Below are 72,089 nucleotides of genomic sequence, written 5' to 3'. Positions count from 1 at the left end.
CCCTTCTAGAAGGCTTTTGCCTTGCCTTGCAAGCTATTCTCTTTTCCCTCCAATGTGTGCCGCACCCTCTATCCCTTTTTCTTGGTGGATTCTGATTTATTAGGCCTTATTCCTTGTGGATTTGGGTTATACAAATCCTTTTCTGAAATTAATTGGGCAAGACCTTTTCCTTAGTGGATTTAACTCCTTGTGCCGAACCCTAGGGCCTTAATTCTCCTAATGTGTTGATTTCTAACCCTAATCTGATTTACCCTAGGGTTTTGTTGAGCCTATATATACATATTTTCAGCACAAATTCGTCACCACCCTTCATTTCATTCAGAAATACCTTTGCCGCAACCCTAACCACCATTCTACATCACAAAACACCATCCTACATCAAGATACATCTTTGCCGCACCTTTTGGAGAAGAATGAGAGCCTTGTCGTGCATTCCATTGATGAAGGAGGGCCTTGTGCGCAAGCCATCTGCATCCTTGGGAGTTTTAAGAGTTCTTTCTTTCCTCGTTTCAATTTCGATGTTTATTTCAATTTGCTTTTCAATTGCTATGAACATGTGGAACTAAATTCTTATTAGTTAGTGGTGAATTCGAAGCCATGGACGTATGTTAATATGAATTGATTCTTTTCAGTTATTGTTTCGTAAAACATGAATGCGATTTACTTATCTATTTGATTGATAACTTATTCTTGTGTGTTGATTAGGGAGGCCTACTTAGTTTGCATGCTTGAATCTGATGCTAAATTATAAGGGACTTTCACCTAATCGTTAGGAACTTATAATTACAAGTAGTGGAGATTGTTAGTCACAATCGTGTTAAGTAGATTCTTGGCAAAAGTATCATGCAGTTCATAGTTATAATTGCCTTGTCAATGCTTATGATTTCCATGGAGTTTAATGATCTTTGAATGTATCTCTATCATGTTGTTCATATAGGGAACTTGAGAAGAATAATTTGGGTTGTCGCATGCATTCATCTAATTCAATGAATTTAGGGAAATCTGAGAGTTAATTTGTGCATTCACGATTAATTTGGGGCATTGTCGTTCATGGTTTAAAGAAACAATACTGGAAATCGATTTATGTTGCATATGTTCATGTGTGGAGAAGGATCCTCTAACTAGCTTTTCATCCTTGAATTCGTTTTAGATTACTTTGTTTTGCAATTTGTTTAGTTTTAATTCAATTTCGTCAAAAATCAAACCCCCTTTTCTACTTTGTATCTTTAGGTCAGAATCTGTCCTAATTAGGTTCTTTAGAGTGTTTTGAGTCAATATAGGTTAGAATTAGTCCATAAACATTGTTTGGGTCTTGGTTTAGTCTTATATTCGTCCAATTTCACCCCTAGAATCTGTTTTGAGTCTAATTGTTAGTATTGTGCTGTTTTGAGTCTTTTAAGTGTATTCTGAGTTAGTTAAGTTACAATCTATTTTCTTTTAATCTTTTGAGTCAAAGTAAGTTTTAATTTCATCCAAAGCACTTGTTAGGTCTAGAATTGAGTCAATTTCATTTAGTTTGGTAGATTTGAGTGTTTTAGGTCAGTTTAGAGTCTACAGAGTCTATTCTTGTGTTTTTAAGTCTAGTTTAGTGTTTTAGAGTTTAATTTGAGTAGATTAGCAGCCCTAGTTAATCCTCGGTTTAGAACGATCCCTACTTACATCTTTGCTACAATTATCATCAATAGGGTTTAATTTATGCGTCAAGTAATTTTCACATCACCTTCACATGTCCTAGCTGTTAGACAACTTTCACACACATGTTTTGCATCATTTCATCTTGCAAACACCAACTTTTGGCCACTTTACACCTTTTCACACATGCACCTACTGCTAGATGCTTTCACACACATGCACCTACTGCTAGATGCTTTCACACACATGCTATGCATCATTTCAGCTTGCAATTATGTTTGTAGTTGCTAGAAATGTGAATACAACTTGTAAAGCAATCCAACAAATGGCATATTTCACTTCTTTTCCTTTCAAATTGTTCCTTAAGTGTATGTATCTGCACACTTCCACACTTCAACTTCATTATTCAGATTTTTGCATATGTTGAAACCCTTTTTAAAACACCAAAAACGTCCATCCAACTTGCTCCATATGCATGCAATCCATTTCAGCCCAAAATTGCTCCAAAATGCACTTTCTTGCTAACTCTGTTATTAGGACCTACAAACACACGAAAATAGCTTAAAATACAAAATTGACTAAGAAATAACAACATAAATGCACAAGAACAAGCTAACTAAGTCGCATAAATATGCTCCTATCACTTAGCGTAGAGGTCCTGTCATGCCCCCAATGTAGAAGTTTGTACCAAGACGTTCGTTGGGAGCTAAGTTTGGTTTACCTTTGGAGAAGCTTGCTATTATCAAAAGCTATAAGTAGACTCTGCTACTGAAGTGGCGCCAAGGCCCACTCCTCATGCTGCTGAGATTGCTTCGTCTGCGGGAAATGAGGAGACTGCTTGTGTGGGCAGCTGTGAGAAATCCACTAAGCATGCTTATGGGAATGCTAGTGAGATTTGTGCGCTTTTGAGATCTATTTAAAGACATGAGTGCGTGTGCCAAGTTTATCGAGGGCGTTATAGGGTTGTTTACCCAAGTTCCTTTGCGAAGCATACGACTGAGTATAGGTAGACTACCCTACTTTCCATGATGCAGAAGATAACTATCCTGGTAGTCGAGTCTATGCTCCTTAACCAAAAAGATACCAAGGCTACTAAGGAGGTGGCAAGGGCTGTGGTAGCTAAAGCTTATTCTTCAGCCGAGAAGATCAAAAGGTTGGAATTTGAGCTTGTCGCTTTAAAGAGGTCTAATATCTCTGCCCCCACTTCTTTGTAGCTTGAGACCGCTCGCTAAGGGATCGTCAACTTGAAGACTAGGCTTGACGCGATCCAACTGAAGTATGAAAGTGCAGAGAATAAGATCGGATATCACATAACTCATATTCAAGATCTTAAGTGTGCGGTTTCTGAGCTTTGTTCCGCTACTTATGCAGAGGATAAAGAGTTGATTGCTGCTTATAACTAAGTGATCCACTTTAAGAAGGTCATTGATAGGCTTGAACCCTAAGTGTTGGAACTCCAAGGTGCATTGAGGATCAATGAAAGTTTGAAGAAAGAAGTGGATGAGCTGCAGCGCATCTGCGTTGGTTTGCTTGAGGAGATCGGGCAATTGAAAGGTGAGAAGGCTAGGCTTGAGGCTCCGCTTGTTTAGAGTCAGGCCGATTTCTACAAGTTAGGTTATGTAGGTCATCTCTTTGGTAGACTGTCTGACTTCGAGTTTGCTGGGAGAAACTTTGAAACCTTTTATATTTTTTCGGAAAACTTGTTTGCCTTTACTTTTGAGGCCTCCATTGGTGAAGTAGACATAGATGTTGGTGCCTAGGCTGGAGCAACCAGGGGTGAAGCGCTGGATGGTGCCGTTGTTGAGAATGTCGCGGCCGCTGAAAAATAGTCTTCAGGATTTTTCTTGTTTCCCTCGTTACTTTTTGCTTTGCTTGAACTCCTTCGGAATTTGCTAGTTGTTTATCAATTTTGCTAGAAAATTTAATAAACTTGATTTCTTCGCTTTTCTCCATCTTCGCTTCTTTCGTTCATGCCTTAACCTTTAGACTTTATAGACTAGTGGCAGACGTGCTACTTTTCTATAAGTAGACAGACATGTGTAGCCGAAGCAGTCGTAGGTGTTGGTGTGGAACTTTGCAAAGTAGTTAGCCATAGGGTCGGTAGCTGGACGCCTTACTTACAGAAGCAGACAAGTTCGCGTGACCATTAGGCTGTTAACCTTGGCTTTCTCCAATTTCGTAGGTTGTGTAGCAAATATCACAACATTTTAGGACTTGGCATAGGTCGTTCTGCGCTTGGCAAAAGTGAAGTTTATCGATTACGTAGCATGTCGGTAGTGAATAAAGCTTCGTATATGCATGCTAGCTTGTTTAACCTTTCACAAGGATGTGTGGTTGTATAAGTCTAGCATGGCTTTACTGCTCGAAGGGTAAGCTGTAGGCAGTCTTCTGAAAACAGTAGGCTACCTTAGTGCACTCGGTAGCAACTTTAGGTTTCCAGGGTAGCCGTCTATTGGATGTACTGCGTAATGTGCCTTCTCTATCTCTAGGGCCCGGTTCCCCATGGATTAGGACAAGAGACCCAAAATCCTTCAGTTAGCTAAGCCTTGAAAAAGACCATTGTGGCTACTTCTAGGAATCCTGGCGTATGCCATTGTGCATCTAATTATACTGGGGTAGCTCGGCTCAACCATGTATGGATATTCAGAGTGTAAAGTTTATCCTTCCGTCTTGGAAAGCTGACCCATATAGGTGTCGGGGAATTAGTTTACCCTCTTGTACTGGAGAGTAATTAGTTTACCCTCTTGCATTGGAGAGCATGGTTGGTCCCTCGGGGGGCGTAATTCCTACAATGAGTCCCTAAGAAGGGCACAGTCTTATTTTGAAGTGCATGAGTGATCAGTTGTTGTAAGCATGCAGCCGAGCCAAGTTGTAGATTACTTCTAAATTCCTCATTGAAAAATTAATAAAACGAATGAGAACTTAGATGTAAGGTAGGAACTGCATAACAACTGGATAGTCTTTGGCCTGTGAGGTGGTGCTCGTCGAGCTATTTGAGTCTTCGGGCTTTGATGTAGTAGGAGGTCACATATGGTACTTCCTCAGATTGTAGGCATTCCACTGCTTTTCGATCTTTTTGTCGTTTCATAGTGGCGAGGGTGTAATTACTCTTGTCGCCTACTCTACTGTTCTTGTACGAACCTTTCCAGATGGGATCCATCTTTTTGAAGCCTTTTCTATAGGCAGTGATGTCGGATCTTGGCCCTTTTGTTGTAGTTGGAGATGAGCTACTGCTGGTAGGCTACGATGCGGGTAATGGTCTGCTCGCGCTTCTCCTTTGCCAGATCTGAGCTTGTGGCCATCTCCTTACTGTTCTGCTCAATGCTTGGTAGTAGAGCGGTGATACTTGGCTTGACGACATTGGGATGAATGATTGCTTCTGAGCCAAATGCCAAAGAGAAAAGAGTCTCATCGGTTGCTCATCTTTTGGTGGTGCGATATGCCCATAGACATCTAAAGAGTTCATCTGACCATTTTCCTTTCTTACTGGTAAGGGATTTCTTGAGGCAGTCAAGGATCATCTTGTTGGATGTTTAGGCCCACCTATTGCCTTGAGGATATCTTGGCATGGACATGTACTGCTTGATGCTTTCTGAAGCATTTCACCAAATCTTTGCCCATAAATTATGGGCCGTTGTCGGTGACGATGGATTGAGGGATGCCAAATCAGCAAATGATGTTCTTCCATATGAAGTGTTTTATGTCCGTTTAAGTTATGGTCATCATAGGCTCTGCTTCTACCTATTTAGTGAAGTAGTCGGTTGCCACAATTATCATGCCTCTGCCCCCAGTAGTAGGCAGCATAGGTCCTACCAGGTTGATTACCCATTGCATGAACAGCCAAGGACTCGTCTACGTATAGCTCGCTGGCAGGCAGTGTTGGTACCGACTTGTAACGTTGGCAGCGATCATACTTTTGTACTAACTACTTAGCATCTTGGTGCATGGTAGAACAGTAGTAGCCTGCGTTAAGAGCCTTCTGTGCAATGATCGACATTTGGAGTGGTTTCCACAAATGCCTTCGTGGATTGAGCTTAGAACATTCAAGTCATCGGGAAATGCTAGGCAGCGTAGATGTGATCTGGTGTAGGATCTTCAAATGAGAATGTCGTTCCACATAGAATAGCGTACTACCTTTATTTGGAGCTTTCTAGACTCCAACCTTTCCGTGGGGAGTGTACCATTGACCAAGTAGTCTATAATAGAACTTTGCCAGTTGGGAGTTATACTAACCTGTGACACTTTGGCTGCCGACATTACTTCTATGGTTGGCTTGTCTAGATACTCCACAAGAATAGAGCGTTTGAGTTGGTGGTCGAGGGCAGAGTCTAAGTCCGCTAGCGCATTTGTGTTGGCGTTGTTTGCCTGTGGAACTTGAGTAAGAGTGTAAGTCTGAAATGCCTTAAGTTGCTTGTGTACCTTCTCTAGGTATTGTGTTATCCTTGGACGTTTTATCGTGCACTCCCCAGTAGTCTAGCTGGTGATTAGCTGGGAATCGGAATGAATTGTAAGCTTCTTCATCGCCAAGTCTTTTGCCATTCGGAGACCTGCTAGTAAGGCCTCATACTCTGCTTCGTTGTTGGATTCTTTGACGCCTAGAGTGATCGCCTGCTCGAGCATTGAGCCGTCTGGGGTGACAAGGACCACTCCTGCTCCCGAACCCTTGTGGTTGGATGCACCGTCGACATGCAAATGCCAGAAGTCTCCATCGGGTAGAGCATGCGCGGCTACCTTCGGGACGTCATTGGGCCGCTCTATTAAGTCGCCAAGGCTAGGTCTGAAGGCGCTGTAGGGAGTCATGGAGCCGTTGTTGGGTCGCCCTGTTGCTTCGTGAATGCATGGTAGGGAACCGTGGAGCTGGGGCCATGCTACACGCAGCAGGAGATGCTTAACTGCCGGTATTGGGCCACTCTAGAGTTGAACTATGGAGCAAGGTTCGGTTGGGGCCGTTTGACACGTAGCAGGAGGTGGTGTTCAATTGCTGGTACATGTTGCTCATATGTAGAATCTTTTAGGGCGACGAGGACATAACTTGTTTCCAAGTGTGTCATTTTAATGTTCGTCTACTCTTGGCGTGCCTTTGGGCCAAGTTGTTGCATTCGTTAGAAAATTTTGTATCCGCTAGTGTCTACGCCTTTATCGTTGCATGTTTGAATTGGGTGGAATAGTGCGTCATAAGAATGACTGCGTGCGTCTGAAGGTAAAACTTGAGCTTTCAAATTGTAGCAACTATCATCAAAGTTAGCTTTTGAATTTCTGGTAGCATCGAGGAAAGCTTTTGAACTGTGGAATACAAGTAGTCGGGCCCCCAACTCTTCTAGTATAATGGTAGAGCTTATTGCTGCTTCATATACCGTCAAACATGCGAATGAGTCATCCCCTGCTTTCAATTTGGATAGTAGGGAGGTGATGTCAGGTTCTTTTTCAAGTCTTTTGATCTTGATATGCGAGCCTTGTCCCAAAGTGCATGCTTGTATGTCAGAGCGAAAAAGTCTGCTAAAGTTAGATATTTTTTCATGATCAATTTTCCGAACAGCGGGTGGTCTGCTGGAAATCCTTTTTGGAAGGCTACTATGTCTGCTCAATCTCATCCGTGAATGGTGGCTAGCTTATGTTAGTCATGTCCCGTTGTAGTGCCTCGTCGCGTTTGGAAATCGAGCAATCGATGGGTCAAAAGTCTATTTACTTCTTCCTGAATTTGCCTTTGTTAGGGTAGCGGTGCTCTCGACTGCCCCCAGTTGTGACCTACTGGTCTAAGCTGCTCTTCCATGTATTCGGCTCGTCTATGTCGCGGCTGCGATGCATGTGGTAAGTTCCTAACAGACGAGCGAACTTCTTGTAGGCTGCCAATTGAACTTGAGCCAAATTGAGTGACTATTTTTCTCCGTCCGTCGTGCTACGTACTCCGATATGAGGTGGAGGATGCTCCTTGAGGGCTTAACCGCGAATAAATATTTTGCCTGGAAGGTTGCTCATGTTGACTATTGAAGTGTGACCTTAACTGTGAATGTATGCTCGTCTGTGGGCCTAGTCTAGAGTGCACCCTCTTCTGCAAGCTAAGACGGGAGTATATGCTATCTCGAAGGCTGAGGCGGGAGTGTACACTGTCAGAACGCTTGGTTCATGTCTGGCCAAGTGGCTGCTTGTTGGGACGCTGTTGGTGAGGTTCTTCGTCTGCCCTTATCCTACTTTGGGACTCCCTGTATGGGGCACATTGCATCTCGGTGCACTGCAAGAGCTGATTCACTAAGGTCATCTGTTGTGCAAGGGCGTTTGTCAACTTTATGACTTGTCGAGACAAGTGTTGTTCGCCATTCGGATTGGAAGAGCTTGGAAGAAATGTGTCTCCTTGAGCAGTGGAAAGGTGGTAAACTCCGAGTGCGAGATTTGAGTTGGGAAATGTCAAATTCGTAGAAAAATGTGGTGAAAATGCTCCTGGTTTGATCATCGATTCGGAAATCTGGAGCCAGGATGGCTGAACTAATCTTGGACCAATTTGGGCTGCTTGGAAGACCACGAAAGTAGACTGGGCCATGGAAGTAGGCTGCTCGGCGTGTGGCGTACGTAGGTGTGAGGCTTAGGCTCGGCTCGGTAACGCTCGCATTGGATTTGGGTGACATGGGCTGATTTGCCTTAGGCTTGGAGTGACACGGCTTGGGCCATGGGCTTTGAATGGCATGGCAAGCTTGGATGACACGACTTGGGCCGTGGTGGTGACACCATGGACCTCGCTGTAGGTGGCTACTGTGGTGGCCACCACGGTGATTGCCATGGTGGAGCCTCGTGGTGGCGGTGCCACTCCACTTATTATCACATTTAGCCTCGTGGATCGCCGTGGTTCCATTTCTTGAACATTGGAATTTTCGTTCGTTGAAGTTTCTAAATTTCTAGCCATTGTACTTTTCTTTTACGTTTTACTTAGATGCAAGAGTCTTCTACGAGTGTGAGACTCAACTCTCAATGAAAGCACCAATTTGTGGATGCAAATTTCTTCCTCCTTGATCTTGGACAAAATTGTACCTACAAAACAAATAACACTTTAGGTCACGGCCAAGAGTCTCACACGCCCACGATGAATTAGGAGGGGGCCTTGGCCAAAGAACCTCTGATGCCAAAGTTAGAATTTTGAGGGAAAAGTGTTTGGAGAATTTTTGAGAATTTAGCAAGAGAATTGGAAATGCGTTTTGGATAGAATGAGAGGCCTTTTATAGGGGTGTGGCCGGCCTTCTTGGGTGAGAAAGGATTGGCCACTTGGCTTTCTTTGTGGGCTAGTTTCTTGATTTATGTTTAATTGGGTATAATTGAATAATTAACTAATTAATTAGTCAACTAATAGAATAGTTGCCTAATTAATTAGCTAATTAATATAATAAAAAGGGAAAGATTTGGGAGTTACCTTGTCGAGAGGATTTGATGAGGATGGATGAAATAGGTTTTGAATTGTTACCTATTTTGGGCACTTTTGACTTAGTTGAAGGATGATTGCCCGCTGCTCGTGCGTAGAAATCCTGATCTGCCTCAAGGGTATTTTTGTCATTTTTTATCAAAAAATCCATTTATCGTCTTGTGATTATTTTTGGCTCCATAACATCGTGGCTGCTGATTGTAGGTGCTCGGATTGTAGAAGAAAAACGCGGGGTTGCAGCTAAGTCGTTGATTCCTAAGCTTCGGGGGGCTTCAGGAGGAGGAAGGGTGTCCGAGGAGGCGTGGACGGGGTTGTGGTTTTGGTTGTCAGGAAAGGAAAAGGGGGCGGATGGATGGGGAAGAAAGGATGGAGGGTTTGGTTGGGGTGGGCCCCACTCTACCTTATTTAATTTTTTAGCATAAATTTTTTTTAAAAAAAATTTAATTTATTTTAAAAAAAATTTAATTTATTTTATAATTATTATCTATGTGGTTTCCACGTCAGAAAATTATGAACCCTACATTTGTCTCGTCATCACTTAACAACCAATTTAACGGATTAAATAACGGAGGTTTAATATTGCAATGAATTCATAAACTAAGACATCATATTGTAATGTTTAAAATATGAAGTATGAAATTGTGTTGTGACTCATAATTAAGATAATTTTGTGTAATTTACCCAAATTAAAACTAGAGGTCCATGCAATGGAGAGGCATCACATATTTCTTTGTCAAAATTAATGTTTATTGGCATGAGAGAGAGAGAGAGAGAGAGAGAGAGAGGATAAGCAGGTAAAAAGGGCGCGAGAAATCCGTGTGATTGAGATTGTTGTCAAAAGGTTGGGTCAAGTGGTCAGGATATATAGTTGTGTAGACTTGATGCTCCAAACATCAAACAAGTTGTTGTATGCCAATTGAATGAATATAAAGGGAATATGAATATGATTGCTTAGCTATAGGGGTACTTTGGACCTTTGAATCTGCAGTAAAACCCTTCTAGATAGACTATGTTTGGATGAAGAAATTTAAAATTACTAAAGAATTTTAAAATGAAAGAAATTGAAATGACGGGATTTTGTTTTATAGAATTTGTGAATTTTCTTGTTTGTTTAACCTAAAAGAACAATGGAATGGAAAATGAAATTTGTTAAGTTTAAACTCTCAATCATAGAAATTAGGAAATGATATCTATTTACATGGAATTTAAACTTGGGAATTGGAGGCCCTAAATTCCAAGTTTTTTTTTTCACGTGGAAATTCTAAATTTCTATGTTTATAAATCCAAACAAAGGAATTTGTGTATGTCAATTTTTAATTTCTGGCTTTTTTTCAAATTTCAAGTTTATTTTCTTCATCCAAACATAATGTTATTATGGATAAAGTTTTGGTCGTCATCGAGATATATTCTGATGTTTAAGTAACACTCATTTCTAATTGTATGCTAGGTTTTTTTTTTTTTTTTTTTTTTTTTTGAAGGGAATTGTATGCTAGGTTTACGTAATAAGTTTTATAAGAACAAGGGGATGTATCTCTAACCACGGATGTATTCATGTTTTACATGATGAATGCTACTGGAATATTGTAAGGATAGATTTGGTGTGAAGAGTGAATTTATGATAAATACATTCTCTAGAAATTAGAATAGCAACCTAACTTATTGGAAGACATTATGAAAATTTCAACGTGTTATTAATTTCTAAACCATTAGCAAATGACATCTTATCCAGCAAAACACTAAACACCTGACAATACGATCGTACCATTTGATGCATAATTAATATGCTCAACTCAAATAATTAATACAATCTGACGTACCAGACGATGTCTCAAAAGTGAGCAGGATTGTTGTATAAAAAGCTCTCGGGGATAATGGGTAAGACATATAATCGGGCCGCCTAATTAGGTTTCCTCGGATTTCATGGATTGGGGCTCATGTTTTGACTCCCTGGGTACTTTATAGTTTATGATATTTGCTTACCAAACTTTGGATTTTTTGTTTTATTTTTTATAAAAAACAACATAAAAGAAAGGTTAAATTACATTTTACCCCCTCAGATTTGGGGTCAATTTCAATTCCTTACAACATCTTTAAAACATTTCAATTTCATACATTTACTTATCATTTTATTACAATTTCATACATTTGTTAGAGAATCTGTTAAGTTAATCGTTAAGTCATGACGTGGCAAATATGAGATCCCTATTTGTGCTGACGTGGTTGCCACATTTGTGCTACGTGGCTAAACAATTAATAAAAAATTAAAATATTAAAATAAAAACAGAAACCCAGAAATCCCCTTCTCCCTTCGTCTTTCACACACACACACACACACACACACACTCTCTCTCTCTCTCTCTCTCTCTCTCTCTCTCTCTCTCTCATCACCCTCTTCCTCCTCTCTCTTTACCTCACCTCTCGCCACCACTCCTAGGCTTAGAAGGCCCAGCCCAAGCCCACCACCGCCGTCCAGCCGAATCGCCATAGCCTGCAACAAGAACAAGGGTGAGAAAGGAGTGGAAGAGGGAAGAAAAGGGTTGTTCTGGGGAGAAAGAAGGGAGGGGAGGTGAAGAGAAAGGAGGAAAGGGAGAAGGTTGGTCAGGGAGGTGAAGAGGGAATAGTGGATCGGAGAACGGTGGCTCGGGTGGGCAAAGGGTGGATGATGGGGGATGGGAGAAGGCGGTGCTCAGGTGGAGAGGATGGAGGGGTGAAGCTGTGGAGGGGATGGAAGGGTGCTCAGCGGGGAAGACGAAGTCTGGGTTTCTAGTTTTTTATTTATTTATTTATTTTAAAATAATTACTTTAATATTTTAAATTTTTTATTAAGTGTTTAGTCACGTGGCACAAATGTGGCAGCCACGTTAGCACAACTGGGGACCTCATATTTGCCATGTCATCACTTAACGGTTAACTTAACAGATTTTCTAACGGATATATGAAATTGAAATAAAATGATAAGTAAATGTATGAAATTGAAATGTTTTAAAGATGTTGTAAGAAATTGAAATTGACTCAAAACCTGAAGGGGTATAATGTAATTTACCCTAAAAGAAAATAGAGCTTAGTTAGTCTAAGGCTATACAACAAAGACTTCCTACTAGGGCTACATTTTGATGTTTATGCTTCCGCTCTCTATTGAGAAGATAGACCGTCGTGACGAAGTCACTAGTTGGTCCTTAGAAAACAAAAAAGCAATTGCATTTAGGGAACTTTAACAAAAAACTCCTGGTACTATTCACTTTAACGAAAAACCATATTTTTACATTAAAAAGTCAATCCTGGTACTATTCATTTTGCCCTTTATTTTGTCTTTATCGTTAAAACTCAAAAATTTCAAGTCTTTCTGATTAATTTTCCTTTGCATTTAACCCTAAAATAATTGGCAAAAGAACAAATAGGATTGCATAACTGCATGTTAACAATTGCATAATTACATGATAACTTCATGTTAACGATTGCATGTCCATTCAATTCAACTGCATGTTGACAAATGAAGATTGCAGAAGATGAACCAGAATTAATTCAAGTCTCAAACTACATCTACCATCATAAAACCCTAATCAGTAGACTATATTTACTATGGTCTGCAAAAATCTTGCTTGCAGACATCTCTTTCCTTAGGGCAAAAAATATCGATGTACTTTAAAATAAAATAAAAATCTAACCTTTTGATTGACACGTGTTAATCATATTATGTCCAAATATTGATATATTTATGTACACTTGTTATACTATATAGCAACATAAAGGTTTAGTTATACTCACATTGAAATAAACTAACGTTCTCTCACACGAGTATAAACTTAATAATTCAATAATATATATAGTGTTATAAAATGTAAAAGTTATAGAGAGATAACCTTTATTCGGGACAGGAACGAAGCAGTTGCAGAGTATTATACCAACACAAGCTGTTGCAGAGGAAGTAATGTATATTATTGCTATTAGATATTTTTCTCTTCCCTTTTCTCTCTGCTTTGTTGAACATTCGTAAAGCTCTATTTATAGAGCATCACCATGGAAACAAACAAAAACACTGTTAAACATATGGCATGTTTACTGTATGCATGTGGGCATACATATTATACTATTTACAACACTCCCCCTTGGATGCCCACATATCAAAATCAATTGCCTCATTAAAACCTTGCTTGGAAAAACCCTGTGGGAAAAAAACATAGCGAAGGAAAAAGAGTACAACTTTATCCGGATGGTGTTGAGCATGCTTATGTTGTCTCGTTAAAACCTTGATAGGAAAAACCCAGTGGGAAAAATCCTAAGCGAAGGAAAAAGAGTACAACATGCATGTATCATGGATGCTCCCCCTGAATTGGATCTCCCCCTGATTCTGCATTCTTCAAATTTGTAAGCCGACGTAATCCGATTCCCTGCACCAGCTTCTGAAATATGCACTTTGGTAGAGATTTGGTGAACAAGTCTGCTAAATTTTCATTGGAACGGATTTGTCTGACTTCAATAACTTTAGCCTTCTGAAGCTCATGTGCGCTGAAAAATCTTGGAGATATGTGTTTAGTCTTATCACCTTTGATAAATCCTTCCTTCATCTGGGCGACACAGGCTGCATTATCTTCATGGATGACAGTTAGAGTGTCTGTCTTTGAAGGTAGACCACATGAATTCCGGATGTGATGGATCATTGATCTTAACCAAGAACATTCACGACTTGCTTCATGTAGAGCAATTATTTCCGAATGATTGGAAGATGTTGCAACTAGCGTTTGCTTCGTTGATCGCCATGAAATTGCAGTATCTCCATTAGTGAACACATATCCATTTTGTGAGCGGGCTTTATGCGGATCGGAGAGAAAACCAGCATCTGCGTATCCAACAAGGATTTGTTCATTTGTGGGCTTGTCTGGAAGAGACCCATATCTGTTGTCCCACGAAGGTATCGTAGAACATCTTTGACTCCCTTCCAATGACGAATTGTTGGAGCAGAGTTGTACCTGGCTAACAAGTTAACTGAAAAAGCTATATCTGGTCTAGTAAATTGTGCTAAATACAATAAGGCACCTATTACGCTCAAATATGGTACTTCTGGACCAAGGACCAGTTCATCATCTTCCTTTGGACGGAATGGATCTTTCTTAATGTCTAAAGAACGAACGACCATTAGGGTGCTAAGTGGATAAGCCTTGTCCATGCCAAATCGCTTCAGTATTTTTTCAATGTAAGCTGATTGATGGACCAAAATTCCACTAACACAATGCTCGACCTACAGGCCTAGACAATATTTGGTTTTCCCAAGGTCTTTCATTTCAAATTCGCTTTTCAGATATTCAGCAGTTTTATGGAGCTCTTCAGGAGTCCCAACTAAGTTCATATCATCAACATATACTGCCACTATAACAAATCCAGAGTTGGATTTCTTAATGAACACACAAGGGCAGATGACATTGTTGATATATCCTTCTTTAATCAAATACTCACTGAGACGATTATACCACATTCGCCCAGATTGTTTCAGCCCATATAGTGATCGCCTTAATTTGATTGAGAACATACCCCGTGGTTTGTTTGTTGCTTCAGGCAACTTAAGTCCTTCTGGGACTTTCATATATATGTCAGTATCTAATTCTCCATATAGATACGCGGTGATGACATCCATAAGTCGCATGTCAAGTTTTTCTGAAATCATCAAACTTATTAAGTAACGGAACGTAATTGTGTCCATTACAGGAGAGTATGTCTCCTCATAATCAATTCCAGGTCTTTGTGAAAAGCCTTGTGCAACGAGTCGTGCTTTGTATCTAGCAATCTCGTTTTTCTCATTGTGTTTCCTTGTAAATACCCATTTGTAACCTATGGGGTTTACATCAGTTGGGGTTTGGACTACTGGTCCAAAAACACTTCGCCTTTCCAAGGAATTTAATTCTGCCTGGATTGCATCTTTCCACTTAGGCCAATCTTGTCTCTGTTTTCATTCATCAACAGAGCGGGGCTCAATATCATCATTTAATATGATTTCAGTGGCTACTGCGAATGCAAACATATCGTCAATGATTATTTTATTCTGATCCCACAATTCATTAGTACATGCATAATTTATGGAGATTTCTTTGCTTTCATGTACTTCTGTCTCTTCAGGGCCATTTTCTTCTTCTGGAAGTCCAGAGTCATGAATTGTGGATTTGTCATTTACTCTCTCTTCCTGAATGATTTCATTTGGATTCAGTTGTGCCCTCGTCTTTCTCTTTTGAGGGGCTGAATCTTTTGAACCTGGTGGTCTACCACGCTTCAGGCGTGCACCAGATGAATCATTCGCTGCCACTTTATTTTGTCCAACAGGGACATCAATTCTGGCAGGTGCATTTGCAGCTGGTATATGCGATTTTGTCACTTTCATAGCGTCATTAAATGCATCTGGCATTTGATTGGCAATGTTTTGAAGATGAACGATCCTTTTCACTTCATTTTCACATTGAATGGTTCGAGGATCAAAATGAGACAAGGTGGGAACAACCCATGTCAGCTCTTTCCGTTCTTCTGGAACGGTCTTTTCTCCCCCTAACGATGGGAAGACTGTCTCATCAAAATGACAATCAGCAAAACGAGCTGTAAACATATCACCTGTCAAGGGTTCCAAATTTCTAATAATAGATGGTGAATCAAAACCCACATAAATTCCCAGTCTACGCTGATGTCCCATTTTAGTGCGTTGTGGGGGTGCAATAGGCACATAAACAGCACAACCAAAAACTCGTAAATGTGAAATGTTTGGCTGATGTCCAAACACGAGTTGTATTGAGGAGTATTGGTGGTTGGCTATAGGTCTTAATCGAACTAATGATGCAGCATGTAGAATGGCATGTCCCCATGCAGAAACTGGCAATTTGGTTTTCATAAGCAGAGTGCGGGCTATTAACTGAAGCCGCTTGATCAAGTTTCTGCTAAACCATTTTGAGTATGGACATGAGGAACATGGTGTTCAACATCAATGCCCAATGTCATGCAGTAATCATCAAAGGTTTGAGACGTAAATTCACCAGCGTTATCAAGTCGGATTGATTTAATGGGATAATCTAGGAACTGTGCTCGTAACTTAGTTATCTGAGCAAGAAGTCTCGCAAAAGCTACATTCCGAGTAGACAAGAGACAAACATGTGACCATCTGGTGGATGCATCAACCAAAACCATAAAATATCGAAATGGTCCACAAGATGGTTGAATAGGTCCACAGATATCCCCTTGAATTCTTTGTAGAAATGATGGGGATTCAGCATCAACCTTTAGTTGTGATGGTCTAATTACCAACTTCCCTTGAGAACAAGCCTTGCAAGGGTTATCATTTGAGATAGCAATGTCTCTGCTCAATAATGGATGTCCATTAGAGTTGGTAATGATCCTACGCATCATGGTGGATCCTGGATGACCCAGACGGTCATGCCAAAGCATGTAAACCTTTGAATCAATGAACTTCTGGTTCATGATAGTATGTGATTCAACTGTCCTTATGTATGTATAATATAATCCACTCGAAAAACCACGCAACTTCTCCAATATACGCTTCTGGGTATCATTGGAGGTAATGCATAGATACTCCACATTTTTTGCACTTTTCGTTTCAATGTGGTATCCATTTAGACGTATGTCTTTGAAACTCAACAAATTTCTAGTAGATCGAGTAGCATGCAATGCATTTTGTATGGACAATATTGTTCCATTTGGTAACATAATCTGGGCTTTCCCTAAGCCTTCAATCACATCTGAAGGTCCTGATATTGTTGTTACCCCTACTTTTGTAAGCATTAAGCTTGAGAAATACTTTCGATCACGAAGTATTGTATGTGTGGTTGCACTGTCTGCAAGACAAATATCTCCGCCATTTCTCATGTTCTGAGAATAACCACAGTTTTTATCCATGCTTTCTGAGTAAATGGAATCACAGTTAACAAACAATTTATAACAGGAAATTTACATGCCATTTTTATTGAATCTGAAAAACTAGTTTTAGACAACAAGTTCAGCATAATAAAAGTACATCAAACATAAACGATTTAGTCGGACCGATATACTTCATTCCCCCTTTCCATAATGAAGTCTGAAACATCTAGGTGAGTTGCGTCAAATTGCCCTGATAAATCAAACACTGGATCAAGTATATCCATTGGTTTAGCCTGGTCGAGAAAATTGGTCTCGACACCCTTCTCCTTGAGGGAGGCTTGATACAACTCCACCAGATGTTTTGGGGTACGAAAAGTTCGCGCCCAATGCCCATTGCCACCACACCTATGGCAGGCTCCTTCAGAGTTCCTGGGAGCATTGGTCATGTTAGCTTTGCCTTTGTGACGATTCACATTTTTGAAGCTCGGGCCAGAATTATGCCTCTAAACCTGGTTGTGAAACTGACCACCATGGTTCTTGCCTTTCCTATTCCATCGACCTTGTTTGTGGCCACGTTCTTGTTTATGATAATTACCACCAGAGGATGTGGCGTTTACTTCGAGGGAAGCAGCATTTACTTCTGGGAATGGTGCAGATCCAGTAGGTCGGGAATTATGGTTTTTCATCAGGAGATCATTATTCTGTTCAGCTACCAGGAGCACATATATCAGCTGGTTGTATTCAGTGTAGCTCGCGCTCTATACTGCTGCTGCAGGAGCACGTTATTGGCATGAAATGTGCTGTAAGTCTTTTCCAGCAACATTTCATCAGTAATGGTATCCCCACAGAGCTTCATCTGAGAGGTAATCCTGAACAACGCAGAATTGTACTCCGCCACTGATTTGAAATCCTGAATTCTCAGGTGAGACCACTCATAGCGAGCTTTTGGAAGAATCACCGTTGTCTGGTGATTGTATTTGCTTCGCAAAGCCTCCCAGAGAGCTAACGGATCTTCAACCGTTAAGTACTCACTCTTTAGTGCCTCATCAAGATGGCGGCGAATAAAGATCATAGCCTTCGCCCGATTTTGAGAAGATGAGCTGCTTTCTTCCCTGATGGTATCTCCAAGATTCCCTGCTTCCAGATGGATCTTGGTATCAAGTACCCAAGTAAGGTAATTCTTCCCGGTAATGTCCAGGGCAGCATATTCAAGCTTAGCCAAGTTCGTCATTTTCTTTTCTGAAAGAAAATGAGATGTGTAAGAACTTGCAGTAATATGTATTCCTAGAGGAATGTGATGTTAGAACTTCTGGTTCTTACAAATTTTTCATTTTGATCTTCAGGCCAAAATGATAAGCACTCGAAACTTCTGGCTCGAGATTTTCAGGGTGAATGAGAAGGGCGATTGTACCGCACCATTCTCATTAAAAGAATGTAACATGGAATGGACGATTAGTCCGCACCACTCAAGTAGCAAGAAAATTGAAATACGCAGAGCAGGGTGGGCGATTATACCGCACCGCCTAAAATTGCAATGAAATTAAACAACAGGTAAATTTAAATTTGGAGAGCAAGGTGGGCGATTATACCGCTCCACCTGAAATTTGCAGTAAAAGTAGATCTGCAGTCCAAGATAGGCGATGATACTGCACCATCTTGGATCGCAGTAAGATGAAATTTGCAGTTCAAGATGGGCGATTGTACCGCACCATCTTGGATTGCAGTAAAATCAATATAAATAAATACTAGGTTAGTAATCAATATCCAAACCAAACAAGTAATCAAAGATGTATGTAACCGCTAGTTGGAGAACTACGAGCAGGCATGGAGCAAATAGTTCGTCGCGAGGTTATACCGCGCAGTTGAGGCAGATGAAGAAGATGAACAGGAAAAACCTTAGAGGAAACATTTTTTTTTTTTCGTTCGGCGGAGAGAAATGAGAGAATGATTTCCTTTATTGTTTAGTGAATGTAAATGAGACATGGTTATACTTAGAGACTCATGCTGATAACGTGTTATAAAATGTAAAAGTTATAGAGAGATAACCTTTATTCGGGACAGGAACGAAGCAGTTGCAGAGTATTATACCAACACAAGCTGTTGCAGAGGAAGTAATGTATATTATTGCTATTAGATATTTTTCTCTTCCTTTTTCTCTCTGCTTTGTTGAACATTCGTAAAGCTCTATTTATAGAGCATCACCATGGAAACAAACAAAAACACTGTTAAACATATGACATGTTTACTGTATGCATGTGGGCATACATATTATACTATTTACAACATATAGAAAACAAACGCAAAATGATCACTGAATTATATTAAACCAAACGACTTTCACAATGAACCACAAAAATTTATCAGATGAATTTCTTAGAAAGATATGATACAATATAGTATACCAGCACTCTAAAAATTAAATATTGATCAATCTAAGTGTATAAATTGCGATGAGGAAACTTTAGAGCACTTCCATCGTGGGAAAGGCCCCCCAGGCTATTCACTATTAAATCCACCCAGTGAACAGTAACTGCCCTTAATGAACAATAATTGCCTTTTGCATCTCCACCCATGCACTGAATAGCCCTGGCAATAGGCAATAAAATATTAGTATTTTTTTATTTATAAAATAACACAAAATAGTTTAATTTGTAATTTCGGATAAGATTTTTAATCATTCTCTTTGCGCCATGTGTCATTATACGAAAAGACAATTATTGGTGATGGATTTCGATAAGATTTTTATCCAATGACGTCGTGCCACGTGTCATTACCTTTTCAAAATCGTTGAGGATAGATTTCCGATAAGATTTTTAACTAATCACGTCGCGCCACGTGTCACAATTTGTTTACAATCTTTGAAGATAGATTTCGATCAGATTTGTAACGAATGATGGCATGTCACGTGGCATTATCTACAACCTAATTCTTTCTGAATCCTCCATATAATCCACCATCCATCCTCATAAATCTCACACCAATTTTCTAAAGATCTCTATCATTATCACAGTTTCTGCTTCCTTCTTCACCAAAATCAAAATTTGTATCATTATTCATAGTTTATGCTTCATTCTTACAATGTCTTCTTGTTCAAGGATGATGTGGGAAATCGATTAGCAAGAGTAAGAATTGATTAACCAATCAGAAGGAATGTTCAATCTCCAGGTGGCCCAAAATGAGAGGGAAGAGGATGAGGAGCGTAGAATTAGAGATGACGAAGCAAGAATGGGCAGAGCCTCACATTCCCATCGAGTCATCCAAGTTGTGGGTCAGATCTGTAGGCCTGGCCATTCCGGAAACCTTGATAGAAGCAGACAACGATGAGGTATAGAACTCTTGGACGATTATTTTGTCCGTAATAGTGCATTCCCTGATACGTACTTTAGATGTCATTTTAGAATGGAAGGACATTTGTTCAACAAAATCATGATTGCTGTTTGCAACCATGATTCTTACTTTTTGCAAAAGAATGATGCTTTTGGTGCTATAGGTCTTCTTCCTGAGCAAAAAATTATTGCTGCCTTGCGGATGCTTGTATATGGAGCATCTGTAGACCAAGTGGATGAGACAGCAAGGATCGGGAAATCAACCATTCTTGAGTCCCTTATGAGATTTTGCAGAGCAATTGAATCTATCTACACCACAAAGTACCCGGAAACCTACTGACATAGACTTGTAAAGTCTTCTAAAGAAGGGCAAGATGCAAGGTTTTCCTGGGATGATTGGAAGCATCGACTGTATGCACTGGACCTAGAAAAACTGTCCAAGTGCATGGCAAGGCGCTTATGGGGACAGAAAATGAGCAAAAAGTATCATTTTGGAAGCGGTGGCATCTTTTGATACATGGATTTGGCACGTGTTTTTTGGGGTTCCGGGAGCTCAAAATGACCTCAATGTCCTTGTCCAATCCCTAATGTTCAATGATGTCCTGCAAGAAAAGGCACCAAAAGTCACATACTGGGTCAATATACATAAGTACGACGGACCATACTACCTAGCATACTACATTTACCCAAGGTGGTTATCGTTTGTCAAAACAGTGCCACGCCCGCAAAGTGCAAGGGAAAAACACTTTGCAAGCTGTCAAAAGGGGTGCAAAAAGGATGTGGAGCGTTGTTTTAGTATCCTCCAATCTTGATGGGCGATTGTCAGGGGTGCTACCATAATGTTTGATGTAGAGTCACTTCGATCCATCATGATGACGTGCATAATTCTTCACAACATGACTGTGGAAGATAAGTACGATTATGATGCTGTTGATGAATATGAGCCAGACACGATGAACAATTTCAAAACATAAATATATTGTGCTCATGACGCCACCGAAGAACTCATGCAACACGAGTCATTAGAAAGGGATGAACGTTACAATGAAAGGCTCATTCAATGATATACTGCACTTCAAAGGCCATATATGCATAATGCTTGACAAATTAACTTGATAGAGCACCAGTGGGAATTGAAACAAACTCAAGATACTTAAGTTCATTTAGTGTGTTTGTTTTTATTTGGTGTGTTTATTTAATTGTATTTGGTGTGTTTTTTTCAGTTCATTTAGTGAGTTTTTTTATTATTTGGTATGTTTATGTAATTTTATTTGGTGTGGTTATGTCATTTGAATAAAGATTCTCTTAGTATAAATAAATTACCAAATTAAATAAATTTACTCTCACTTTAAATAAAGTACTAAATTCAATAAATTGGAAACAACATAAAGTACTCTATTCAATAAATAATAAATTACAACCCAAAGTAATTGGAAAATTATGGGCTCCGATTACAAAAAGTACTCTATTCATCATCACTTAACCAATTTGTGGTGCTAGGATGATCTTCTCTTTTCATGCTAGGACCATCTCCTCTTGGTCTCACTTCTCTTGCACGCCTCATTCTCACCACGTCCACTTTCTCCGACTTCCAAAAATATTTAGAATTTGGAGACTTCCCTTTTAAAGGTTTGTTCATAATGTCACGATCTCGTTGAGCCATTCTTTCTTCTCTAACATGTTCCCTTTCTTGCCTAAGTAGCTCTCTTTCTCTCTCATTAGCTTGAAATGCTCTCTCAACAGCTGCAGCTTTTGCCTCCTATCTAGCCTTATCAGCCTTAAATTTCACTATTTCCCTTGCCAAAGTCAATTCATCTTGGCGAGCAAGTTCTTCCATATACTTTGCATAATCATTCTTGGAAGCACTCCATTTTCTCTTTGAAGCCTTCTTACCTTGAGGCCTAATTGGATAACGGGTCGACCCCAACGCTTGTTCAGGGGGGCGTTTCGGGCACCTCATCTGCGTCATCTTCATGAACATGCGAGGCATGATCGGGTGTAGAGTGTAAATAGGTGCTGTTCATGAAAACTTTTGGACCGACAAACACAACTCTGAATTTAGGACAATCTTTGACAATATTCCAACATTCCCACCAGTTAAATGATTTGTTTTTGCTTTTGGTTTTCGCATTATACCAAGCTTATGCTTGAAATTCCTACACAATGCGGGAGAAGAAATAATTATAATGAAAATAGGTAACAAATAAATAATACAAACAAATAATTATAATGAAAGTAGGTAACAAATAAATAATACAAACAAATAATTATAATCAAAGTAGCTAACAAATAAATAATACAAACAAATAATTATAATGTAAATTGCGTATAGTACAAACAAATAATTAATATATTGTTACCTGATCCGCTAAATTTTCCCCACCTCGATGATTACTACTAGCTTGTGCCAAGGCGTATCTCCACGTACTAAACAATTAACTAAGTAATTTCCAACAACTGGACATCGATTCTTTGGTTCTTTTCCCACCAATTTTCTCAAGAAAATTTGTATGAATAAGACTCCACATTTCTCGCAATTGCATCTCATTACCCGTAATCGGATCATGAGTAACTTCAACCCAGCTATTACACAACACAACATCTTCAATAAACGTCCAATTCGCACCTGCATCAGTAATCATTTCGTTGGAAAAAAATTGGATTGAAACTTTGAGATAAAGATAGGAATGTGGTTGAAAGTAGTTGAGAAAATATGAAATTGTGATGTATGGTAGAAGATAATGAGAAGGTATTTATAGAAAAGTAAAATCAATTTTTTTTTTAATTTTTCAAATTATTTTTTTTGGATTTTATTTAATTTTTTACATTTTTTTAATTTTTTATTCACCTAATTAATCTCTACCGTTGGATTTAAAAAAAATTGAATTCCAACACACCAGATTGTGCCATGTGGCACAACAGTAAGATTTCTGATTTTTAAACTGTTTTTTCTTTTTTTCTTTTTAATTTATAAAGGCGAATAACGTAGACTGTTGATCTCAGATCCAACGGCTTATATTAAATAAGGTTTTTTTTTTTTTTTTTTACCGTTGGAAATCCAATGGACGTGGGGAAGCCACACGGCCTCCCTAACGGTAACATTTCCGAGTGCTCCGCGGGCCCCAGGCTTGAAATTATGTCGGATGACGCGCGCCCAAGCGCCTGACGCAAAAAATATAAAAAAACGTGGCTGACGTCGTCCTGACATTAACCCACGTCACATCCCCTTCGGGCACTCGGGCCGATGACTCGTGCCGAGCCTGTCCCTCGGGCTCGCTCGCTAGCACACGCTGGGCTTAATCACTCGGACTCTTTGGCCCTGTTCCTGCTCCTGTCCCTCAGGCTGCAGCACACGGTGGAAGTGCTCTCATATGAGAGTTTAAATTGTATACCATCAGAAGTACTCCCACATTTCATTGGTCCTAGAACATTGAATGTGTTCTTCAAAATACTTAATTTCTGCACAAAATTTATAAGCATGCAACAATATTAGAAAATGAGCTCAATCTTCAAATAGCACTTCCAGTGTTGGAAGGTCCCCCAGGGCAATTGCTTATTAAATCGCCTCCAATGAATAGTAACTACCTTTAATGAACAATAATTGTCTTTTGCATCTCCACCCCTAAACTAAATAGCCATGGCAATAGACAATAAAATATTAGTATTTTTCATTTTATAAAATAATAAAAAATAATTTTATTTGTAATTTCATGTATGATTTTTAATCGGTCGTGTTGCGCCACGTGTTATTAAATAAGAAATTACAACCCAAAGTATTTGAGAAAATATAAAATTATGGTGTAAGGTGGAAGATAATGATAAGATATTTATAGAAAAATTAAATCATTTTTTTTATTAATTTTTAAATTTTTTTTTATTAATTTAATAATGTGACTGACGTCATCCTAACGTCAACCTTGCATCAGCGTCCTCATGCGCTCAGGCCTGCGATTCGCGCCTCCCCTCTCACACGCCCCCCTCCCCTTCAGCCCAATCGCCTGCATGGGCTAGAGCAAAGAAGCGAAGCAATTGGATTGAAACGGTCCCCGGTCCACCGGGCTATCTCTTACGTTGGACTTGCTCTAAGTAGATTTCTCTTTGAATTACGTAATTCAACTCACAAACCGCAACCACCACATTTTTAATCAATAATTAAGATCAGTGAGATATTAATGTACAGATCAGCGAGATAGTAATGGTACCTTAGTCCCACATGCAAACATGATCCAAACATGATTGCAAACCCATTTTTGAGACATGCTTATGAAAGGATGTGACATGAATTGCCTTTGTTAACGGGTCTACTATCATATGAGTGCTTAGATGCTCAATATAGATCACTCCTTTTTTCTAATTTCATCTTGAACCTTCAAGTTTTTTATATCCATGAGTCTTTATTTTTAGCAAAAAAAAAACCTAGCTTCTCTTCTGTCTGTTTCTGACTATTTCAATTTCTAAAACATAATGTGACTCATCCAAATCTTTTAATATAAAAACATAACCATTAGACAACTTTAACATGACTTGACCAACAAACTCAACATTAACTCGATTTCCATTTCCATAGACAAAAGTTACTTTTGTCCTTCTGGCTTTGAAATCATTTTCTTTATCAACCAGTCTTAAAAGTTAAAACCAATAATCTTTTTTTTTTTTTTGGGAAAAAACCAATAATCTTTCTTATGGAATGAAAACACTTTTTAAAATTGATCTTATTAATCTTGCGGTTAGGTCTAGTGGGGGCACCTTCATTCTTAGTGGCTACAACATTATTATTAGCAGTTTTAATTGAACCTTAACGAAAACCTGATTTTGGACCACCTGATTTTTCTTTGTAGTTGCCATTCAGTTTTTCAATATTCATGAGACTTAACATAAGACTTAGTGTATTGAAACATGTAATAAGAACCAAAATGATTTGAGAATTCATAAGGTCGGTGACATAGAATGAGCAACTTTATTGCTTTTGTCACACAAAATTATAGATTCATAAGGTCGGTGACATAGAATCAGCAACTTTCATTCAATGCAATTGCATGTTAACAAATGAGATTGCAGAAGAAGAACTAGATTCGATTAAACCAAGTCTTAAACTACATCTACTATCATAAAACCCTAACCAGTAATTACATTATATTTATTATAGTCTGCAAAACTTACTTGCAGATGAAGATATCACGTCTTCTCTTCACTTGGTACCTCACAGTTCTCTACTCTCAATAGGACAAGCACATGATAGAACCACTTATCTCTAAAAAGGAGACCTATCTATACACGTAAAAGTGATAACTGCTCTTCCTATTATGGCTTCAGCTATGATCAGTTAATTAAAGTTAGTAAACCAAGTAATTCAAATATTTAAGTTCTTTAATTTTCTTTACTTTTGATTTACACGTGTTAATTAACCATATTAAATCGAAATATTAATATAACTCTATACACTTGTTATACTATACACCAACAGTTGTTTCATTGTGTGAGACACATTGTGGGTAGGGAAGGTGGTAGATTATGTGCTATTGAGGAGGGTTCTAGATGCTGTTGATTGTGGATGGGGAGTCACAAAGCATGATATATAGCATATTTAGGTGTTAGTCGTTGACTCAAGGGAGACTCCACTTATGTAAATCCACGTGAAGCATTATTATATTGGAAGATAAATATTTTCTCAATATTACAAGAATTAGACAGTGGTGTCCAATAGTCGAAAAGTTAGAAGTTGACACTTGACAAGCATGTTGTATACCACTTCCAGTTCCTTATGCAATAAGAGTATCTCCGGCGTGCTTCAAATAGAGAGAATTTTTTAATGTGATCGGAACATGGGATGGTACATTATATATCAATATATAAATGATGAAATATGTATGTTAAAATTAATAACTTAAAAAATACAATTTTTCATCACTTATATAAAAATATATGATATATCATTCGTATTCTGATCATAATGAAAATTTTCTTCTTCAAATGCCTTGGCATCATCCTAAAATAATCATCTCCATCGGTACCAATGGGAAGGCAATTGGGGCAATGGCACAAGCCCTTTGGGACTGCCCTAGCAACTTCTGCCAGGACTTGCGCCCGCTTGCACAGGAATCAACCGAGTGTTGCCGCCCCCCACGTGGCGCAATCAAGAACATCCAACAGGAATAATTTTAAAAGTCAACGGCCAGTATTTATTCTAACAGTAAAATATTCAGCCCAAAAAATAGAGAAAACCCCAGCCACATCTTCCTCTCCTACCCCACCCTATCAGCCGCATCCCCGCTCACCCCAACCTCCACCTCCCACCAAAACCTGATTGCCAAATCCAGATTGACTCGCTTCCATTTCGACGGGCTACCCCAACCAAAGCTTCCCGGCCAGCCACATCCCTTCCCTCTGTCTCTGTGAACGGACGACCAACTCTCCTTTTGCCTCTTCGATTCTAGCCGCGATTGGATTTATTTTTTATTTTTTAAATTAATTTCAACCGTGCGTATTTTCATGGGGTTTTCAATTCATTTAATCCACAGGGCACCAAAATATTTGAATATGTTAGGTCCACGTGTGTGTCACGTAGGCAATCAACAACAACTAAGTGTGTCACATATGCATATTAACAGAAATTTTGACCGAATGAACATATTAACTTATAATATTAATATTTATGAACGATATTGATTAATTTTCTAATTTATTGACCATTTTGATGGAATGAAACATTTGTTATAAAAGCCCAAATATGTATATTTGTGAATAGTCCCTTGGTCTTATCATTGCCCTTCACAAACGAATAAACTTGCACAAAAACAATTATTGTTTAGAGTGATCGATAAGGGCAATTACCCTGCCATTGTGTTACCTTGCCCTCCTAAAATAGGTAAACTCTTGCTCTAAAGTGGAATTGAAATTTTAACAACCATCACTTGCCCCCCAAAAAAAAAAAAATCCAATAATAAATTGATCCTAAATAATTAGATATCTGCATGAAACTTCATAAATCTTATGATATATTATATATGGCGTGTATTTGTTTTAACAGGTATTCTTCTGATATTTATTAGTTATATCTTGCTATGATGTCATGTGAGGACGTTAGAGCACATAATTATGTTTTCAGGAAGTTAGAGCACATAATTAATTAAGTTTATATGGTCTAAAACCAAATCATCCACAAAAGACCTGAATTTTCACGCAACTGTGGTACATATTAATTAAGGTACTTTTAACTGTTACTCAACTAATGCTAGTATTTCCAAAGTCCAAAGGAAAAGGATCCGGCAAGGATCCTTTTCCTAGGGATCATAGGAATTTCGTAATCTTACATGTTCATCGTATATCGTATGGTCAGTTTTTGTTAGATACTATTTATATTTAATTTTAAATTTTAAATTTTAAAATAATTTCTAACCGCACGATATACGATGAACGGGTGAGATCACGAGATTACTAGATCCCTAGCAGAAGTATCCGACGAGGATCCTTTTCCAAGTCCAAGCACCATGTACTTAGTTTTTCAACTTTGATTTGATTCAATGTGGACAAAGAACTTTGCAATAAGCAGTACTGGAGCTAGGGTGTGTCCGTGTTACATGATTCTTATACATGTACTGTTCCTGTTTGTAATGAAGTCATTTCATCACCTATAAAAACCCACTTCAGGTATTATAATATCTATCACCTTCCCTTTTTACTTCTCTCTTTATCTCTCTATCTCTCTCTCTGATTTACTGAACAGCATTTCTGCCATGAAGCCAGTGTTGCCAAGAAGTAGAACTCTTCCCAGCAGAATCCACCATGGAGCTGTGCGAGAGTCACTCAGTTTTTTATTTCATAATTATTCCTCAGAATATAGTCTTTCTCTTTTCTCGGTGTATTATTCAACCATTTTCTTTCAATATTCAGGTGGAAGAGAGGCATGACATCAGGCACTATCTGCAAGTGGAAGTCCAACCCAAAGTTAGTGAGTCCAAAGCCATAAACCCTCAGTCCAACTATTCCACATGCTTTGACGATGATGGTCGCTTGAAGAGAACAGGTTGCTACACAAATTTTTTATTGACGTGCTTACCATTTTCTTTGGACTGTAGAGTAATTGTATTGTGATGTGTTGATAATAATATATTATTATCTTTAAATCCTTGTTTAATTTTTCAACTTAAAGTAACCCAACTATTAAACTTAATCATGAACTTAAAAACCATGTAATTCAAAACCCCTATTAATAATATATTCAAGTAATTGAACCTTATACACTATATAGTTTAATAATCACATGGTGGTGGTGGTGGTGGTGCATGCATGCAGGAACATTTTGGACTTCAGCATCACATATAATAACAGCGGTTATAGGATCTGGAGTCCTTTCCTTAGCATGGGCAATAGCACAGCTTGGTTGGGTTGCAGGACCAACTGTCCTCCTGCTCTTTGCCTTTGTCAATCTCTATACCTCCAATCTCCTAGCAATGTGTTACCGGACCGGCAACCCCATCACCGGACAGAGAAACTATACCTACATGGATGCTGTCAAGGCCAACTTAGGTAAGGGATAGTCTTTTTTTATCTTTACCATGGAATTTTCTGGTTTTAGTTATGATGATTGTAATTTGGAGTTGCAGGAGGAAGGAAGGTCATGATGTGTGGGTTGGTGCAGTACTTGAATTTATTTGGTGTAGCAATTGGGTACACAATTGCATCATCTGTCAGCATGATGTGAGTTTATTATTTACCTGAGTAGAGATTAAATTCATGTTTTTTTTTTTTTTTTTGGTAATCTGTTTTGATTTTATGGTAAAATTTATGCATATGATTTGTGAATTAGGGCAATAAAGAGATCAAATTGTTACCATAGAAGTGGAGGGAGAGATCCATGCCACATGTCAAGCAATGGGTATATGATAACATTTGGTATCATAGAGGTGATATTTTCTCAAATCCCAGATTTTAATCAAGTGTGGTGGCTCTCAATAGTAGCAGCAATTATGTCATTTACTTATTCTTCTGTTGGCCTTGGACTTGGCATTGGCAAAGTTGCAGGTAAAACTAACAGTAATATTTACCATTATATATCAGAAAAATTAATGAAAAGTGTTTGAAAACTTTGAGTTTTAATGATAAAGACAAAATAAAGGGTAAAATGAATAGTACCAGGTTTGACTTTTTAGTATAAAAATGTGATTTTTCGTTAAAGTGAACGTACCGTAGGCTTTTCGTTAAAACTCGCTTATATATACACAACGTAAGGAAACACACAAATTAGTATTAGAGGGACACTAAATTGACCACAATCTACTTTTATTGACGTAAAGAGTGTTCCTCGAGTTTTATTTTGATTAAATATTGTAATCAGTTTTGTTTGTGTGCATTTTTTAATGGTATGTATATAATTTGGCATATGCCTTTATAAACAGTTGCGTTTTCTGATGTCTTTTTGTTAGGAAATGGGAGCTTTAAAGGGAGCCTATTGGGTATTAGCATAGGGACCGTAACCAAGAGTGGAACAGTCACTTCTACACAAAAGATATGGAGAAGTATGCAAGCTCTTGGAGCTATTGCCTTTGCTTACTCTTATTCTTTGGTCCTCATTGAAATTCAGGTACACCAGAATTCCATCATATACTAATTAAAGAGCATCTCATTAAAATAACCACACAAAAAAATTTCACACGGAAACGATTTTTGCACGCTGATCATTTTTCTCTTATGCACCCTTAATATAATCCAAGGCTAGAAGTAAATATATATATGTTCATAGAGAGAAAATAAGTATGCGGAAACCACCTCTCTTTCTGCAAACATGTCAAATTTTGATTTGAAACATCTTAATGTTAATTCTAGCAAACTTGATGTATTGTGCAGGATACAATAAGATCTCCACCCGCAGAACATAAGACAATGAAGAAGGCAACTGTATTCAGCATAGCTATCACCACAGTGTTCTATCTACTTTGTGGATGCTTTGGGTATGCAGCCTTTGGTGACTTGGCCCCAGGAAACCTCTTGACTGGCTTTGGATTTTACAACCCCTACTGGCTACTAGACATTGCCAATGTTGCAATTGTTGTCCACCTTGTTGGTGCATTTCAGGTAATTCGCCCTCTCAGTCAGCTACTTTGTTGTGATCAAAATTATCTTATACATGTCTTACAACTCAAGTTGAATATTTTATAACTTTTCTGCAATCATTTTGAGTTGAAAGCCCATAAATATCCCTATTTGGAATATCCACGTGTTTTTTTTTTTTAAATAGTTTCTAGTTACAATAAAATGGTAACAAACTCTTGGTCTAGCCTAAATCCGAACCATCCACCCTTTCCATTAAAGTTAACAAATATTAAGATATTTGTTCTTGACTAAAAATAAGGGTATTCCAGTCATTTTAATCCGAAAATGAGTAAGTTAAAAGGATTTATTTCAAGTATCAATGTATCACTCAACTCCTATATAACTAGATAATTACTTGTTAATTAAGCAAAGGTAACTCATTTAGTGACAAATAAAAAAGATTTTGCACTTATGCCAAATTGTTATTTGCACGGACGAATGACCAAGTATTTTTTCATTTTATGCAATCACCAAATTTTTTGTCTAGAGCAAAACTTCTAATTAAGCTTGTAAATCACTGCAGGTCTTTTGTCAACCATTATTTGCATTTGTAGAAAAATGGAGCGCAAAGAGGTGGCCAAACAGCGACTTTGTGACAGCAGAGTATGAGATACCGATCCCCTTCTACGGCGTCTACCAACTCAACCTCTTCCGCTTGGTATGGAGGACAATATTCGTCATAATAACAACCCTCATATCCATGCTCCTGCCCTTCTTCAACGACGTCGTTGGAATACTTGGAGCCTTTGGATTTTGGCCACTCACAGTTTACTTCCCAGTCGAGATGTACATTGCTCAGGAGAAGATTCGGAAGTGGAGCAGCAAATGGGTTGGACTTCAGATGCTCAGTGTAAGTTGTCTTTTCGTCTCCATAGCTGCTGCTGTTGGCTCTGTGGCTGGTGTGGTTCTTGATCTCCAGACTTATAAGCCCTTTAAAACTAGTTACTGATGACTGAAGAGAATCATGAACTGATGGTCTGCATATTAGGAATTTGATGATAAAAAGTAAATGTTTTTGTGATTGCTAGATATCTATGAGTTCCCATAAGGAATAAGATGTTCTCTTTTATTGTGTATGTAAATCTTATTTATGACCATGAATGCATGCCCAGAAGTTTGGCTGCACGAGAAGAAAGAACTTGTAATTCACCATAACATTGCTACGTGGTGTTACGAAACTCAGAAATGCGAAACTAAGTGATCAATGGGCTTACAGTTAGAGCATCAAAATCTTTAAACCCATTATGCTAGATTTTCATCCATCAATCCGAAAGAGCTCCCTGCCTATGTGTAACAATTTATGAATAATATACCAGAAAATATAGACTTCTTGTTCACTTGCATTATAACACATTGACTAAAAACCATGTGGAACCCAAAAAGATATATTTTGTAGTTTAATAAAGCACAAACTTATGCATAAACCTCAATATTTCATTGAACCTAATCCCTCACATATTGTCATCTATTCCTTTCAAGTCCTCAATTTTTTCTCTTTAAAAAGGATTGTGGTTTTGCTTCTAGTGGTCAGCCTCATAGGTGAAGGACTTATCTGCACTGAGGACACTACCCAATGTTTTAAAAGGTTCACCTTAGGGCACACCTATACGCCCTGTGAGGCTGGGCTTGAGAGTTGCCGCCTCTGTTTTGAGGGAGTGGGTGGAAGGCGTCACCGGAGCTGCCTCAGGGGATTTTCTTTTTTTTTTTTATTTACTCCCAAACCCAATTTTGGGTAGGGTTTTAATTGCCTCATACCTCTTTGCACTATCATCTCTCTACCTTTTTTTTTCTTTCTGATTTTTATTTTTTTATATAATGGATGTGTGTGCTGTCTGTGTACATTGTTATATGTGTACTCATTATGCTTTTCATCCCCTATTTTATATATATAATATAATATATGTATATATATGTGTGTGCTCAAGGTGATTATTGATTAATAATCTTTTTTTTTTAATGTAATATATGTGTACATTAAGTGTATATATTAAAAAATTTAGGTCCCGTGAGGCTTCGCCTCATGCCTAGGCTAGGCTATCCCTCGGACGCTTCATCCACGACTCACGCTTTTAATACATAGACACTACCATGACGATATTTCAAACTAATAACAGAGTATTATGGAAGTGAATATATTAAAACACATAATATTACGTTATTTGATTTATGATATTGCTAAAATGGAATCTTATTGTTTGTAAGTCTCTCTCGCCATCGTGGCAACTGGAAACTGTCAACCGAATGCACAAGTGGCCACTGCAAAGCAAACATTTAAGTCCTTCCTGAATAGCAACATGAAAAGATTCATTCCCAACATGTTGTACTTGGACTTGGCATTGGCAAAGTTGCAAGAAGAATCAATAATCGTAGATCAAATTTTAAAACTAAATTTGTAAATTAAATGATGTGTCACCAATAAGAAACAAGGAAGTTAATCGACATTTTGGTAATAATCCAATCATCTACAACCACATCATTTGATTTATAAATTTGGTTTAAAAAAGTTGCTCTCCCTAAATAGTAAGGCGTGTTCCAAACAATAAGTCTATAGGATTGGCATGAGCGGAGAGGGAGTTTAGCAAATACGCTAGGAAGGTAAAGCCAGTAAGATTTCTGCATATTGAAAACCTGCATTTTGAGCAATATGAGTAGATTATTTAGATATAATTCAACTACTAGCACTAGCTGCAGATCCAGTTTAAGCAGAATTCCAGACATAGTAAATGAAGAACAAAAATTAGAATTTCAAACAGATGACAGTGTTAACTTTGGAGATTGGAATATCCCCAAGGTTTTTAGTAAAAATATTTACAAAAAGAAATGGTCAATAGCCTTTTTTAGAAGTGAACACCATGTTAAAACAGTTAAAAAAGCTTATGCTCTTAGTAAAGAACATGAAACTTATCAATTATTCACACCAAAACAAATCAGAACTCATAGAAAAGATGGTTACAATTACATTCACATAGGTCTAGTCCAAATAGCAGTCAAGCCCTTAACAAGAAGAGGCCTCAATACCTCTATTTTGTTATGTCTCCGAGATGCAAGATTCACTAACTTCAGTGAAAATATTCATGATCGAAGTCAAGTCTTTACAATGGTCCAATTCATTTTGATTGTTTCTCAGATCTCACAATAAGTCTTTCAGATCCCCACATGCTGAAAGCACTCACATTAAACATAAAAGCTTTAGGGTATCAAGTCCTTGAAGGTGTTCAACCATTACCTTTAATTTTCAGAGTCTTTTACAAAGTCACAGGAATAAATATGAATTTCCAAGCCTTAGTCAAAAGTCCTAGAGACCATACACTCCTAATCCAAATTAATCAAGAAAATGCCAACATTAAAATACCCAGGACCATTAGGTGGTTAGATATCAGTCTACCTTCAGATTGATGCTTGATTTATGAAAGCAAACCAGTTAGTATCCAAAATAGTTTAGACAACATAGAACAATATTTTGACGGAACAGTTAAAATCAACTTTGATCGTCCAGCTAGAAAATTTAGTGTCCACTTACACGAGTTAGCCCAATCAAACAAATCTTTATAACCAAGTAGGAATTCTTTTTCTGGATCCATTTCAGCCAAAATGGTGGGTCGAGATCAAGATTTAATCAATTCCTTAGTCAATAGAAAATTAAAAGCAGTAGAAACTAGGTTAATATTCACCCAACAAGAATTAATTAATGACTTGATCAACATAAAATTAAAATAGTTAGAAACAGCCTCTCAGGTGACTCATCCAAGATATCAGCCCAATACTCATAACCAAGGAGAACAAACCTCTCTAACAGAATCTGACTTCGAGGCAAGTCAAATCAACCACCAATTATTAGTCTTAAATAAACCATTCAAACCCTGATGGAAGAAACTCAATGCTGACATCGAAGCAACAGAAAATATTCCCAAAAGGAATATTTTTCGAAATAAATATACAAAAGAACAAAAATTGGACATTTACAATAAATTGACCAATTTCATGAAAAAGCACAGATTTGAAGTATTTTTCTTCGATTTCGTTGAAAAATATTCCGAGTCTGAAAAGAAATTAGAAGTCATCACCAAAGAAAATTGGGTTAAAGAAGACAAAAGCATAGTCTCTTCTAGTTACCCTCCACAAGAAACAATTTTAATTACAACTGCAAAAACACAAGTACCAGCCACTCATTTCAACCTTCCAAAAGAAGATGCAGGAGTCAAGCCAGTCATCGAACAAAACAATTTCACAAACCAAAGTCTACACACCATAGGAAAACAGTTAGACACAATTGAAACCAAAATAGATAGACTTTCTCACCCAAAACCAACAATTAGGGAAAAACCCTTAGTCAACTTCTCAAAGTCTTCCTTTAGCACAATAGCTTTAAAAACAATTTCCACAAGTCAAAAAATAGATCAAATGTTACAAGAATTAAAACAAGAAAAAATAGTCAATGTTTAACAACATCCAGATGAATCTCAATCAGAAACAATTTCTACAATATGGGATTCAGAAGGCTAATGTGAAACAAACTCCATCATAAAAGTAGAAAAAGCTTTACAAAATCTTGAATTAAAACGAATCCCAAACAAAAAGAGTCAACCCAACAACTCTTACTAGAAATTGGTATCCAAGGCCAACACCTACAGATATTCAATTTGAGAAAAGAAACATCCAAAATCAATTCTCAGTCTCAGCTGATAAACTCTATTAATGGAACATAGATGGATTATCAGAACAAGAACTTTTGAACAAATTACAACACATCTCCATGGTTGCTAATAGTTATATTACCAATCATAACCTCAGTTAAACCCAAGTTGTCAACCTTTTAGTCACTGGATTTACAGAAATGCTCCATTCCTGGTGGGAAAAACATCTCACTGAACAATCAAGAAATGAAATTAAAAATGCAGTCAAAAGAGACGAAGATGGAACACCCATCTTTGATGAGCATATAGGATGAGGAGTCCTAGATGCAATCAACACATTACTTTTCACCATTAAAGAACATTTCATAGGGACATCCAGTAATGTCACCTCCAGAATTCATGACCAACTTAGTGACTTAAGATGTCCAACCTTAAGTGATTTCGGATGGTACAAAGATGTTTTCATGTCTAGAGTCATTCTTAGAGAGGATAGTAATCAACCATTTTGGAAAGAAAAATTCATTAACAGATTACCAAATCTATTTGCCCATAAAATTAGAAATGTTGAGTTAATGAAGAAAGTATCATACCATATCATACCCTTATTTATGGAAATATTATTAATATTATCCAGAAAGAAGGATTGAAAATGTGTATTGATATGAAAATTACAAAACAAGTCAACAAAAACAAGTCAATAGCCAAATACAAATTAAGAACATTTTGTGAACAATACAGATTACCTCTTATTGCTCCATCCAACAAAAAGAAAAAATCAAAAGCCTATAATAGGTACCCAAATAAGTACTCAAGTAGGAGACATCCCAAATATAACAAATTCAAAAATAAGAATTTTGAAACAAATAAATTTTACGAGAAACCCAAGTCCAGCAAGTGGAAGAGGAAACCCTCAGGAAAATTCCACTCCAAAAACTAAGAACAAAAAGGAAATTGATACAAGTGTGGCAAATTTGGTCATTATGCAAACAAATGCAAAGTCAAGAAAACAATCAACCAATTGAAAAATCTCTGAAGAAGAGAAAACTTAGCTAATCCAAGTCTTAGAATTAAGAGATACAGACCATAATCAATCCAAAGATGATTTAGGTTCTAATTCATCTTCTTCCAGTAATTCCTCAAGTAGTCTTTCATCCCCCGACATTAAAATAGTATGCACTGACACTTGTTGTAAAAATATTTTAGTACTCAATAAATAAGAAGAACAAGAAGAACTTCTTATTGAGTTAATCAGCAAAGTAGATGACCCTGAATTAAAGTCATTTTATTTAAAGAAACTTAAGAAGTTAGTCTTCCCTAAAGAAGCCAGTACTAGTTAACCCCAAGTGGCCCGAAAAATCTGTCTTAACATAACCCTGGAAAGGTTTAATAAGGCTAAGAAAGAAATTACGATCAAAGATCTACAAAGAGAAGTCAACAAAATTAAGGAAGAAATTAAGTCCTTAAAATCAGAAAGCATAGAAATTCGCTCACATTTCAGTAGTATCCAAACACAAGCACTCCTTGACAATAATGATGAAGAACACAATAGTTCTTCCTCCGACCAAGAGTCAGAATCCAAATCCATAGAAAATCCAACAGAAAACCTAGTTTTAGGATTACTACAAAAAATTAGGATCTAGAAATGGTATTCTAAAATAAAAATAATAATTGAAGACTTCCAATTAGAAACAATTACCTTAATTGACTCAGGTGCAGACTTGAATTGTATTCAAGAAGGTTTAATTCCCACAAATCAACAGAAATTCTTAGTGCAGCAAACTAGTCACCAATGCAATTAAAATATGAAATCCTAAAAGCTCATGTTTGTCAAAACAATGTTTGTTTTAAAACTCCATTTGTTTTGATAAAAAAAACATTTCCGACCCAGTCATTTTAGGTCTCCCCTTCATAGCTTTCCTATATCCCTTTAAGGTACACCATAATCGTATAACCACCAGAATGTTATGAAAAAAAATCACATTTGAGTTCTGTACGAAAACAGATCTAAAAAAATTAAGACAATTACAAAAAGATAGCATCTCAAAAACCATCAATCTAGTTACCAAAAAATCACAACAAATTAATTTCTTAAAAGAAGAAATTAATTACAAAAGAATTGAAGAACAATTAACAAACAAATCTTTGTTACAAAGCATTGACAACTTTCAAAAGAAACTTGTGAATGAAATTTGTTCGGATATTCCCAACGCCTTTTGGCACAGAAAACAACACATTGTTAAACTTCCTTACAATAAGGAGTTTAATGAAAAGAAAATTCCAACAAAAGCCAGACCAATCCAAATGAGTCAAGAAGTTATGGAATTCTGCAAAACAGAAATCCAAGAACTTCTCAATATAGGAATCATTAGGAAAATTAAATCACCATGGTCTTGTCTTGCTTTCTACGTCCAAAAGAACGTTGAGTTAGAAAGAGGAACACCTAGGTTAGTCATTAATTACAAGCCTCTTAATGAAGTCTTGGAATGGATAAGGTATCCAATTGCTAACAAAAGAGATTTAATTAAGAGAGTTAGTCAAGTTGTAATCTTCTCAAAATTCGATATGAAGTCTAGATTTTGGCATATTCAAATTCATGAGGATGATAAATACAAAACAGCATTTTTCACTCCTTTTGATCATTATAAATTGAATGTAATATCATTCGGTCTTAAGAATGCACCCAGTGAGTTTCAGAATATCATGAACGAAATATTTAATCAATACAGTCATTTCTCAATTGTTTATATTGACGATGTTCTCATATATTCCAAATTAATAAATGAGCATTGGAAACACTTAAACATGTTTGCTAGGATAATTACGTCAAATGGATTAGTTGTCTCAGTAACCAAAATTAAGTTATTCCAAAACAAAATTAGGTTTTTAGGATACAATATCCACTAGTCAACCATTCAACCAATAGATAGAGTAATTCAATTTGCAGATAAGTTTCGACATGAAATCACTGACAAAACCCAATTACAGAGATTTTTAGGATCTTTCAATTATGTTGCAGAATTTTATCCACACCTTAGACAACAATGCAAACCCTTGTTTGATCGTCTAAAAGAAAATCCTTCATCATGGTCCAATACTCATAATTTCATAGTCAAACGAATCAAATCACATGTTAAAAGTTTGCCCTGTCTTGGCATTCCAACTCCTAATTCCTTCAAAATTATTGAAACTGATGCCTTTGAAATTGGTTACAGGGGTATTCTCAAACAGTCAATTTCTTCCGAATCTCCTGAATAAATTGTTCGTTTCCATTTAGGAGTATGGAATCCAGCACAAAGTCATTATAGTACTATTAAGAAAGAAATATTATCTATAATATTATGTATTAGTAAATTTCAAGATGATTTATTAAATCAAAAGTTTTTAATCAGAGTCGATTGCAAATCTACGAAACATGTTTTACAAAAAAATGTTCAAAACATTGCATCAAAACAGATTTTTGCATGATGGCAAGCTATATTAAGTATTTTTTTTATATTTTGAAATCGAATACATCAAGGGTAGTCAAAATTGCATCCCTGATTTCCTAACCAGAGAATTTCTGCAGGGCAAGAATGACAGCAAGAAGACCTGATCAAATGAGGCTTCCAGCCACTCTACCACCACCACTACCAGTCAAACAAGAATCAAGCTCAGATTCTTCTTCGGCCTTAGCCATTATCAACCGTTTCACTCCCTTAGGTTCAACAATAGGAAACTTTAGGCCAAACTACCAATCACCTTGTCCCAATTATCAAACAACATTAGTCAGTCAATATGATCCTTATTCAACCCTAACATACCAATCATCATCATCCCAACCAGTCAATTATACCAAAACATCACCATATGTCAAGCCCCAATGAATATCTTTTTAGTATCCATTTCAATCTCAATCAAGAACAAGCACAAGAAAAATTAGCCAAAATAGTCTTTCCACCCAATTTCCATTGTCATCCTATAGAACCACATAAAACACCGAAATATTATCAAGCCATTCTCAATGAAACAGAGTTCATTTCAATCAAATCTCTCTACTACAAAACCCATGAAAACAAAATTCTTTACCATTCTCTTTACATTGGTTGGTTCTTAATGGAATCAGATTGGGGAATTCCCTTTTACAAAACCAAACCTCTTCATACTCAATATGTCCACATTCCAATAACTAGTACAATTACTTTGATTACACTGATGCATGGACTAACATCTTTCTCCATTAAATAGAAGATTTTAGTCATTCATGGTTCATTAATTTTGACAAGAGTTTCATATTGAATTTTCCTGCATAGTTCCCAAAATGGTGGTCAATTCACGGCCCAACAGCCAGTCTTCTACTAGAAGAACTTATGCAGGTCCTCTCTACCAGTTTCCAACAAAAATTTGACAAAAGCCGATTCAACTGCAGAATTACACTTCTCATAATATTCATAGCCAAGTACAAAGTCCCGTGGATCATAAAGTGGAATTATGAAGTCGAAACAAGTGAAGTCTACAGAGCCAGATCAGTCAAGTGGTGGGATAAATTCAATCATCAGAAGACCATCAGTCAGGTCCTCACCGAATTTCCCATTTGACACGCCCCAATCCTGATATTCCACAAACACCAGGATAGGGACGTGCTGGCCGACACCCGAGGGTGATGAAAGCCATTTATTGAATGCAAATGCTGAGAAAAAGGAATAAATAAGACTTATAAATTTAAATATAATGAATATGCATTTAAGGAACGTGTTCAGAGCATACATCTAAATAAGAATGGATCATACATCGAGAGGACTCGAAGATGCCGCTGCGGAAGTGCCTTGATGTCAGGATTGTATACCTCAATTCTAGTCCTGAAAGGGGCGCAAAATAAACATGAGTAGACCAAATTGATATAAATAGAATAAAACAATTATCAACATACTAACCCCCAGGTTTTATGAAAACACATATATCATGATAAAAATAGGTTTTTCTGAAACCTAGCATGCCGTGCAATATCTTAAAACATATCTCGCATATATCGTAATCACTAATGAATGTCCAATATCCCTCCAGGCCTCATGCTTGCTCCCTGTCCCTATACCAATTCCCAGAAGAAAATCACCTTCAGGCCTTAGTCCAGCTCCCCGTCGCTGTGCCAATTTTCCAGAGGAAAACCATCTTCACGCCCTATGCCAGCACCGGACCCTTACTCAAGACGGAATCTATCCCTCGCCCCGTAGTGGAATAGGGACTACTAGGTAAGTACAAAATCATTGAACATACATATATTAGAAAAGCAACTACATAGTATAAAGTCATCCATCATCTATACTATAAAGAGGTGTTCGAAATATGTTCTAAATATTATATCGTCATCCATCAAATATCCTATAAAGAACATGGGTTATAGGAAAAATAGTAATAATTCAAATTAGCCTCAATAAGCATGTTATCTCATAAAACGTAATCATTAAATCATGATTTTCATGTATGCATTTCTTCTATTAAGAAATGCATTTTTAGAAGGGGTCCACTCACAGTACTTCGCCGTCGAGAAGCCACGCCACCTAGCGAAGAAGGAAATGCCATGTATAATTGCCCCTAAGCACATAAAGGGTACAATTAATAAAACTCTATCCGAATGATTTAATTTGGGAAAACGGACGTCAGAAACAAATTCAGGACGTCGAATTACTCTAAAAGAGGTCTCGGATAAATTTCGTAAAAGTTAACACAAAGAATATTCTAGAGAATATTCCTTGACAAAATATTCTCTAAAGGAATATTTCCTAACGGAATATTCCACATAAAGGGTTTGGGCCGGCTAGGGTTTAGGGTTTTGGACTGGGGTTACAATGATTTAGGTTATGGGGATATACAGCTCAAGGCCTAGAAAGGGTTATGGGTTTAAAAGGTTTAATGGGTAACGGGCTTAAGGCCCTAATAGAAATGGCCCAAGGCCTTTAGGTTTTATAAAAAGAAAAATAAATAAATAAAAATAATTGGGTTGGGCTTGGGTAATCCGGCCCAAGGCCTAGACTTAAAAGGATGGGTAATTGGGCTAGGTCTCAGCCTAAATGGGTTTGGGTTTCAGGGAAAACAGTATGGTTGACCAGTTTTTGGCCGGTTTCTAGGTTGATATTCCAAGGCTCATAACTTCTTCGTTACTTATCCAAATCAAGTAATCCAAACATGAAAGCTGTATCACTCGACGAGATGAAGAGATTGATATCCTGCACACCGGACAAATCATCGTGGTTTAGCTGGAAAATGCCTCAAAAGGGGCCGTGCTAGCTGGAAAACTGGGTTTTTGGCCGAAGGTTTGGGCAATTTTCAAAGCTTCGTAACTTCTTCATTGCTTAACCAAATTGAGTGATTCAAAAGCCAAAATGTAGTTAGGAATGTAGAGAAGAGATTTATACCAAGTGGGGACTGGGTGGTGGCAGGAGTTGGCCGAAAATGGTCTAAAAGATGGCCAAATAACCACGGCCTGGAATTTCAATATTCCTAAAAAATGCCCCTTGAGTTGTTTTTCGTGGTAAAACCTTCACCAAATCCATTTTAATCACTAACCAAGTAATGTAGACTACGAGGAACGAAGATCAAAGGAGTCTCAAAGCTTACCTACGTTGGAAAATCCTCGAAAGTCACCGGAGTTCGTCGAGGGATTAAGCACCGTGACTACCACAGTGGAGCACTCCCTTGGCTTAGGGTTTTCGAGATCACAGTCCAGGTGTGGTGGTGGTGGTTGATGTGTGTGTGTGTGTTCGACGGTGAGGAGGGAAAAGTGAGGTCGGGAGAGTGACGCATAGAGTTTCGGGGAGAGAGTTATAAAAATCAGATAAAGAAATGAAAAGGGAAGGGAATCGGGGGACAAATTAGGAGGTAAACCCCTTGGGCTCACAAATTAAGATCCAAAAACAAATTTTAAAAGAAAAAGATCTAGCCCAAAGAGAAATTTCACGAAAATACCCTCTTCTTTCCAATAAAATCAGGATAGGTTGTTACACCATTACTCCACTCCCAGTCATTCCGGCACAACCAACACAGCCATCACTTCCAGTCATCCCAGAACAATCATTATCGGACATTAGTCCATCTTCATCCCTCAAAGGAAAAATCAAGTCTACCAAATTGTCAGGCTCAAAGAAATAAAGCAACTCAGCTTGAAGATTTAACACAACAATTACTTGCAAAAGCAGCGATGCTCCATACTGAAGAAGAAGAAGCCGCAGACTCCGAATCTTCAGACACATCCTCACAGCAACCATCTAACTTAACAATCCAAAAAACACAGTCAGCTAAGTGGGCCGACTACCAAGATTCGCAAGACCCATTTGCTTAAAGCCATGTGAAAACGCCAGTCATCATGTCAAGTCACCATGTGAACACAATCATTAGCCATGTGAAAATTCAGCTTTCCTTCCAAGACACCATGTGAAGCATTTTGAAATTATTCTCATCAATGATTCTGAAAAAGCTTGGAGTCATTCAATCATTCATCCCGTGCTTCTACAGTAAAAACAATAATTATTCCAACAAATTTCAATGTTCATCAATAGTGAAAGCAAGTCATCATTCATCAAATAGTAAAAGCAAGTCTTCCAAGACATTTTCCAAGTCTATAAGAAGTGGATAACGGATAAGAAAGTTACAAGTTTGGAATTTCCACAATTTCTCAATCAAAAGTTTCTTTGAATTCACATTGTACCCAAAAAAAATAAAAAATTGTAAACACTTTTAATTTTCAAATGTCAAGGATGCCTGCGTGCATCAATATCCTTTTCATCAATCATTTTCTTATTTGCTGACTCAATTGTCAATAAATCAATTGTAAATTCCAGTGCAAATTTTGCAATAAAACTTATTTTCAAATTATATCAGCATCATTATTTTAAATTCATTATTTTCATTATGAATATTTTCATAACAACTAATTTTGAATGACATAAAATTCTTACTCACAGTCAATTCATCGAATACCTCAAGTTCAAGGTAAACACCGATCAATCATTTGTTCAATTTATCGAATACCTCAAGTTCAAGGTAAACACTGATCAATCATTTGTTCAATTCTTCTTATTCATTTATAACAACTAGTTTCATGCCATATTTAATCCTGGTTATCCCCCACATCAAATTACCAATAACTCAATTAATAGTTCATTCAACCCTAATCATGATTGCCCTTGGTTCAATTGCCCTCATCGTTATTTATATATATTGGTAGGACTACATATTGCAATGTGGTTGTGGAGCAAAAAATAATTCTGAATATGACATGTAGGCTTTTATTCCCTTTTGATGAGAATGTCCTCATTAAATTGGCGAATTCCGCATTCTTTCCACGCGTAATTCACTGCAATCGTTCCACGCTTAATTTAAACAACAAAGAAGACCTAAGTTGCTAATTAATAACTAATTTCTCTTTTATGTTTTCCTAATTGAAGACATATTTCTTTCTTGAAGGAAGCACAAGCAAATTCAATCAAGGATTCCCCAAAGTCTTAGAATATTATTAATAAACTTAATAATATCTTTAAGGATTATTCTCATGCATATCAAAGATAGTTTCCTATTGCATCTAACATATGACACACTCTGACCAATTGGATATCAATACATGGCATGGGATCCTCTACACATGTGGCTAGCCCTAGCTCCTATAAATACCCCCATCACTAGTTTATTCTCTTGTAAGTTGATTCTACATAATTCAAAGCTAAATCTCTCTTTGTCACTCGTTTAAGAGAAATTGACTTAGGCATTAGAGGTTCATGGCCAAACCTCCAACTTTATTGGGCGTGTGGCTTTGGTCATAACCAAAGATGTTTAATTTGTTTTGTGGGTACAATTTCATCAAATCTTAAGGGGGTAGAATTATGCTGCCAAAAATTAGTGTATTCATTGAGAGCTTAATTCAAATCTCAAAGAAGCTCTCTTAATTCTTTTCAAATTTCTACCTCTTTGAACTTTTCTAAAGCACCCAATCTCCGAACTTTTAATTCCTTGATTCGTGTGCCCAAAAAGAAGGAAAACATGGTTGGAAATTTCAAAAACCGTGACGAACAACACTTCCTAGGTGCCTGGCTTTCCACCCATTAACGAAAACCACAACGTAGCTCCAACATTAGTCTCATGCAGCCGCTTCTCGTGGATGAGCTCTGAGGCTGGGTGACCACTATCACCCGCGTCAGTAGTAGTTGCAACTATTACTGCAGTACCAAGACCAGGCTCAAGCCTCGCAGCCAATAACAATAGCCCAAGCCATGCAACCAATAGCATTGGTCCAAACGGTGCAAAGCCCAGCACTAGCATAGCCATCATCCATTAGTGCATAAAACAATTATCGAGATAAACAAGAATTCGTCGCATAAATAAGAAATTCGCCGCCTAAAATTATAAACAACAAAAACTTCGTCGCCCTAAGTTGATCACGCAAGGCTCGTAAAGAAAGGTATTGCGAGACAAAAATATAACACTTCGTCGCACAAATAGTTATACGCAACGAAAAACTACGTCGTCGCTTCAAATTCATAGGGGCGAAGACAATTCATCACATATACTTGTGGGCGTGACAAAACTAAATTCGTCGCATGAACATTAGAGGGACAAAGGGTTTCGTGGCGCAAGGCGGAAACGACGAAGAGATTTTTCATCGCATAAAGTTTTAAGGGACAAAGGTTTCTTACGCGACGACGAACGAGGTCGTCACGTAAAACAAATAAGGACGAAGATTATTCGTTGCATATTTATATTCACGACAAAACAGGATTGGTCGCATATAGATTAGAGGGACAAAGTGTTTTGTGCTGCAAGAACATAGCGACGAAGAGATTCTTCGTCGCAACAATGAATTATTGCGTCGTATAAACCTTTTTTTTTTTTTAAATTGTTTATAATCTGAATTTCAAAACAAAATAATTTTGTTTGGTTAAATTTAATTAAGAACAGTAATTGATAAAGAAGAATATTAATTTAAAATAAATATGGAAAATGTATGTACGAGTGGGGAAAATTTTTAAATGCACGAATGTTTAATTAAAAAAATAAAAAACTACAATAAAAAGTCATCATAGTCAAGTTCTGCGGTCGGCTGTGTTGGGTCAAGGGCATGGGATGTTGAAGTCGGACAGCTGAAGCGTGGCAATGATCTGAACCATCTTAGACTCTTAGGCAGCAATATGAGCTTCCTGGGTGGCGATGTGGGTAAATTGTGTCGCAATGTGCTTATGTTAGATCACCGCTTGCTGCTCGAGTTCCGCTACTTTTCTGTCAATGATGCGACTTGTCTCGAGGTAAAGGTGAAAGATGAGGTTCCCGTCTCACAATGGCAGGCATTTCCCATACCCCAATACACCTTCCCCAGCCTACGACCGAGTCTCGGGTTGAGGGTGTCCATCATCATATGGAGACTCGCATACTCGGGGAGGGGGGTACCTCCTCTATCAGGGTGTCGGGGGGAAGTTGGGAAGCCACTTCCTCAAGGACAGCCTGGCTCCTCTCCATCATAGTAGCCTATAATTATAAAAGCAAGTTTATTAACATTTATTTAAAATGAATAAGAATTATAAATTTAAAAATTACAAAAACTTACATGGAGCCCCTGTGTGAATTCATCCACGGGCTGCATGTACACTTTCTTCAATATGTCAATCTCCGAAAATTTCGTCCCTGCCTGTATTAAAAAATAATAATAATTAGTTATTAGTTGTGTAATTTAGAGTAAAAGTAATAACTTTTTATGGAAAAATGTGGTTACCCAACGTCACTCCTCCATCCTATATGAAAAGCATCTGGAGTTGGAGTGGTGGATAAGCTTTTTCTTCAACCTATTTATTGCGTTGCCTTGGCTCTTTTCTATTAAAATGAAACGAATTGTATTAGTGCCGATATTAATCATAAAGTATTAAAATAAATTAATAAACGGGATTGAAGTATTAATAAAATATTATTAATTTATATAATTCACTTACCAAGTATTTTTCATCCTGAAAATGGGTGCAGAGCCAGTTCCAATTTTCAGGGCGCTTCGCCAACTCCAAGGGGCACCCGTGTGCTAGAGCTTCAGCCGGATCATCAAATCTCTCGAAATACTTGTGGAGGTCGCTCTTCCACTGAGTGAACCAGCTGGTGAAAAGTTATTGGATGTACTTGGCTTGATTGGCATCAAGGTCCTTGAGGTCATAGTGATGCTACAAATACGAACCAAATTAATCAAAGTTAACAGTTATTAAATTTCACAACTTTACTTACAAAATAATGAAAACAAAGAAAACTTTACTAATTGATAGCTCATGAAGAACATAGTCCTTGGTCTCCTGTGGGACAAATCTCTAAGACTCCCACTGCATGGGGCAGTGATGATGCATAATGGAGCCAACGTTGTGGACTGAACGGTTGTGATACTCCTTTGTTGCTGCCACCCGATGTCGAGCATCCCATGGAATCTTTATACGCTATTGGGTGGTGCGGGTGAGTTGTGACGTGCCCATAAGTCTGCATGGACCCTTTGTTTTTTTTTTACGACCTACAAAATGAAATAAGTTAATGTAAAAATAATTTAAATAATCTACGAAAAATTCGACAGAACTTCCCCTAAAAATACAACATTTCCCATAACCTACAAACAAATAAACAACTCAACCAACTTAAGTACATAACAATTCCCATAACCTACTGCGGTGGAAGCTGATGCAAACTCATCACCCTCATCGATAGGCTAGGGTCGTTGATGAGAGCGCTAAGCGCTCAATAACAGATGAGTCACTGAAGAAGTCAATGACTCAGGCACTGCCGACATCGTGGCCTAGGGCGAATGTATGACAGCCTTCGTCATCAGGGCTAGTGCTTGTGAAGTTGTGGAAGTAGTAGTAGTAGTAGGTGGCCGAGGTGTTGGAGGGGGCCTACTGACTAATCTACGTTACCTAATCAACTGCAACATCTACAAAATCCAATTGAACGACCAACATTTAAAACTATGTTATTAATACCAATTTATATAATCAATACAAAAGCCTAAAATTTAAAAAGTAAAAATTGAACCTTATAAATCTACAAATAACACAAAATTTATGAACTTGTAAAAGCAACCCTAGAATTAGTAAATTAATACAAAAAATATTCAAATTTATACCTACAACCTAAATATTAATCCTAAATTTATAAAATTAAATTAAAAGTGCAAACCAACAAATGTTTAAGTTAACAAATTCAACTAATTTAACAAATTAATCCCAACAAATAATACTTCATCCAAATCTTTTTTTTTAATTTTAACCCTACATTAATTCTAAACCTTAATCCCAACAACTAAAATCTTAATTCTAAAATTAAAAAATTAAACTAAAATTCTAAACCTATGATTTTAAAGTTAACAAATGAACAAATAAACTTACAAAACATAAAATAACTATAAACTAAAATTCTAAACCTATAATTATAAAGTTATACAATAATCTCTAACACTAATATGTTAATCCTAACATTATAAAAATAAAAATAAAAACCCTAAACTTACAAAATTCAAACAGAAAATTATAAAATTAACAACTTAACAAATTTAAGTAATTTAAATGAAATTTGTTAACATATTAAAAATTCGAATAAATTGAAAATTAAATGAAATTTGCATAAAAATTATGAAATTTAAAATTTTAACCCTACCCAACCCCCACCCCATACCATCCATCCCCGCACCACCCCTATCCAACCCTCGATGACTCAAGCACCGCCACCCTAACCCAATCCCCCACCCTTCCCCCCTCACCACCCATCCCCGATGCCCACCCAAGCCCTACTCCCCAAATTTCGAAATCCCTAAATTCCCTATTTCTAAAATCCCTAAACCCCCAATTTCGAAATCCCTAAATCCCCCACATTGAGATAAACCATAAATCCCCAAAATGAGAGAAACCCTAAATCCCCAAATTGACAAAATCCCTAAATCCGTAACCCCTTATGCCTAATACCCTAATATGTAATCAATCCACAAAAACCATACATCTAAAATAATTAACAAATGAAGAAAAAAAAATGAATTACCTCAGAGTTGAGAGAAAGAGAGTTCGTGGGAGAGAGAGTTGGAGAGAGAGAGAAAGTTGCAGGGAGAGAGAGAGTTTGAGGGGGGGAGAGAGTTGTAGGGAGAGAAAGTTAGAGGTTGGAGTGAGATAGCTCGAGTGAGAGAGCTCGAGTGAGAGAGACAGTTGGAGTGAGATAGAGGTTTTGGAAAATGAGAGAAAGAAATGCTCTATGGAACTAATAATGCGAAGGACTTTGCGCCACAAACACATTCATCGCTCAGTTTTAATGAATTTAAAAAAATAAAAATAAAAACCTGCCTTATTTTTGGTTAATTTGAGAATAATGAGCAACAAAAGGAAAACATTCGTCGCGTATAAGTAAAAAATGCGACAAATATAGCACATTTCATTGCGCAATATTTAATGAACATTTAAAAAAAAAGGCGCCTACATTTTAATTTGGGAATTTTGAAGGACATGTAGTGACGAAGTTATCCCATTTGTCGCACAATACGATATTGCGGGACGATTTACCCTAATCTGTCGCCCAATGTTTAATGAACATTTAAAAAAACAGGTGCCAATATTTTTATTTTGGGAAATTTTGAAGACCTTAAGCAAAAAACTGAACTTGTTGCATCGCGCAAACCACCACATGCGACGAATGCGTCCCTTGCGTCTTGCAAACCTACCTTGAGCGACGAATTTTCTTGTTTTCATCGCACTATTACGTTATGCACTACGACTTTCTAGTGTTCGTCACTTTGAATTGACTTTAATTTGTTTTTTTTGTAATCTTTTATCCAATTACAAATTTAATAAATTAAAATTTGTTTATATATAAAAAATTACATACACTTAATTGCATTGCATATAAGTTAAAAGTCTTTAATCCTCATCCTCGGTACAATAAATATCATTATCTTTACTTTGATCACTTTCAATCTCCCATTCATCCTCATCTGTTGGTACATCAACAACATCATCTGCGCCCTTAGGTGGATTGTATCTTGGGAGACTTCCAAGATCAATTGTAATTAAGTCTATAGAATTTCGATTTGAGGACCTCCAACTACCTAAAATGGTTCATGGACAATATTAGTATCCCAAAGTGTTTCTGCACTAATTTGTGTTGAAGTTCCGAGGAGGTGGTCGGCAAAGTTGTCGTCATCGTCGTTGTCATCAGAATCTCGGTCCAAAATATCATACACCCCTTTGTGATCAATCCTCTGAACAACTTTCCATCCCCTCTTGGCCTTTGGATCATCGATGTAGAAAATTTGTTTGGCCATAGTTGCCAAAATGTATGCGTTTTCATTGTACCAACAACGGGTAGTGTGCACCGATAGTAAACCATCGTCCCCTTTAACACCCCTATTCCTACTAGGGTCTATATCGAATCAATGACACTTAAAAATGATGAATTGACGACGGTCTTTGTAAAGCAATTGGACCACACTTGTTAATTTGCCATAGAAATCAATGTCTGCAGTATATCCCGTTCCTGGACATGTACATCACTGTTTTGAGTACAAAGCTTGTCATCACGGTCAGCTCCCAAGAATTTTATGTCGTTCACATGACACCCTGAGTACAGTTCTGGGCTTAGAGGTCCAATAGCCTAGTTGTATAATTCATCAGTATATGCGGAGAATTGGTTTCCTTCAGTTTTTTCACCTAATTTATACCAAAAAATTGACATGTTGGTTTTACCAAAATTTAAGACAACTGACATGCAATTATATTTTATGACAAAAACCAACAAAAAAACCTAAACAACTTGTTCGCGAAACCAACGAGGAAACAGATCACGGTGCTTCACAACATATAAATGCGAAGGATGTTCCCGCTTTATCAACTCTTCATGCTCATCCAGGTACTTAATTATCTCGTTGCAATTGTTAAGTATGAACTAATGAGTTACTTGCATGTCTCTTTCGGTGAACGAATCACCTTGTACTGGTTCGCCAAATGGTCGTGCGATTTAGGCAAACACATATAGTTTTTTCCTTTTCACACCACCCTCATTATTACGATGTGGTCGATTGAACGCCGTCTCAACGTCTTGTAAGTACATAGTACAAAACGTATTCGTCTTAAATGCCACCTAAGCCTCCACAATTGATCCTTTAGGCTTTGCCTTGTTCCTTACACTCTTCTTTAACACACCTAGTGATCTGCACAAATAAAATTGTGATGATTCAAATAAGTTAAATGATCAATTGATCACGAATTAATTAATGATTAAAGACTTTATACCTTTCGATTAGATATATCCATCGATAGTTGAAGGGTCCTGCAAGTAATGCCTAATCTGACAAGTGAATCATCACGTGGATCATGCTTATGAATAAAGAATGAGAAAATATTTGTTTAAACTTGCATACGACTTCAACAATGTCAGTGCATAACTGTTGTACATCAGACTTTCGCAACGCTTTAGCTGATAATTGAGAAAAAAGTCTCTCCAACAATAGAATCGGCTTCACCACATCTTCTGGCAATAGGTGTTGAATACCAATTAGGAGCAGACGTTGCAATATGACATGACAATCGTGAGTCTTAAGCCCAGAAAATTTGCCCCCATCGACTTTTGCACATTGTCCGATATTTGAAGCATACCCATCTGTAAATTTTACAGAGGATAGAAACTTTAAAAACTCTTTCCTCTTATTCGATTTTACTAAAAAAAGAAGCTAACCCCTTTCTGGCTATCTCACCCTCCCTTGTCATCCATAAACGTGGCCTTATTCTCATTTGCTCCAAATCAATGCAAGCTTTGTTCATGTCCTTTGTCTTTCCCTCGATGTCTAATATAGTTCCAACTAGTGTATCAAACACATTCTTCTCAACAAACATAACATTAAGGTTGTGGCGCAGTTTCAATTTGGACCAGTACGACAGCTCAAACAACATACTCTTGTGTTTCCAGTTTAGATGGGTGTCTGGTCTAGTCTTATTTACCAATTTGGCAAATGGACCAAAATCCAAACAATTCAAGTGCGCTAAAATATTTTCTTCGGACCATTCTCTAGGTCTTGGCTGAATCTCTGTTCCATCGAAGAATATCGTCTCGTTCTGATGCCACTCATGGTCCCACAACAACCATCTACGATGCCCTAGGTAACAAACTTTCCCGACGTGCCAAGAAGACATTGTGTCTTCCTTGCAAACTAGGCATGCCAAATAACCCTTAGTACTCTACCCGAACATCATAGCATACGTGAGAAAATCGTTTATAGTCCACCTCACTGTTACTCACAAGGTGAACATCTGCCCAGTTGATTTATCGTATGTCAAAACTTCGTTGTCCCATAAATATTTTAGTTCATCGACCAATGGCCTCAAATATACATTGATAGACTTGCCCAGATCCTCGATTGTCAACATAGTCATCATCATATATTCTTTCTTCATGCAATTCCAAATAGGCAAATGGTACAGAATTGCGAAGATTAGCCAAGTGCTGTGGTTTTGGTTTAATACCCCGAACAGATTAAATCCGTTTGTGGCTAGCCTCAATCTTACGTTTCGCGGCTCTCGCGCAAAATCAGGGTACAAACGATCAAACTCTTTCCATGCCTCACCATCAACTAGATGCCTCATCAAATCGTCATCCAACCATTTGTCCTTATGCCATGTCATGTCGCTAGCAGTATGCGTCGACATATACAAATGTTGAAGCCTAGGCTTTATTGGACGATAACGCATTACTTTTTGTGAAATCTTCGTCGTTTTGTTTTGAGCTATCATTTTAAACCACAACTCTTTGCATATAAGGCATTTATCTAGCGCTTCATTCTCCTTATAGAACAATACACAATTATTTTTACACGCGTGAATTTTTTCATAGCCCAATCCCAGACCATTCAACACCTTCTTTGCACTTTTGTGATCTTTAGGCAAACAATTGTCCTTTGGAAGCATCCTCTTGAAAAGGCCCAACAAAATAATCAAAGCACTGATTGGACATACGAAATTTTATTTTTTCATGCATCAGCTCCACAATAGTCGTTAGTACCAAAAATCCTCGCAACTGGAGGAGGATAATTCTTGTTTGGCATTTTTTAATAGTTTTTCATATTTTTTAAAGGCTCCATTATCCATGCGTCGAGGGACGTCATATCCCCCTTCCTGATCAAAATTGGGCGAGGTGTCTAGAAAAGTATCATCTAGGATATCCATAATTTGTTCGTTTAGATCAACATAAGATTCAACTGCCTCAACTAATGGGGTCACATGTGAAGATGAAGGATGTACTAATCGTTCCCCATGATTATTCCAAGTGGTATACGTCTCCATCATACCATGTCGTACTAAATAGTATCGAACATTTTCATAATACTCAACCATTGAATTGTTACAGTTCCTACACGGACACCAAATTAGAGGTGTACCTTGGTTATGTGCCATTGCAAAATCGATGAACTGATTTATTTCATCCAAGTATTCGTCTGCACATCTGTTAGGATTCTGTATCCACTGTCTGTCCATATCGCCTGCGAAAAAAACAAAAAAAAAAAAAAAAAAAAAAAAAATCATAATGGTTACAAACACTTCAATTATAACATGCCACCTTATGCCTTTGGTAAGGGTCCTATCCCATTTAGGAATGCATGACTACATGTTGTATTTCAAAGCTTTTTCATATTAGATTTCGATGTTGAAAAAATTTGGCAGCATATCCCTGCAATTCTTCAAGTGCAGCACATATGTACTAAATACATACGCAGTACTCAAAGAACGCACATACACGCAACCAAATTTCTCCTTATTGAAATCTAATCTGTGAACCGCAAACTACGACACATAACTGTGCATTCCCAAACTACCCAAAAATTGGGACAATTCAAGAATTAATTGGACCGCAATTATGCTTTCGCATCCATGTGCGAAATCCAACTAATTCTCAAACTGAAAACTAAGTTTCATGAAAATAATGCACGAAGTTAATACTTAACTTCGTACAAAAATGTTTGCATACAAATAAATTGTATCACATAAATGCTAAAAAACATTTCATGTTAATGAAATAGTCGAAGAAAATATACCTCCTAATGCATTCCTCGCTGATAGTCGTTAAAAAAACCACCTACACACAACAAATTTAATTTTGTTAGTTTCATTGTGTAATTTAAAAAAAAATTATGGAAAACAAATTTGCTTACCAAATGATATATAGGTGAGCACGAGACCGAGTGATCCAGATAAGGAAGAGGAGTGACAGTGAGCTGAGGGATGAGAGGCAGAGCTGCAATGAATTTGCAGTTTCAGCCTCTCTATGTTTGGGAAGATGACTTAAATTTCACTCTTGCGCCACAGTTATGGTGACACGAGTGCCAAGGAGTAGAAGTGCAAACGAAACTAGTACTAATGATTTCTGGTTGTTTGATCACACTTGAAATTATGTATCTATTACCGCCATTTTTTACCCACCATGCACGACGAAACATTTGTTTCGTAAAACATATGCATGCCACGTTTTGGCGCCAAATCATGGCTAGTCCTGCGTCTAATAACCTTTGCGTGACGACGGTGTAGTGTCACGCAATTCCACCTTGAGCGACCAAAAAGTAATTTCGTCGCTATTTTTTATTTTTTATTTTTTTGGTTTTAAAATACTTTTTTTTTCATTTATTACTTTATTCATTTTAAATCACATACACACTTAATGAACAAAGTATTAAATTACACCCGAACAAATCTACAAATGTTTAAATTAATTAAACATTCATGCATATTTAATTAATATGATCGTTTATTACAATAATATTTTATTCAACAAAAACTTTAAAATTGCATATTAAAAAGTAACGTTCGTAAATAAAACTTAAAACCCAAATGTTATTGTTTAATTAAACATAAATAAAACATAAATAAAATTCTATTCCGCTGCTGGTGGTTTTAGTATTCAGTTCAGTTCTGCCTTATATTCAACATCAAACTTTCACACTCGGAAATATGATTTGAATATGTTGTTGATGCACTTCATCAAATTTGGGTCACTTTATCAATGTCCCAATCAGATTCTAACTCATCGACCAAGTGCGTCTTTTTTTCCTCGGGAAAGGCTCTCCAAGACTCCCAATCGGCACTGCATTTGTCTCGCACTAATACCCGCACATCGCGCATAAACTTGTTGTGTAAGATCCCACATCGCCCAAGGGTGTTAATCATGTAAGCCTTAGATGTATAATCTCATATCTTCCTAGCACGAGGCCTTTTGGGAGCTCACTGGCTTCGGGTTCCATCGGAATTCCGAAGTTAAGCGAGTTTGCGCGAGAGCAATCCCATGATGGGTGACCCACTGGGAAATTCTCGTGTGAGTTCCATAAACAAAACCGTGAGGGCATGGTCGGGGGCCAAAGCGGACAATATCGTGTTACGACGGAGTCAAGCTTAGGATATGGTGGGGGCCCGAGCCGGGATGTGACAATTTGGTATCAGAGCTAATCCATAGCCGGAAATGTGCCGACGATGACATTGGGCCCCTAAAGAGGGTGGATTGTAAGATCCCACATCGCCAAGGGGTGTGGATCATGTAAGCCTTATATGTATATTCTCATCTCTTCCTCGCACGAGACCTTTTGGGAGCTCATTAGCTTCGGGTTCCATCGGAACTCCAAAGTTAAGCGAGTTTGCGCGAGAGTAATCCCATGATGGGTGACCCAGTGGGAAGTTCTCGGTTGAGTACTAGAAACGAAATCATGAAGGCGTGGTAGGGGCCCAAAGCGGACAATATCGTGCTACGGCGGAGTTGAGCCCAGGATGTGGTGGGGGCCCAGGCCGGGATGTGACATGTTGTGCATATCCGACCTCTGAATTCCCATCAATTCTTCATAATTGATTATGTACCAGCTCCCTCCAAAACTGTATCGGACCTTAGCCGTAGCTCTTTTTTTCTTCTTTTTTTTCTTGTCTACTAAAAAAATATATATTAAAAATAATAATGCAAAGTATAAAATGTATAGAAAACACATAATTAATTAGTGGGTATTACCTTTTCCGGAACTATCGCCCTCCATCCTCTTCGATGAATGAGCACCTGAGTCGGCAATCGTGCTTAAATTTGAATAACAATTGGAATTGTAATCCAGAAAAAGATTTGAGAAATATGGTAATCGAAACTGGTTATTTATAGAAACTTTGGTTACCTTGCGTTAGGCCTGGCAATTCCTGACACGACCCGATAACCCGACACGACACGACACGAAATTAACAGGTGTTCGAGTCGACATGATAACGAATCGGGTCGTTATCGAGTAACCCGATAAGCACCTGTTAAGATAACGGGTTGATTCGGGTATACACGTGGGTAACACGATACACGATAAGCAGAATATTAATTTTATAATTTTATAACCCTAAAAAAATAGTATAATAGTTATATATATATTAATTTAACAAATTTATACCCCTAAAAACTATAATATATATATTAAATTAACTATAATAATTATAATAATTATATATACTATAATAATTATACCCCCAAAATATTTGTCACAGCCCGTCCCGAAATTTCATTTATCGTTGATGTGAATTGACGGAATTGCCCTTAAAGGTTGCTAAGGTATGTGTGACTTATTTATTTGAATAAAAGATACCTTCCTAAGTTTTTGGAAAGTTAAGTTGGATTAAAAATTATGTGTATTTTGTGTGGTTAGGGTCTTAGGAGGACCACACATCACCTAAAGTATTTCTCTCTCTTCCGTGGACTTCCTCTCTCTCTCCCCTCTCGGTTTCTTCTTCCTGTGCACTGTGCACATACGGACAAAGGTGGAACTTGCTCATTTCTTCACAGATCGAGACTGAAAAAGGTAAGTTTTAGAATCCTTGCAAGCTTGTGAGTTTGTTGGTACCATTTTTGGAACTTAGAACCTTCGAAAACATTGTGAAACCATAACCCAGAAAATGTGCACTGTTCATGCACATGTTATATTGAACATTTCAGGAGGTTACAAGCTTGTAGGAAGCTTTAGGACACTCCTACAAAGCTCAAAGAAGAAGAATCGAAGGATTTAGACGTAAGCATCCCTAGTTTTTCTAATCCTCGAATTGGTCACTATTCACGAACTTTTAAACCCTTAAGTTTTTGTGAATTTTAGGAACATAGCAAGCTCTAGGAGGTTCTCAAGAAGCTCGGAGTGCTTCGTTGGACATGTTTTGACGTCGGGATCACGTGGTTCGAAGGTGGCCGGTTTTGGTAGAAATTTCCCGACGAGTTTTCGAAGGATTTGAAAGTTTTAAAAGGTATAGCCTTCTTAATCTCGTGATTTGTGACATTTGGTGAAAATTTCATGGTAAATGGTGCAAAATTGAGCGAGAAAAGGGCATTTACAGGTCTACCCAGTTTCCGGCGCCGGCGAGATTTTCCGGCGTTTGGAGGTAAGGGATGACCCGCGTGGGGACGCGTAGCACCGTGCCTCTCCCAGTGCGTGGGGGCTCGTGTGACGTTGAAAAATTATTCTAAAAATATCTCGACGTCCGTGACGTCGAGTAGGTCACTGTGGTATATTCATATACCCAAATTGAGCATCGTATGAGAAGTTATTAGCTAGTTTTGCCTATGTGCTTTAAAATAACGTTTTTATAGTTGTTTCGCATATAGGTGAGACTTATCCCGAGGACGAGCGCATTCAAGGGCATCACGGGGGTTATGACCCTTCGACTTACCAGTGAGTGGGCAGTTATTTTCTATATATACCTATATACTACTGACTTTTCCCAGAACTTGAATTTAAATAATAGTATGTTTTAAAATGCCATGCATATATATTATATGAAATATATGAACTAGTATTTGATGCATATATGTTAAATGGTGTTATGGTCGCACAGGTGAGTATCAGGTAAGTTTTATATTGTTCATGTGATTTATTGTTTGATGTGATTTATGTTGATAGCTCATAACCTGCACCCCCGGTGTTAGTGCTTATATTATTCACCCCGCACCACACGCTCACCTTGGATTCAAGTAGGTGCATGTCGTACAGACCATTAGAGGTGGTTCCGACATGTCGTACAGACCATTAGAGGTGGTTCCGACTTGTAGGTAACTTTAGATTACTATACAGCTGTTGATGAGAGAAGCACTAGAGCGTATTCTTACACCATTCTTGTCGTACAGACTACTTCAGATAGTTCCGACTTATGTGCAGAGTAGTGTCGTACAAGTCACAGTTGATGACTCCAGCTGGATTGGATATTGAGCTATAGAATTAGCCGTACAGGACAACTGCAGGGTCTCCGGTTGATTCCTTATTTCACCTGTTATATTGATGCATCCTTATTATGTTTTAAAGCATAGCATGGCATATTTCATGAAAAACATTAAAGACTTGTGATTTGAGTTATTTGCTGTTATATATGGTTATATATATATTATTTTTCTGGGAAAGTATACAGGTTTTACAGCGAGGGGTTAGAAGTGTTATTAAATGAAATATTTTCGAAAAGCTTTGTTTTACTGACCCGCTCAATCTTGTTTTGCGCCCCTCCAGGTTCTAGTTAGTAGTGTTAGTGGCTCGTGAGGATTCCCACGGCATTCTGACAGACTACTTAAATGTAGGACTCACCTTCGGGTGTTGTAATTTAGTAATGGTCCTACTTGACTGCACCTAGTACTTATGGTCTGATTATGTGTGTTTCACACTTAAACTCACTCTAGCATGCTAGTTGGATATTATTGCTAGTAGTTGGTTTTTATTCCTTCGTATTTCTTTTACCTTTTTGCTTTCGCGTTGCACTTTTGGTTACGTCACGCCCACGTGACGGCTAGCACACCCTAATTCTAGGATCAGGGTGTGTCAGTTTGGTATCAGAGCCTAGGTTTGCAGTCTTGTATAAATTATGAATGCTCTAATGATCTTTTGGTGTCTTCTGTCAGAACTATGCCGCCTCGTAGGGAATCACGTCGTGCTTCTGAGCCTAATTTCCCTGACATAACTCAATTAGGGGAAGCGATGACCCATGCCTTTCAGACTGCAATCCGTCCTCCTCAAAGAACACCCCTGGAGACTATGTATAATCTGAAATTAGACCGCTTCATTGGTAATGAGGGTCATGAAGGGGCAGAAAAGTGGTTAGACCGTATTGAGAAGACCTTTCAGGTGATGCAGAGTCAAGGAAATCTTCCTGCTAGTAGATGGGTCGAGACCACTACTTGGTTTTTAGGACAAGAGCCTGCAGCTTGGTGGGAAAATCAAACTCAGTTTATGTCACCTAAAGCGGCAGCTAATTGGGAAATATTCGAAGAGAATTTTAAGAAAAGATTTGTTCCCCCGAAGTACATTGATCGTAAGAAGCAGGAGTTCACTCAATTGAAGCAAAAGAATATGTCGGCGAATGAGTAATATAGAAAGTTTACAGACTTATCCCGCTATGATCCAGATACAGCTGGTAATCAGATAGAGATACTTCACCGTTTTAAGCAGGGAACTAAGAAGAAATGGTGGACGTTTGCTCGTGCGATTCCTAGCACCACTTACCATGAGTTTTCTGAGATTTTGGTTCGGATGGAGGATTCCGAAACCTTCCTAGTAATAGTGAGGAAGATGAAGATAAAAATGATAATCAGAGGAAAGATGACAGGGGTAAAGGTATCTCCACTCAGGGACCCCGTTAGACACAGAATTTCAAGAGAAGGAGAGCGAGCTCGAGTTCTTCCAGCGGAAGATTTAGTGTCACATGCCCGATGAGAGGTGGAAGATTTACTGGTGGACCCAAGTTTCAGAGACAAAGAGACTTTGGTGGTACTGGTGGTTCAGGTCATCCGTTGTGCCGCCGTTGTAATTTCAGACATCTTGGAGAGTGTAGGAGAAGTGGCAGTGGTTGCTACACCTATGGACAGTTGGGACATAGAGCTGCACAGTGTCCCCAGAGTCAGTAGAGGCCTCAGTAGTCTGCTATGCCATCTCCAACGCCGATTCAGCAGAACTTTGGATCAGGCAGTTATGGTCAGACGGATCGTGGTGGTGCTTACCACTATTAGGATGATGATGTTCCCTATGCTCCCGGACAGTATTAGTATTCCCAGGATCCTTATTTTCAGACTCGGTATTCCCAAGATCCTAGAGGTTATACTTCATATCCTTCCATGCCAACTAGCGGATCTCAATGGTATCTGGGAGGTCAGACCCGACAGGGAGAGTTTGCTGCTAGCAATACAGGATCGTCTAGGCAGTCTAGTCAGACAGGACAGGGACGTACTTCTCAGGGGGGAGGTAATCAAGGTTGTTGATGCACAAAACTGGAGGTCTTGGAACAACATAAATCCGACCGTGAATCTGCAAGTAATGTAAATAACACAAGATGTATCGTGGTTCACCCCAAGGTTTGGACTACATCCATACTGATTGTATTGTATTTCTCTGTTGAAAAGGGAGAGAGAGAGCTTAGAGCTTAGGGGGTGTGAGGAAGCTTTTTGGGTTTGTGAGGGTGAGGATGCCCTTTTATAGAATAAGGGCTCCTCCCCTAATTACATATTTGCCCTTTCCTTTATTACATAATTACATTTAAGTCCCTCGAGTATTTATACGAGGTCTAAATACGAGGCCCTAAATATTGTATAAATGTTGATACACAAAACTGGAGGTCTTGGAACAACGTAAATCCGACCGTGAATCTACAAGTAATGTAAATAACAAAAGATGTATCGTGGTTCACCCCAAGGTTTGGGCTACGTCCACACTGATTGTATTGTATTTCTCTGTTGAAACGGGAGAGAGAGAGAGCTTAGAGCTTAGAGGGTGTGAGGAAGCTTTTTGGGTTTGTGAGGGTGAGGATGCCCTTTTATAGAATAAAGGCTCCTCCCCTAATTACATATTTGCCCCTTCCTTTATTACATAATTACATTTAAGTCCCTCGAGTATTTATACGAGGTCTAAATACGAGGCCCTAAATATGGTATAAACATTAGTCCCCCAAGTCTTCAGTCAAGAGAGTCTTTTGGCTGGAAACTTGAAATTCAGTCCATGTGTGGGCCGAAGTAACTAGATGTTGTCTTGAACTGATGCTCGATATGAGGCAGCGCTTAATCTGAAATGACGCTCAATTAGAAGTAGCACACGCTGTGAAGCTGCTCGGCTCGTGGCTTATGTTGCCTTGGTTGGCTCGGCTTGCGGCGTTTGAAGGTGAGGGAATCCATTTTATAGAATAAGGGCTCGCTCCTTAATACATAAATGATGGGTTAGGAGTGATGCTCGCGGCGAGGCGGTTGCTCAGCTGGTGGCATTGCTCTCTAATGAAGGTGAGGGAGTCCCTTTTATAGAAGAAGGGTTCTCTCCTCAATACATGAATAATGGGCTAAGTCCCCCCAAATGCTTTCATGAGGCCCAAATGTAGAAGCCCAATGTGTGGTACTAAAGGTGATGCTTGTGGCGAGGCGGTTGTTCGGCTGACGACGGTGAAGGTGAGGGAGTCCCTTTTATAAAACAAGGGTTCGCTCCTCAATACATAAATAGTGGGTGGTGCTCCCTCTAATGAAAGTGAGGGAGTCCCTTTTATAGAATAAGGGCTCGTTCTTCATACATAAATGATGGGCTAAAGTTGATGCTCTTTAATGATGGTGAGGGAGTCCCTTTTATAGAATAAGGGCTCGTTCCTCAATACATAAATGATGGGTTAAGTCCCCCGAGTATTTTTCATGAGGCCCAGTTGAGGCCCAATATATGGTACATAATGTAGTCCCCCAAGTCTTTGGTCAATAAAGTATGTTGGCTGGAGACTTCAAATTGATCCATGTATAGGCCGAAGTGGCAGTTGTTCGGATGCGGTATTTGTATACCCTGCACTGAAGCTTTGTAGGTGAAGCTTTGCAAGTGAAGCTTTGAAGCTAGAGCTCTGTAAATGAAGCTTTTGAAGCTGATTGACATGAGTGATGCTCATAAATGTTTATGTTAATTGACATGAGTGATGCTCATGGATGTTGTCATGAGTGATGCTCATGAATGTTAAGATGAGTGATGCTCATGAATGTTGACATGAATGATGGTCATGAATGTTTATGTATGATTGTCATGAGTGATGCTCATGAATGTTTATGTATGAATGACATGAGTAATGCTCATGTAATTTGGAGTACTGGGCGTACTTTTGATCACCTGGTTGGTGGCATGAAGAAGAGTACAGGTTGTACATTTCATCACCTGGTTGGTGGCATGAATGGCTAGTTGCCAAATGATATTAGAGTATGGGTTGTACATTTCATCACCTGGTTGGTGGCATGAATGGCTAGTTGCCAAATGATATTATAGTATGGGTTGTACATTTCATCACCTGGTTGGTGGTAATAGCGGCAGGTTGCCGAATAATTTTGGAGTACTGGGCGTACTTTTAATCACCTGGTTAGTGGTAATAACGGCAGGTTGTCAAATAATTTTGGAGTTCAGGGCGTACTTTTGATCACCTGGTTAGTGGTAATAACGGCAGGTTGTCGAATAATTTTGGAGTTCAGGGCGTACTTTTGATCACCTGGTTGGTGATAATAAAGGGCCTTGTCTTTTAGGCATATGGGCATTCGCCCTCCACATGACATTGCAGCCCATTATTTTGGGCTTGCTGTTTTTTTTTTTTTTTTTTTACACCCTCTAATGGGGTTTATACAGATGTTTCCAAAAGATAAGGAAAATAAATTACATCATTCTGGTGGGGTGTTTATTCCTTGCTTTTGCAGTGTCCCCATGTGCATCCTTTTTGCTTTCTCTTTATCCCCATGTGCCTCCCTTTTGCTTTCCTCTTTTCTGCTTTCTGAAATATTCTCCCAACGACATGATCTTTTTTCTTTTTCTTTTCTGTTCCTTTCTTTGATCTCTCCACCTCCAGACACACTCACTTGCTTTTGCTTTCGTTTTCTGATTTGCTTTTGCTTTTGCTTTCGTTTTTCTTTCTGATTTGCTTTTCCTTTTCTGATCAAGTACCTGACAGCTTGGAATATATTGTAATCAAGTGACCAGGGAGTAGGACTAGTGGATCCCTCTCTTCTGTTTTTCTCTTTTTCTTTTCTGCTTTACTTTTGCTTTTGTTTCTGTCTTATTTTCTCTTTTGCAGATGGCAGACAAGGAATGATAAGTACATTCATCTTATCTCCGCTTTTGCACGATCCCTCATGATCACAGCCTTCACCACCTCTCCATCCTTCATATTTTATTTATGGCTGATGAGCTCCAGGGTGAAATCTCATGTATGGAGACAATTTGTACACGCGGCCTTTTAGAATAGTCCACGTTGAATCTCCTTTTTGGTGCTGTTTTGCTTTGCTTGTACTTTTTTTTCTTTCTTTTCTACTCAATAGCCATCCCAGTATGAACAGCAGCTTTGAACAACCTGCACACACCCATCTTGATTCCCCACCATAACCAAGCCCATTGATGAGTATATTTTATATTATATATTTTACCCTAATCTTAGTATATTTTGGTTAATATTTTGGAAGAATTTTGATACTTTGAATTGTATTTTCAATATAGGACTTTCGACTTCCTCTGGAGCAAAACAGGATCAAATGGACGAATTTTGGAGTAATTCCAGTTGGAGGACGTTCGTGAGTCACTTAGCTTGATCGTATCAAAACTTGGGATTTTTCCACCAAGCGGTTATTTTCTGGCGATGAAATAAAGAAGCAGTGAGCAGTGCTGGAAAGTGACGTTTTTGGGCTTAAATGACGTTTTTGGAGCCCAAGATGACCTCGGATGGATTCGTGGCCTTCTGGAAAAGTGTTCAGAATATTCCAAAAATTAAATCCAGATATATTGGGCCAGTTTTGGAGCAGCTTATGGGCCAAAACGTGGCTGTTCAGAATTTAGACGAATTTTACTATTTTTATTTAGGGTTTTTATTAATTTTAGTTGGCTAGGGTTTGTGTGGTGGCTTAGCAAATATATTGCTTAGCCGTCTACAGTTTTAGAGAACGCTTTATTTTATGCAATATTGGAGACAGAGAGAAGTGTTAGGGTTTTGAAGATTTTCTACTTGAAGGTGCTTTCAATCCTTTTCTTGAATATATTTTCTATGATTTCAATTATGAATATGCGGAACTAATTTCTTTTGCTAGGGCAAAGCCTTGAGCCTTAGCATGAATATGTGGTTTTTATTTAATTTCTTATGATTGATTGCATGCGTACTTTGAATTGTTAATAACCGGGATAAAAACTATCTAATTGTCTTAATGCCTGATCACCATTAGGATCTTTAGAAAAGTAATTTGATGCAATTTTGGTCGGAAGGTTCCCTGAAATTGACGCTGGCTTCTTGTGATTAATAATTGTAATTTTTCTTAGGATGAATATCACGTCTTAAGGATTGCATGGTTTTTCAAAGGATTTTCATAAAGCATAATGAGTCTTTCATGTTTAGATTTGATCCGAACGTCCGGACGGGTTGCATGTTAGATATACGTTCTATGTTGGAGGTTCCAAGTAGAATATGAATTAGGGAAATCTAACCTTCAAAGTGGCATGTGTAGATCATAAGTAATGGGTAAAAATTCATAGGATTGCTGGGTGATGGTGGAACCCTAGTGTTTTCTTAATTTGATTTTTCTCAAAACTGTTTTCTTTTCTCTCTAGTTTTAATATTGCAGATTCTCTTATCATTAATAGTTAAATTCGTTTTTAATTTAAGTATGTTATAAAATCAATCATCTAAATTTCTACTTTACAATAATTAATTGAAATCTGGTTTGTTTCGGTTTATTTAATAATCCCTGTGGAGAATGACCTTGCGAGATCCGTTTATACTACAATATCCTTGTAATTCTTGCAAGTAAAATAGGAGTTTTTTATCGCATTCACATGAGTTGTAAAAATCCTATCACCCATCATCTTATGCATAACAATCAGCGCCATCCTATCCGGCGGGAGCAAATCAATGTGCTGCACTTGCTGCTCCCTCGCAATCGCCTCCCTCAGCGGCTCAAACCACCCCAAAACAAGGTCTTCACGTACGGCAAGCTTGGAGCCAGCTGGAGAGTGGCTTATTACACATTAGCCGAGTGGGTTTAGCCGTGTGGAGGTCGGTCTGGCCTTCTTGAACAGTTTCTGCCATGGTGCACATGGCTCTTGCAGTGACGGGTAAGGAGTGGCGGACGGCTTGTTCCAGCCCAGGAGCGTAATTTTCGACGATTTGGACACGTGGTCTGAGGTTTTGGGAAGTGGGTTTTGGCGTTCACGTGAGACTGACGCTCCTTCGACCACGTCGATCGCCATGGCAGCTGCTTTCAGTAGTAAGATGCGGCTGCTGCTGCGTGAGAGCAACGTGGGCTGCTCTTCAAGGAGAGGCTCTGCAACATCCCGAGTTTTCCCGTGGGTAGCTCTGCGATGATGTTACTCTTCCTCTCGAACAGCATCCGCTCGAGCCTCTGATCCACGTACAGAGCATAAGGCCTCGTAAAGGCAGAGTGGTCCCACGATCTCTGCCATACATGCTATTGATCTGTAACTACGGTTTATCTTCTCGAATCAGTTTATTAGACTGAGTCCAAGTGTCTGCCAAGCCTCTGATCCACGTACAGAGCATAAGTCCAAGTGTCGTGTTGCTGCGACTGCTGCTGCTTGAGAGCGACGTGGGCTGCTGCCAGCCGTTGATTGTCGACGAGGAGGGACTAGATCTCACGGTTCTGATGATACGGTCCTCCAGCGACTCTGACTTCTTCAGCGTGAAGCTTGGCGGTGGTGGCTGACTGATCAAAAGTTATAAGGAACAAAAATGTAGAGGAACAGATGAGACATGCAAGAAGCAACTTTGGGAAAGGAAGCTGATGGCTTTCCATATTTGGCTCAAACTCTGAGTTGCAGCTCCTGAAGAATCTCAAAGAAACGAAAAACTGAGAGAGGGAGGGAGAGAGGAGTGTATGAGATTTAGATCTTTTCTGTTTCTGGGTTTTTGCATATTTTGCAAATCCACGGCGGAGGTGAAAAAATAAAAGAGAACCGACATAGTTTTTTGTGTCGATTCCTACAGACGGCGCCAAATGTTGATGCACAAAACTGGAGGTCTTGGAACAACGTAAATCCGACCGTGAATCTGCAAGTAATGTAAATAACACAAGATGTATCGTGGTTCACCCCAAGGTTTGGGCTACGTCCATACTGATTGTATTGTATTTCTCTGTTGAAAAGGGAGAGAGAGAACTTAGAGCTTAGGGGGTGTGAGGAAGCTTTTTGGGTTTGTGAGGGTGAGGATGCCCTTTTATAGAATAAGGGCTCCTCCCCTAATTACATATTTGCCCCTTCCTTTATTACATAATTACATTTAAGTCCCTCGAGTATTTATACGAGGTCTAAATACGAGGCCCTAAATATGGTATAAACAAAGGTAATAGAGGTCGTGAATGATGACAGCAAGCTCATGGATGTGTTAATCACATCTCACTGCAAGATGCTCAGAATCATCCGGATTTGATTATGGGTACGTTAAATATCCTTGGTCACTTTGCTAGAGTTTTGATTGATTATGGTGCTACACATTTTGTGATTTCTCATACATTTGCTCAAATGACACAACCTCACCCTACACCTCTAGGATTTGATTTAGAGTTTGCTATGCCTAGATGGGACAAATGTTATGTTGATAGTGTTTATACAGGGTGTCCACATGCCAGCTAATCTTATCCAGTTAGATATTGTGGATTTTGATGTGATTTTAGGGGCATATTGGTTGCATTATAATCGTGCCCATATAGATTGTTACGGGAAATCAGTTACTTTTCATCGTCCTAGACTACCATAGATTACTTTTGTGGGTGAAAGAAGTGGGGTGAGACATGGTGTTATTTCTGCCATGAGAACCAAGAAGTTGTTATCAAAAGGTTGTCAAGGATACTTAGCACATGTGGTGTTAAATGATGTTGTTCCTAGCAGTGTGGAGGAAGTTGGAGTTGTCAGGCACTATCCTGATGTATTCCTAGATGATTTTCTTGGATTGCCGCTAGACAAAGATGTGGAGTTTTCTATTGATTTGCTTCTAGGTACGGATCCTATATCTTTGAGTCCATATAGAATGGCTCCAGCTGAATTGAGAGAGTTGAAAATTCAGTTACAGGAATTAACTGATAAAGGTTTCATTCAACCTAGTACTTCACCTTGGGGAGCTCCGATGTTGTTTGTAAGAAAGAAAGATGGAACTCTGAGATTATGTATTGATTACATGCAATTAAATCGGGTAACGATTAAAAGCCGTTATCCATTGACTCGTATCGATGATTTGTTTGATCAACTTAAAGGTGCATGTGTGTTCTCTAAGATTGATCTGAGATCTAGCTATTATCAGTTGAAGATTAAAGATGAAGATGTACCTAAAACGGCTTTCAGGACCCGTTATGGACATTATGAGTTTTTGGTGATGCCATTTAGATTGACTAATGCACCTGCAGCATTCATGAGGTTAATGAATGAAGTATTCCAGCAATATCTTGATAGGTTTGTTATCATTTTTATTAATGATATTCTGGTATACTCTAAGTCGAAAGCAGATCATATTCGACATCTTAACTTGGTATTAAAGAAATTGAGGGAACATCGGTTGTATGCCAAGTTTAGCAAATGCCAGTTTTGGTTGAATCAAGTGGCATTTTTGCAACATGTAGTATCGGCACAAGGAATTCAAGTAGATCCTCAAAAGATAGCAGCAGTGGAAAATTAGGAACAACCACGAACCGTCACTGAGGTACGGAGTTTTCTTGGTCTAGCAGGTTATTATCGACAGTTTGTTCAAGATTTTTCTATGATTGCATTACCACTAACGAAGTTAACCAGGAAGGATGTTAAGTTCGAGTGGGATGAGAATTGTGAGCAAAGTTTCCAGCAGCTGAAATATTGCCTCACTCATGCTCCAGTGTTGGTACTTCCTGACGATAGTGGTAACTTTAAGTTTTACAGTGATGCTTCCTTGAATGGTTTGGGATGTGTCTTGATGCAGCATAATAGAGTGATCGTCTATGCTTCTAGACAGTTGAATATTCATGAAATGAATTATCCTACTCACGATCTTGAGTTGGCAGCCATTGTTTTTGCTTTAAAGATTTGGAGGCATTATCTCTATAGTGAGAAATGTAAGATCTTCACAAATCATAAGAGTCTTCAGTACCTTTTTACTCAGCATGATCTTAATCTTTGTCAGCAAAGGTGGATGGAGTTACTAAGTGATTATGACTGCACTGTTGAGTATCATCTGGGTCGTGCAAATGTGGTAGCTGATGCACTAAGTAGGAAACCTCAAGGTCGACTTAATGCTTTGTATGCTTGTCGTGTTCCTCTTCTTACATATTTGAGAGCTACTGGAGTAAAGTTGGAGATAGAAGAGCGAAGACAAGCTTTTCTTGCTAGTATCCAAGTCAGGCCAATTTTGGTCGATCGTGTACTTGAAGCTTAGATGGTTGATGAAGAGATCCAAGAAATGATCCGATTGAGAAATGAAGGGAAAAAGAAAGACCTCAGGATTCGAGAATCGGATGGCATGCTTATGCAAAAGAACAGAATGTATGTGCCGAATAACGAGGAACTAAAGAAAGAAATTTTGGATGAAGCACATTGTTCGGCTTATGCGATGCATCCAGGAGGAACTAAGATGTACCATACCATTCGACCATTTTATTATTGGCCGGGTATGAAAAGGGAAATTGCAGACTATGTAAGTAGGTGTATTATTTGTCAGCAAGTCAAAGCAGAAAGAAAGAAGCCTTTTGGACAAATGCAACCACTTCCCGTTCCTCAGTGGAAATGGGAAAATATAACTATAGATTTTGTGTATAAGCTTCCACGTACACAAAATGGATTTGATGGCGTTTTGGTGGTTGTAGATCGGCTTACCAAGTCAGCACACTTTATTCCAATGAGGGAAAAGTATCCCTTGAATAAATTGGCTAAGTTGTTCATCACGAAGATTGTGAAGTATCATGGAGTTCCAGTGAATATTATTTCTGATCGAGATCCAAGATTTACTTCTAAGTTTTGGATAGCTTTTTAGGAAGCTCTTGGTACGAAATTGTTTTATAGCACTGCTTACCATCCTCAAACAGACAGACAATCAGATAGGACTATTCAGACGTTAGAGGATATGCTGAGATCTTTTGTGTTGCAGTTTGGTGATTCTTGGCATGATCGCCTAGACTTGATGGAATTAGCCTACAATAATAGTTTTCATTCGAGCATTGGTGTGTCACCATTTGAGGCACTTTATGGTAGAACTTGGCGTATGCCATTGTGTTGGTCAGAGGTTGGTGAAAGAGTGCTAGAGGGCCCAGAGATTATGGATGAGACTACTCAAAATGTTCAGGTGATTAAGTCTAACCTGAAAACGGCCCAGGATCGACAAAAGAGTTTAGCAAATAAACATGCCACTGATCGAGTATATGATGTGGGTAATTTGGTATTCTTGAAATTGTCACCTTGGAGAGATGTAGTAAGGTTTGGAAAGAAAGGCAAGCTAAGTCCTAGGTACATAAGACCTTATAAGATCACTGAAAGGATTGGTGAAGTTGCTTACAGATTGGAGTTGCCTCAGGAGTTATCTAAGGTTCATAATCTGTTTCATGTCTCGATGCTTCGACATTATGTTTCAGATCCTTCACATGTGATTCATCCTCAACCTTTAGAGATTAATCCAGATTTGACGTATGATGAGGAACCAGTGACTATCTTAGATTGGAAAGACAAGGTTCTAAGGAACAAGACAGTGAGCTTGGTAAAAGTATTGTGGAGGAACCACTCAGCTGAAGAAGCTACTTGGGAAATAGAAGATCGAATGAGAGAGATGTATCCAAGGTTGTTTTATGAGTATTAGTGGATTGATTGGTTGTATGAATTTCGAGGACGAAATTCTATAAGGAGGGTAGATTGTCACAGCCCGTCCCCAAATTTCATTTATCGTTGATGTGAATTGACGGAATTGCCCCTAAAGGTTGCCAAGGTATGTGTGACTTATTTATTTGAATAAAACATACCTTCCTAAGTTTTTGGAAAGTTAAGTTGGATTAAAAATTATGTGTATTTTGTGTGGTTAGGGTCTTAGGAGGACCACACATCACCTAAAGTACTTCTCTCTCTTCCGTGGACTTTCTCTCTCTCTCCCCTCTCGGTTTTTTCTTCTCGTGCACTGTGCACGTACGGACAAAGGTGGAACTTGCTCATTTCTTCACAGATCGAGACTAAAAAGGTAAGTTTTAAAATCCTTGCAAGCTTGTGAGTTTGTTGGTACCATTTTTGGAACTTAGAACCTTCGAAATCATTGTGAAACCCTAACCCCGAAAATGTGCATTGTTCATGCACACGTTATATTGAATGTTTCAGGAGGTTACAAGCTTGTAGGAAGCTTTGGGACACTCCTACGAAGCTTGGAGATGAAGAATTGAACGATTTAGACGTAAGGATCCCTAGTTTTTCTAATCCCCGAATTGGTCACTATTCACAAACTTTTAAACCTTTAAGTTTTTGTGAATTTTAGGACCATAGCAAGCTCTAGGAGGTTCTCACAAAGCTCGGAGTGCTTCGTTGGACATGTTTTAACGTCGGGATCATGTGGTTCGAAGGTGGCCGGTTTTGGTAGAAATTTTCCGACAAATTTTCGAAAGATTTGGAAGTTTTAAAAGGTATGGCTTCTTCCTCTCGTAATTTGTGACATTTTGGTGAAAATTTCGTGGAAAATGGTGCAAAATCAAGCGAGAAAAGGGCATTTGCAAGTCTGCCCAGTTTCCGGCGCCTGGAGGTAGGGGATAACGTGCGTGGGGGCGAGTAGCACCGTGCCTCTCTCAGCTCGTAGGGGCGCTTGCTGCGTTGAAAAATTATTCTAAAAATATTTCGACGTCCATGACGTCAAGTAGGTCACTGTGGTATATTCATATACCCAAATTGAGCATCGTATGAGAAGTTATTAGCTAGTTTTGCCTATGTGCTTTAAAATAACGTTTTTATAGTTGTTTCGCATATAGGTGAGACCTATCCCTAGGACGAGCGCATTCAAGGGCGTCACTGGGGTTACGACCCTTCGACTTACCAGTGAGTGGGCAGTTATTTTTTGTATATACCTATATACTACTGAATTTTCCCAGAAATTGAATTGAAATAATAGTATGTTTTAAAATGCCATGCATATATATTATATGAAATATATGAACTAGTATTTGATGCATATATGTTAAATGGTGTTGTGGTCGCACAGATGAGTATCAGGTGAGTTTTATGTTGTTCATGTGATTTATTGTTTGATGTGATTTATGTTGAGAGCTCATAACCTGCACCTCCGGTGTTAGTGCTTATATTATTCACCCCGCACCACACGCTCACCTTGGATCCAAATAGGTGCATGTCGTACAGACCATTAGAGGTGGTTTCGACATGTCGTACAGAATCTTATGTTACACTCCTTAATCCTATATGAATACAATGAATGAATTCGATCTTCAATTTAAAATATTTACACTAGTGGATACCACAAAATCTTATGTTATACTTAATGAAAGTATGAATAAACTCTTAAGTATTAGTGAATCTATTGTTTTGATGGGATACTCATTCTACAAAACTAGTTTCAATGATCCAACCGTCAAACATGTTTGTATATACTTCAAGATCGCGTACGCCAAAAATTGAAAGAAAAAAACATTCAGAGATCAAGTAACAAGACAAAACGTTTCAACGGTTATAAACGAAAAATCACGATTTATCGGTTATTTTAACTCTGATTTTGATTATATTATTTTTTATAGCTACACTCCTTGACCCTATATGAATACAATGAATGAATTTGATCTTCAATTTAAAATATTTACACTATTGAATACCACAAAATCTTATGTTATACTTAATGAAAGTATGAATAAACTCTTAAGTATTAGTGAATCTATTGTTTTGATGGGATACTCATTCTACGAAACTAGTTTCAATGATCCAACCGTCAAATATGTTTGTATATACTTCAAGATCGCATATGCCAAAAATTGCAAAAAACAAACATTAAGAGATCAAGTAACGGGACAAAACTTTTCAACGGTTATAAAAAGAAAAATCACGATTTACCGGTCATTTTAACTCCAATTTTGATGATTTTTTGTAGCTACACTCCTTGACCCTATATGAATACAATGATTCAATTCAATCTTCAATTTAAAATATTTACACTAGTGGATACAAAAAAATCTTATGTTATACTTAATGAAAGTATGAATAAACTTTTAAGTGTTAGTAAATTTATTGTTTTGATGAGATACATGCATTCTACAAAACTAGTTTCAACGATCCAACCGTCAAACATGTTTGTATATATTCGAGATCGCATACGCCAAAAATTGCAAAAAACAAACATTCAGATATCAAGTAACGGGACAAAACTTTTCGACAGTTATAAAACGAAAAATCACGATTTAATGGTTATTTTAACTCCGATTTTGATAATTTTTTACAACTACACTCCTTGACCCTATATGAATACAAAGAATGAATTCGATCTTCAATTTAAAATATTTACACTAGTGGATATCACAAAATCTTATGTTATACTTAATCAAAGTATGAATAAACTATAATAAATATATATATTAATTTAACAATTTTATACCCCTAAAAACTATAATAATTATATAATATAATTATATATATTAAATTAAATTTAAAAATTTGATGACCATTGGATCGGCTGAGATCAAGCCAAAGTTCCAATACAATTTCATGATGATCGATGTAAATCAAGGATTTTGTAAATTGAGGTTAAACTTTTGAGAAAGACTTCACAACCTTGAAAACAAAAACTCTTTCATTTTGCATATCCTTGCACATTTAATATTTGTAATAGATTAGTAGTGTATGTATTATTTTTTTATTAGGCTCTTATTTTCAAGTGTAGATGTAGTACTTAAACGATAAATGTGTTTTAATGTTTTGAAGTAATATTTATGTGGTAATGTGTGGTATGTGCAAATTTAAGAAAAAAAAAATATTTTTCTTAACAGGTCATAACGGGTAGGGTCACTTTACCCGTTGGGTAAAGTGACCCGACCTGTTAAGGACCCGTTAAGATAACAGGTGTGACACGACACGACCCATTAAGATAACAGGTGTTACACGAAAACGACACGAATACGACAAACACAACTTGTTTGCCAGGCCTACCTTGCGCGACAAAAGCTTTGTAGCGCAAAACCCTTAACAAATGCCACAATGATTCTCTGATTCAATAGCAT

At 38.0% G+C, this 72,089-nt stretch overlaps 1 protein-coding gene and 1 long non-coding RNA gene across 2 annotated transcripts; one reads left to right on the top strand and one right to left on the bottom strand.

The window, feature by feature from the left end:
• Positions 1-27,875: 27,875 nt before the first annotated feature.
• Positions 27,876-31,527, top strand: LOC103440817 (amino acid permease 3-like). Its single transcript, XM_008379526.4, has 8 exons — positions 27,876-27,998; positions 28,099-28,231; positions 28,501-28,734; positions 28,812-28,905; positions 29,015-29,229; positions 29,631-29,788; positions 30,052-30,279; positions 30,821-31,527. Exons 1-8 carry the CDS (start codon positions 27,942-27,944, stop codon positions 31,244-31,246), a joined length of 1,545 nt encoding a protein of 514 aa, XP_008377748.3. The 5' UTR covers positions 27,876-27,941; the 3' UTR covers positions 31,247-31,527.
• Positions 31,528-44,908: 13,381 nt separating this feature from the next.
• Positions 44,909-46,834, bottom strand: LOC114825229 (uncharacterized). The gene is made up of 4 exons (XR_003773881.2): positions 45,875-46,834; positions 45,661-45,758; positions 45,496-45,576; positions 44,909-45,416 (listed from the first exon to the last, which is right to left on the bottom strand). It is a non-coding gene; the product is annotated as an uncharacterized lncRNA (long non-coding RNA).
• Between the last annotated feature and the right edge of the window lie 25,255 nt (positions 46,835-72,089).

Source organism: Malus domestica, chromosome 05, assembly GCF_042453785.1.
Source record: "Malus domestica chromosome 05, GDT2T_hap1".
Lineage (NCBI taxonomy): Eukaryota > Viridiplantae > Streptophyta > Magnoliopsida > Rosales > Rosaceae > Malus > Malus domestica.
The sequence above is the reverse complement of the archived record's forward strand: the minus strand, read 5'-3'. Positions and strand labels throughout refer to the sequence as shown.

Bases quoted from the DNA above. Each gene is read 5' to 3' on its own strand.
- LOC103440817 (XM_008379526.4), top strand. From the start codon at position 27,942: ATGAAGCCAGTGTTGCCAAGAAGTAGAACTCTTCCCAGCAGAATCCAC. The intron at 28,906-29,014 runs GTGAGTTTATTA...TTTGTGAATTAG, and splicing joins GCATCATCTGTCAGCATGAT to GGCAATAAAGAGATCAAATT. The intron at 29,230-29,630 runs GTAAAACTAACA...TCTTTTTGTTAG, and splicing joins TGGCATTGGCAAAGTTGCAG to GAAATGGGAGCTTTAAAGGG.